Source organism: Elephantulus edwardii, unplaced genomic scaffold (genome assembly GCF_000299155.1).
Source record: "Elephantulus edwardii isolate Elephantulus edwardi_28Jun2011 unplaced genomic scaffold, EleEdw1.0 scaffold00505, whole genome shotgun sequence".
Taxonomy (NCBI): domain Eukaryota; kingdom Metazoa; phylum Chordata; class Mammalia; order Macroscelidea; family Macroscelididae; genus Elephantulus; species Elephantulus edwardii.
In genome coordinates, this window is record NW_006400255.1 from 249,162 (window position 1) to 308,766 (window position 59,605).

The following is a 59,605-nucleotide window of genomic DNA, read 5'->3' on the forward strand; positions in this document are numbered from 1 at the left end:
GGACAGACATGGGGAGTTGTAGTTGGGGAGAGAATGGAAAAAGAGTAGATATATGATGAACACTGCGTTAGAACAGATGAGGGGAAGAGCTGTCCAAAAGGAATACATGATTAGGCATTATAGGTAGGACAACAAGGGGTGCATTTCAGGGTGGGCTAAAGAGGGGAGAAAGAAAATGTGCAACAATGAAAAAGAATAACATTAAAAAGTACACATGCTTTGAAGAGTGAGACTTCAGATGGCTGAAGGAAGGAAGCACTGTCAGAGCAGACTGTTTTAGAATGAAGCAGTAACTAGAATAAAGTTAAGAATACAGACATTTATCCTTGGTTTTAGATAATTTCAAGAACATTCCAAGCCATCTCAAGAGAAAAAGACCCAGGTAATCATCAGGTAGAATAGGTAAAAAACTCAGAAAGTCAAAAGTGAGAGGTTTCCAAGGAATTTTATGGGCAATATCCCCCCTACATGATTTCCAGCCTCTGAAAACTTTCTGGAAGTTCAGCTACGGGTCATTTCAGCATTGACAGCAATGTTTTTGAGCCATATGTCCCTGGATAAGGCTTCAAGCTGTGTTCAAGAAAGTTTTTTGTGTTTGGCTTGTGAGTAAGAACTTGACCATCCTAATGATTAATTTGAATCTTATTAAATGAAACTGATTTATAAGGATCAAGGGCAAATGGACATATTTTTGTTGTTTTTGTTAATGTAATCAAAAGTGAGCTAATCTGAAAATAAAATGCAAACTCTTCTAGCATGGATAACTTTTCTATATACCAGACCTGCACAGCACGCTGTAGTAATTTGGAAAAAAATAATTCAAAAGATTGATGCTGATTTCATTAGAAACTGTAATCAGCCCCGCCTACCTTGTGGTTGGTATAAATAAAGTAAAGCTGGGCTGTTCTTCCACCGATGCTGGCTGTCAATTAGCAAGACGAGGGAACGAGAGAGTCAGTTTCGCAAGGACCAGAGCAGTGATGGATCGCAAACATAAACATTCTGTGAAACTGAATGATGGACATTACATGCCAGTCCTTGGATTTGGCACTTATGCTCCTGCAGATGTAAGTGGAAACCAGAGGACTGAAGGGCTGCATGCAAACTGCCCTGGATAGGGTGTCAACAGACAGAGTTCTTGGTGCAATAGACGCTGTGTGATTTGGGAGATACCCTCTGGGTCTCCATTTAACGTGGGTGACTTGTCTCTTTCATTTCATGGGGGCTTTCCCCCTTCACAATGTGAGTGACAAGCTATTTGCTCTGTGGTTCAGGTACTGGTGATTTTGCTTGGTGTCTCTCTTTTATCATATTTTTATTTGTTCGCCTAGTTAACATATCTTAATGGCTTACTGTACACTTTAAGCATTTTATATGCATTATCTGGTTTACTTCCTGACAATTCTATAGATAAGAATTTTAATTATTGTTATTCTTGTATTTTGGAGACCTCACACTCTTATTGCATTTATCTACCACTTCAGTCAAAATTATTCTATTATTTGCCAGAAATTCCTGATGGACAATGAACATGAGAGAAATTCTACCACTAGTATGACCTCTTTGTAGAATATTTGTTGTTAATCTTCTTTAGCTGTATTTCCTAGAGGATTCCAACCAGTTAAAGTTTTTGTCATATCAGAAGTCATCAATATTTAAAGTAGGGCACTCTGGTAGTCCAATGGGTAAGGTGGGCAAGGAGTTGTACTGCCACCCAAAAAGCAGACAGTTTGAATCCACCAGATTCCCAATCTTTCAAGTAGCTGCTATCAATTTGAAATTATATAATAATTCTTTCCCCCCCACACACATCTTTTTTTTTTTAATTTTAAGAAACATGTATGGGGACCCAAGGGGGTAAGGATTGGGAGCAGAAGAGTAAGGAATTAAATGAATGAATGAAATCACCGGGGTGCACAATTTGGTGGGTGGAGGGAATAGGTGAAGGAAATGAGAAAGATCCAGTGGGGACCAGAAAAGACAGAGTAATGGTGAGCGTAGTCCAATGGTGATTAATATTTTTTTAAACAAACAAATTATCTTATTCACTTGTGGGTTTCTCATTTGAGAATGGGGCACAGACTTTCTGGCTTCTTCATGCTGAACAGGGGCATTGAGGTGAAGGAGGAAGGGAGCCCACTTTAATACCTTACTGGTGGTTCTGGGTTGAAGCTGCATGTCTTCTTGTTCAGTTAGAAGATATTTTTCTGACATTTTCTATCCTCTGGACTTCAAAGTATTTGCCAAGGTAAGTACAGTGGGGGTGGCTGGCTGAATCCTGAGGTTCTATACTCCTTTGCTTCCTTAGCTAGCAGTTATATTTCTCTTTGTCTCTGGAACTGGGCTCAGAGTTCAGGTCTGGAGCAAGACTCAGTGTTTGTTAAGGATACCTACAGGAAAGGGAGTAAACCTAGAGAGAACAGACTTGTGAGTTACAAGGATAAGGGCTTTAGAGGTGTTACTTACAGATGTCCTGGGGATGAAGGTGGTGGAAAGTGGCCTAGATAAAATTCCTCGTATACACTAGGTGGTTCTCCACAGCTACCTGATGACTCTCCCTGGGGGCCAGGTGGCACACCCCAGGGGCAGGACGGCTGTCCTCAGGGGCTGTGTGGTACACCCTGGGGTCCAGGCGGCACAAATCCCCACCAAAGCCCTCCCTCCCAATGTCTGGTTGTCATAATAGGGGAGCTGCACCAAACACTGTCCACCATGGCTAACCATTATCACATTTGTCACATCAGCATCACAGTGTTCAGCATCACAGTAACCACGAGTTACCTCTGTATAACCAATTGGCAGCCCACTGATACACCACTTAGAAGAGTGTTTGGCAGAAAACAATTAAAACCAGGCCTTGAGGGCCACATATTAAAATTGCCCGTGTTTGGTTTGGTATCATAAGTTTCTATCCATTAGGCTCACAGAGCTCTATGGCTCACACCAACCCTATGAACAACAAGTCTAATCCTTGCCCTTTTCCTACATCATCCCCACAATCCAAGGCATGCTCAAGTTCATTGCTACAGTCACCATATCAATCCATCATGTTGAGGATCTTCTTTTCTTCTCTGATCTATCCAAGGAAATCTTCACTGACAGTGAAATGCTCCCCCGTATCTAGTCCTTCACCTCTGGGCTCCTTGCCACCTATGCCCCCTCCTCTGCTATCCCCTTCCATGCTGGGGACCCACAGCCACTGGCATCTGCTGCAACCGGCCATTCAGGGGCTCTGTCTCACTGGTTGCAGGGCCCAGTCTCACTGGCTGCAGGGCCCAGTGCCCACAGCCTGGTCCAGGCTAGGGAACTCGTGGGCTCCAGCTATGGTGGCCCCCCTCAGGGTTGTGGTGGCACGGGCTCCACAGTGAGTGGCGGCGGAAGTGGAACTTACCCATGGGTTTTGAGAATCTTTGTCCTCTTGATGGTGAACTTCAATCCATATTGAAGACCAGTAGTCAACTGTTTGGCTGTTTAGGTATATATAAAATGTGGGCTGTGGAGGGCCATGGTGGCTTATTTCAATGCAGCTTGCCATGCCTCCAGCTCCTCACACTGCTTCTCCTGCCACTGCCATCTTGGTTCCGAGTATTTATTTTAGAATAGGTTTATTCTGTGGCCATGTGGGGGCTACGTGTACCAGCCGCGGGGCCTGGCACTTGCCGCCCGTCCCAGGCAAGGGGATCCCTGGGCTCTGGCTGCATTGGCCCCACAGGGCTGCAGCAGTGTGGAGCTGGAAGCAGCGGGACTCACCCATTCTTTTTCGAGGATTTTTGTCCTCTTGATGTTGAGCCTCAATCTATATTGAAAACCAACATTGTTTGGTTATAGATAAACTGTGGGCTGTAGAGGGCCATGGTGGCCCATTTCTATGTGGCTTTCCATGCCTCCAGTTCCTCACACTGCTCTACTTTTTGTAAAGACGTGACAAATTATCTCCTGTAGCTACCTTTGGTTCAAGCATGTCGTGCTTTGTAGGGACAAATGTGCAGTTGCTGTGGCAAAAGCCTCAAAATGACAGACTTGTAAATGTCTTTGTATATAAACTGGTTGTAACAAGATTATCCTTTATGTTTTACTCTTCTGTAATTTTTTTTTCTTTTGAAAATAAAAGTCTGTTAGTTCAGTATGGTACTTTGAACATAGTGGAAAATCGATTTGCTATACTTCTACTTTATTGAGAGGCATGTTTGCTTTTAAAGAAATTTTATTATTTTTAAATACTACCCTTCTAGGGCTAACCTATCAATACTTGGGGTATGAGAGTCTAACTTCTGTAAGTAGGACTTGTGTCTGTTTTGAAGTGAAGTAATTTCTGGAAATTAACCTCAACAGCAGGTCAGCAGTTGAAATATTTGACACCTGTCAAGTAGGGTTTAAAGACTCATTGGTCTCAGTTCCCCCCAGATCAGCTGTCCTTTAATTTCAAGACCTGTTGGTACTCTTTCATTTTATTAAATGAGAATGTTTAATGAAAAAACCCCTAATTGTTTGATTTTGAGAAGACCTCAAAGAGTTTCAGTGACTTAAAGTTTAAAGATTATATCAGAACAATAGATTCAGATGCTCATTCCATGATTGTAGAAAGTTTAGAGTCAATAATAACTTTTATTTATCAGTGTGGCCCTGATAAAGCCCACAGACCTTGAAGAGAGTCAGAGTCAGCAGAGAGAGAAAGAGAAACAGATCTCTGAATCTAGACTTAAAGTCTCTTAAACTGTGATATAATAAAGGTTTGTTTGTTAAAGTCATCTACTTGTGGTATTTCTATTATTGAAGTACTATGTATATAAAAACTTTGGAAGCAGGTCTGGCATCCACTACCTAAACAACATGCCTCTGGAAACTTGATCAACTTTGTTTTGTTCATAGGGTTGCTATGAGTTGTGCTCAACTCGACAGCAATCAACAACAACAACAATAACATATATAAAAACACAGGAAAGGTATTGCTTTGCCTTGGTGAACATTCTATGTATACAAGAGAAATGGAGCTCTTGTGAGAAAAGGCTAAGGAACCGGCCTAAATCTGCCCTCATGGCCATGTTGCCTGAGTGACCACCAGAGGGATCCAGTTGAAGAGGAAACGGAGGTGTCTTTTGACTACAGTCTTTGCCTTGATCCTCAGTGGACTCTCAAGAAGGACCACAGATTGTGGGTGCTACATCTGTAATTTCAGAGCAGGAGTGTGAGGAAGGTTGAAGTGGGATGGCAGAATGACCTCATTCTTATGACAGTAAGTAACTCCAGTGATCCAGAGAATTGGGATCAGAAATTGCATAGAAGACCTTATAAGTGTTATAAACATGCAAGTACTCCCCTCACATTTTGCTAAAGGAGGAGTGTATCATACCAAAATCAGTCCACATGGTGCTAGTGGGGGACGTGAGAGATCAAGAGATAGACAAAGTCAAGTCACATATCATGAGATTCATCTCATGAAAGAACAGTCCCAGCTCACTCTGGTGTGAGAAATGTTGCTTCTACAACGCAAACAGTGTCATGTTGAAAGAGAAAAAGACCAGAGTGCCTTGGGTCCAAGCCATCCTCGACTTCAAAAAGTATCCCCAAATGGTTCCAGTAGTAATGCTGAAACAACAGCAGAAATAGTAGTCAGTCAGGTTCGGATAGTAACTGTAAGACATCTGAGGAAATTATATTTGTAGATGAAAATTCAAAAAAGGAGCTCGGAATGTAAAAACATCAGAAGGAATGACACTAATAGTGGACAATATTAGATTTGTTGTAGACCCGTCCATTTTTATTGCACAGCCAAATGTTGGGTTGGATGTTTGGGTCCATCTGAGAACATAAACTGTATACTTCTCAGTGAGAAAAGAGAGTTTGTGGTGGTAGAGGGAATTGGCTGCACTGTGTTTTGAGCTATTCTGGATTACTGTGATACACAAATAATCCATTGTCCTGATGGTATAGCTATTCCTGAACAGAGAGAAGCATGCAACTATTATTGTATCTCTTTCTTACTAAATTTTAATTGTAGCTGGAATGTTTTATTATTTTAAAAAATTTGCTATCAATGTGGAAAAAAGTAGAATCAAATAGAATTAAATGAAGATTTTTTAAATTTAATTCTCTAATAATTATTCTTTATATCATGAAATATTTAAAAAATCCATTTCTAAGCACTAGGAGAGTTTATATTCACAGGAGATCTAGGGAGCTCTGATATCCCGGTAGTAAAGAGTGGTGTTGCCAACCTAAAGGCATGCAGTTTGGGTCCACAAACTGCTCTGAGGGAGAAAAATAGGCTATCTCCTGTGCTTCTGAAAACCCACTGGTAGGGCTACTATCGTATCTCTTTTGAAGATGAGACTATGAAATGTGGAGATCTCAGTGCCCTAATGCATGAGTTATCAAATGATGGTGCTTGTAAACAATTTGAATTTTTGTCCGGAAGAAATTATCTTTCTTGTCATGGTAGCTAGTACCCACAGAGGGGAAAGAGAATGCCACATGGTGGTGCTTACAGATGATGACATGGTTGATAAGAATGAAGAGTATCAGTCACAAATGGGAGAAGAGTATTCACAAATCAGTTATAGCACAAAATCATATCGCTTTTTCAAGGGCACTGAAAACAGATACGGCCAAATTAGTTTTGAAGGAGAGGGGTATTAAGAAGATTAGATTTGAAATAGAAGGATAGCTTATCTACAAAGAAAAAAGTAAAGAAAAGGCTTGGAGACTACCCAGAAGTGATTTACAATTATGCCGGAAGACCTTTTATTCAAATATCTTGGAAGAAGGAAGAAGGAAAAAAGTGGTATGTAGACTTTCAATGTGTAAAAAGTAACTCTGTTACTAACTTTGCAGCAGCTGCAGCAGACACTCCGAAGAACCAGGTGGTTATCATGTATCCGGCTCCATAAGTGGAGGAGCATCCTGAGGTTCCAGTCATGTGAATGTACTTGTTTACCAGTAAACAAATTTTTTTACTCATTTTTCCACACATTTAGATCTTTTCAAAAGTGGTAGAAATTGGCAAGCTGGGTATCTTCAGTCTAGATAATATTGTTCATACCTTGAACAAAATGTAAAATATTATACACTTGCACATTATAAATAGTGGTTACATGGAGCTCAAGCCATGCTCATGGTTGTGCTGCATTGTTGTTGTTATGTGCCATCGAGTTGCCTGCAACTCATAGCGACCCTATGTACAAGAGCCCTAAATGCCGTTCTAGCCTGTGCCAACCTCGCCATCTCAAACACACTCATTCCCACCACTCCACTCACAGAATCAATCCATCTCATCAACGGTCTTCCTCTCCTGCACCGCCCCTCCACTCTGCCAAACATGATGTCCCTCTCCAAGGACCAGTCTCTCCTTGCAACATGCCCAAAGGATGTCAGAAGAAGGTTCAGAATCCTTGTCTCTAAGGAGCATTCAGGCTTCACCTCCTCCAGGACAAACCTGTTTGTTCTTATAGCAGTCCATGGTTTATTCAACACTCTTCTCCAGCACCACAGCTCAAAGGCATCAATTCTCTTTCTATCAACCCTATTCACTGTCCAATTCTCCAATGCGTAGCACGTAATTGTGAAGACTATAGCTCGGATCAGGTGCACCTTAGTCTCCAGCCTGACATTGTTGCTTTCCAGTACTCTTGAGAGGTCCCTCACAGCCGACTTTCCCAATGCAATTTGTCTCTTGATTTCCTGGCTGCTGTTACCAAGAGTATTGACTATGGAGCCAAGTAAACTAAAACTGTTAATTATCTCAATCTCTTCTAGGATAACTTAAATAAGTGTTTCCATCAAAATCGCTACAGTAAGATGGGTACACCTTGCTGCCCACAGATGTGTCCAAACTGGGTATTTATCATTGAACATATTTGAATGATGAGGATGAGATTCCTTGCCCATATTATATCAGTTAAAGTATCTCTGGTGCTGTTTTCATCCCTTTAGAGTGAATTATATGCACAAGTTGCAAATATCGGAGGTGGTTTATTATCCAGTCTGCCTTACCCTCAAACTGTTCATAAATTTTATTAACTAGTATGTTTTTTCCTTAAGAATTATAGGATAGGAAAAGGATGTGTTTGATCTTCATTTACTAAATGATTGTAAACTCAAGTTTTCATAAAAATTAAATCCTATTGTGTTTTTTTCTTTTTTTTTAGAAAAAGATTATGCCCTATGGTTCGGAGTAGTCTGTATATGTCTCTTAAATTTAACATAAAACTATTGTCACTGAAGCCCTCTATTTCCTTTTTAATATCTTTATTAAAAACAAAAGATTGAATTCTTAAAAATTCTTAAACTTCTTGTTGTTGTTTATTCTATGAATCAGGGCAAATCGTGCCCTATCCTGTGCCATCCTCATCACCTCTGACATAATGGAGCCTATATCTTTTCATCACTGCCTCTGTCTGCCTTGTTGAGAGTCTTTTTCGCTTATGCTGACCCTCTATCTTTCCAATCATGGTGTTGTTCTCCAAAAATTGGTTTCTCCTAACAACATGCCCTATGTATGTGAGATGAAGTTTCACCCTCATTGCTTCCAAAGAGCATTCTGGCTAAACTTTCTTCAAGATATGGCTGTCTGTTCTCTCGGCAGTGTATGGGATATTCAGTACCTTTCTTCAATACCACAACTCAAAGACATCAGTTCTCTTTCATCTTTATTCCTTGGCCAGCTTTCAGATGCATAGCAAATAATTAAGAGTATCATGGCTTGGATTAGACACACATTAGTTTTAAACTGACATCATTGTTCCTCAGTAATCTAGTATAGATGATAAATCTTCATCTCACGTAGCTAAGCATTGGAAAGGAGCATTATTCTTGGAAAGGTGGAAGATCAGTGAAAGAGAAGAAGCCCTCAACCAAATGGATTAATACAGTGGCTGCTGCAATGGGCTTTAATGTGTCAGGAAGTGTGAGGACGGCACAAGATAGGAGAGAGTTCACATTTGTTGTCACTATGAGTCATAATCGACTCAATGACAGCTAACAACAACATTGTTCCACTTTGGAGAAGTCTCTGACAGCAGATTTTCCAATGAGATACATCTTTTGATTTCTTTTTTTTAAATTTTTTTAAATTATTATTAAATTTTATTAGTTTCAATGAACATTCACAGGGATTCTGGGCTTTCACTCCTTCATTTCCGCACCATTCTCTCCACCCTCCTCCCCAGTTTGTTCTTCTTCCCCGCCATCCGAATGTCTGTTTTCATTGTCCAATTGCCACAGTGCTTGTCAAAGTCAGTTCTGATTAATCTCCTTTGTCGGTGTGTCCTTTGCCATTCCCTATCACTCCTCCCTGAGAGAGACTTCACCCTGATTCATAAGGAAAAGGGGATGGCATATTCTCTTAGCTACTTCCTGCTGAAAAGGGACGCTTTGGGTTTCAGGGTAAAGATCTTCTCTCACTACTCTAAAGGGCCCCTTTGGCAGTAGGAAACACATAGACTATTATGGAGATTGATTTTGGAATTTAGATGCACTCTTATTGATTGTGCTTGGCCGTACATGTTCATATCCTTGAAGATGTGCTGGTACCAGATATGTTGACTGTAGATCCAAGTAAGATGAAACCACTGACAGCATTAATCTTTTAAAATTTTTTTTTTATTTTACTATCTTTTGTGTGTACTGTCAAATGGGTCCTGACTTGGTACAGGAGGAGATTGCCCCTCCTTTTCTAGCAGAGCATCTGGTGGATTCAAACTGTGTACCTTTTGGGATTGCAGTGCAGCTTCTTGCCACTAGGCCACCGGAGCTCCCTTAACATTAATCTTTTTTTTCTGTCATGATGTTGCCTACTGATCCAGTGATGAGTTTTCTGTTTTCTTCATGGTGAGATGAAATCCAAATTGAAGTCTTTGGTCTGTAGCAAGAATTTCAAGTAATCCTTTCTTTTAGCAAGCAAGATTGTGTTATCTGCATAAAACAGGTTGTTGTTAAATCTTCTTTGAATCCTGATACCACATTATTCTTTATAAAGTCTAGCTAGTGTTACGAATGATATCCTTTTTCAATTCTGTCAGGTTTTTGTTTATGTGTTACCAAGCACTTCTTGATAGACTTAACCTTTTAAAATACATATAATATACACACTTCTTTTTTTGTCCTCCTTCTTCTTCTTCTTATTATTATTATTCAATCTAATGAAAATTTACAGAGATTTTGGATTTCCTTTCATTCATTGTTGTACTTTTCTCCCTGCCTACCCCTCCCCTCTAGCTCCTTCTTCTTTTTGAAAAGAAAAAGAAAAATTCTTTCATTGTTATACAATCCCTACCCACCAGGTCCACTCCACTATGCAGTCTTCGTTCTGGACTCATGCCATGACAATAATACCTAATCATATATACCTTTTAAACAGTTCTTTCATCTGTTTCAATGCAGTATACATAATTTATCCCATCTTTCTCAGTCTCCACCCAACTCCTATGTCAGTCATGTTTTACAACAGTGGCACTATGCAATATTTGTCTTTTGGTGACTGAGATATTTCATTCAGCGTAATATCCTCCAGGGTCATCCATTTTGAATAATATTGCATGAGTTCCTTGTTTTTCAATGAAGCGTACTATTCCATTGTGTGAATATACCACAGCTTCTTTTCCATTTGCTTGTTGATAGGCACTTAGGTTGTTTCCAACTCTTTGCTATTGTGAACAAAGCTGCAATAAACATGGGTGTGCATATATCTGCTTGGGTGGCAGTTCTGGCTTCTTTGGAGTATATTCCAAGTAGTGGAATTGCTGGGTCAAATGATATACACACTTCTTACAAATGTTTAGTTTATTTTGACTTATAATAGGATAGTCACATGAGCTCTATTCAAACTATTTAAGTAAAATCTTTTCCCATTCTCTGTTTTGTATTATCTTTATTTAAATTGAGTCTTTTATTCTTAGATAAATAATATTTCAAAATCCCTGATTTTTAACAAGAAAGCATAAACACAGAAAGTACTGAGAAAGCACTTATTTCTATTTTTTTTACTATATGTTTTCTGTAGTGTCACATGTTTGCTTCACACCCTTCTCTCAAACCCTTCATTGAAGGCTTTACAGCTTTCAGTTTATTTTTTTTCCCATAATTTACTATTTTCATTTATTTCTTTTTTCATTTCTGGTGTCTTTTAAAATTATTGGTGGCTACCTGGAAGTAATGATTGTGGAGCCAAGCAAGTTGAAGTTGTTAACAATCTCAGTCTCCTCTCTATCATTATGCTGCCAATCGGGCAAGTGGTAAGAATCTTTGTTTCCTTGATGTTGGGCTTCAATTCAAACCAGCAGCCAGGAAATCAAAAGATGAATTGCATTGAGAAATTCTTCTGTCAGTGACTTCCCTAGAGTACTGAAGAGCAACAATATCAGGCTAGAGACTAAGGTATGAGCAATCCAGGCCATAGTTTTTGCAATTACTTGTGTTAGAGAGCTGGATAATGACTAAGAATGACAGAAGAAGAACCAATGCCTTTGAGTTGTGGTGCTGGAAAATTGAATATACCATGGATTGCTAAGAGAGTAGACATGTCTATCCTGGAAAGGGTGAAACCAGGCTGCTCCTTGGAAGTAAGGATTTTGAAGCTCTATCAAACATACTTTGGGTTTGTTGACAGGAGGGACCAGTCTTTGGAGAGGGATGTCGTGCTTGGGAGGGTGGAGGGACAGCACAAGAGAAGACCCTAGATGAGATGGATTTGACTCAGTGACTGGGGTAATGGGGATAGGTATGTCAGAGACAATGAAATTGGCTCAAGACAGAGAGGGGTTCAGAGCTGTTGTACATAGGGTCACTAGGAGTTGCAGGATACTTAGCAGTACATAACAACAACAACCACCTGGAAGTACATTTAACATCTTACTCTGGCTAATTTGAATAATAACAACTTAGTTTCAGTAATATAGAAGCAGTCATTTTCTACACATCTCTATTTCTTCTTTAATATATTAGTATCATCACAGAGACATCTTTATAAATTATGTCGCATGTCATTTGAAGCCACCAGCTGCTCTGTGGGAGAAGGATGGGCAATCTGTTCCTGTGGGATTAAATTGCCTCTGAAAATCCAATGGTGGGTCAGCTATGGGTCAGTTCCAACTCAATGGCACACAACAACAACATTATAAAAATAGATTTATCATTACAGCTTAACATCTATCTTTTCAATTGTACGGTAAAAGGAGAAATTGGAAACCAAAAGTAAAAGAATACTGTCTTTTATAGTTATCTAACAACTTTTTCAGTATTCTTTATTCCTTCAAGTGCTTTTGAACAACTCTTGATTATCAGTTTATTTCATTTTGAAAGACTCGCTTCAGGATTTCTTGTAGAAGGTATCTACTAATAACATAATCCTTTAGTCTTTTAATGTCTGAGAATGTGTTAAGGTCTCCTTTTTTAACATAATTTTGCTAGTAAAGAATCTGTGATAGGTCATTTTTATCTTTAGTACCTTAAATATACATTGCTTTCTAGGATCCCTAGTTTCTGATGATTAATCAACAGTTAATCCTATTAAAGACCCTGTGTATGTGATGAGTTTCTTGATGCTTTCAAGATTTTTTTTCCCTGTCTTTCCATTTAGACCATTTCACTCTTATGTTTCACAATGTGGATTTCTTTAGTTTATCTTCGTCAGAGTATATTGAGCTTATTGAGTGCATTTCATAAAATTTTGGATATTTGTGACCATTGTTTCTTCAAAGAAAAAGCCTTTTTTTCTCATTTATAGGTTCCTAAAAGCAAAGCTGCTGAGGCTACCAAAGTAGCTATTGATGTAGGTTTCCGTCACATTGACTCAGCTTACTTCTATCAAAATGAGAAGGAGATTGGAGAAGCCATTCGAGAAAAGATTGCTGATGGGACTGTGACGAGAGAAGAAATATTCTACACCACCAAGGTGATGTATGTAGGGGTATAATAAATCTCTGCCCATTCAGATGTTATTGGGAGAAAAGAAATAAATAATAAAGTATAGTTAATTTTTTTGTACATAGGGTTTTCAGAGGCCTGCTATTTCAGAAGTGGATGGCCAATCCTTCTTCCTAGTCTGTCTTAATCTGAATGTTTAGATTTAGAGGAGTATCTGACAGACAGCAATTTGTGGAGCAGTGAAAGATAAATCCCTCATTGTGGAGTTAACCATTAGTTACAGTGTAGTCCTCGCCCTTAGCCCAGTGCCTTGACCCACATACTTCCCAGCTCCACCCTCCAGCAGGATACCCCTTCCCTTCTACCAAATGCCTTCAGAATTAATCTCCCATTGACCGACCCATGGCCTGACTGCTTGTATCTGAAGCTTTCTTCGTTCATGTGATTCCAAACAGGTCAACGGCTGGCAGTTGTTTTTGTTTCTTTTCCTGTGTCCAGTGTCTCTTAAGTTTAGTTGTACTGTCTCCAAAGGGAAGGTGATGTGTCCTGTAGAACTCCTGTTTAGATTGTGTTTTTCTTCTGTGTTGCCTGGCCTTGGCTTCTACCCACGCAGCTTCTGGCTCCCGGTTCTGCCGGCGGCATGTCCCTCCGTCTCCCCTTTGCTCCTCCCAACCGGTTTTAGGTCCGCCTTGGGGCTTCGTACCTGGAGGCGTGTCAGAAGCTATTGCTGTGGTGACTTCTGTGTTGCCTGGCCTCAGCTTAGGATTGGTGGACGATCTATCAACAATCTGCGTTATGCAGATGACACAACCCTGCTTGCTGAAACTGAGGAGGACCTCATGCACTTACTGCAGAGGGTCAAGGACTGCAGCCTTCAGTATGGACTGAGGCTCAATGTCAAGGAAACAAAGATTCTCACCACCGGACCAATTGGTAGCATCAGGATGGATGGCGAAGAGATTGAGATTGTTCACAGCTTCAGTTTGCTCGGCTCCATGGTCAACACTCTTGGCACCAGCAGCCAGGAAATCAAAAAACTTTTGCAATGGGAAAGTCTGCTATTAGGGCCCTCTCTAAAGTACTCAGGAGCAACGGTGTCTCTCTGAAAACCAAGGTCTGCCTGATACAGGTCATGGTTTTTGCAATCACTTTTTATGCATCAGAGAGTTGGACAAAGTAGGGAGGATAGAAGGAAAATTGACGCCTTTGAGCTGTTGTGCTGGAGAAGAGTATTGAATGTACCATGGACTGCCAAGAAAACAAACAGATTCAACCTAGAGAGGGTTAAACCAGCTACTTCTTGGAGGCAAGGATTCTGGGGCTTCGTCTGACATACTTTGGACATGTAAGGAGAGACAGGTCTTTAGAGAGGGACATCATGCTGGGTAGAGTAGAGGAGGGACAGCACAGGAGGGGAAGACCCTCTATGAGGTGGATCGATTCAGTGACTGGGGTAATCGGGATGGGTGTGTCAGAGGCAATGCAATTGGCACAGGATAGAGCAGGGTTTAGGGCTGTTGTACATAGGGTCGCTATGAGTAGCAAATGACTCGACGGCACATAACAACAACAACAACAACGTTAATTTAAAAATTAGTAATAAATGTAAAATAAGAAGAAATTAAAATATTAATTTTAAAGAAATTATTATAAATTCTATAAATAGAAATTATAGAATTATTATTATACACAGTAATTCTTTCTAAATAATCTATTTGCCTCCTAAGATCATGTTGCTGCTATGCACCCTCAAGTCAGAACCAACTCATAGCTGACACCCTAGCTGGTTTTCAGAGGCTGTAAATCACACAAAAAGAACAGCTGATAGAATCGAAACACATGCCTCTGCATTGGCAGATCAGTTCCCTACCGCTAAGCCACAAGAGAAGTCCTTGTTGTCAGGCACCATCAGGTTAACTCTGACTGATAAAGCCTTTGTGTACAACAAAAGGAAGCACTGCTCAGTCCTGTGGCTCCTCACTAATCAGGGCTTTGTTGAGTCCAGGGTTGCAGGCATTTGTGAAAATCCACATCATGGAAGGTTTTCCTGTTTTGCACTTACCCTCTACTTCACCAAGCATGATGTCCTTGTCTAAGGAGTGGTCCCTACTGAAATTATAACCAAAGAATGTAAGATATACTCAATATCCTCACTTCCAAGGATCATTCAGTATGCAAAACATAAAAGGAGAGAGGAGGCTAGATGAAGCACAGTAGCTCAACAACTCTGAGCATCAAAAACCATTCATATATAAAGTGTGAAAATAGCATTATCTTCTTTGACTGTTTTAAGGATTAACTGAATCACTATGGATTCTCAGTATTTATTCTTCAGTAGATTCTCTCAGAGCTGCTCCAAGTGAGATTAAGGTGCTATTTAGAAGACAGAATTTCACTAGCTAACACTTGTTTTACTTCAGCTGTTGAGATTGCTAAATTTTTTTACCATTTTCTTAAGTGCAAAGCCATGATTACTACAAATCCCAGTGTCCCATGAAGGGCTTAATTAACAGAAGTTATGCCACTGCCTTGGCAGTTCTTCCTCCTATGACACCAGCAAGTCCATCGGCGCTGCTGTTGCTAGGGATGTAGGTCATCTTTGTGCCTCTTTGCAGCATGCTTGTAAAGACAGCACTGTGGAAAACCTGCTTCTAACTTTAAATATCTACAGAATGAACCCTATAAATGTGTGCATGCATTAATCTGCTGTCAGGGCCCTTTCTAGAGTACAAAAAGGCAACAGTATCAGTCTAGAGACTAAGGTGCACCTGATCCAGGCAAGGGTCTTCTCAATTACTTGCTATGCACCAGAGAACTGGACAATGAATAAGGATGACAGAAGAATCACTTTGAGTTGTGATGCTGGAGAAGAATATTGAACATACTATGGACTATCACGGGTACAAATAGGTCTGTCCTTAAGAAGGTGAAACCAAGTTTCTCCTTGGAGGAAAGGAATTTGAAGCTCTGTATGGCTGATATACTTTGGGCATGTTGCCAGAAGGGACCAATCCCTGGAGACATCATGCTTGGAAAGGTAGAGAGACAGCACAAGAGTATAGGAAGACCATATGAGATGGATTGACACAATAACTGGATTAATGGGGGTAAGCGTGTTGGAGACAGTGATATTGGCACAGGATAGGGCAGGGATCACTGCTATTGTGTAAAAAATCACTATGAGTCACAGGCAACTCGATGGCACATAACAACAACAATAATCACAATTTGTTTCTAGAACATTGCTTTCTTAACAAAACAGCTTTTAAGCATTAATTATATAGAAAAATGGATTTCTTTTCCAGTCTTTGCAGTTTCTCTTCCCTCCATTCAAAAGCAACCTTTTCTAATCCTTTAAACATTTAGGTTATTTACCCTTACCCATCTATGTTTTACTTAAATGCTTTATACAATATCGTGGTTCAAACAAATTTCTATATCCCATTAAAGACCTGCTTTATAACAGAGAACATAAATTCTCTTTTGTTATTAAGTTTAGTCTATCTGAGTAGTTTCTTAGTCACTTCTTAATCTTTTAATTATGTTTAATTCTGATCCTCAAATGTCATCCAGTTTTACTTTCTTTTGATCATTTCAGCTTTGGGTTACTTTCCTTCGACCAGAATTGGTCCGACCAGCCCTGGAAAGATCACTGAAGAAACTTCAACTAGACTATGTGGATCTTTTCCTTATTCATATGCCTGTTGCTATGAAGGTCAGCATTTTGTCTTCTTCATTATGCTCAAGATTAGCATAGTTATTATACAATATGTACAGTTATTAGCATCTTCATTATTTTAATCTAATTTGACATATTTAGTTCTTACCAAAAGAGTTGGTTAATAATGCTAAACTTTTTTTTTGCTCTTGTTAACAATTAAATCACTGCACTATCAAGATATTTACAACTAAACTCCAGTTTTCAGACAGATTCACTGATCTTACTGCTTCTGTCTTAGGTATTGAGGACATAACCCTGTGTATCTAAGTGATTGTATGTAGTCTTTATTAATAATTAGAGTGCTCAGAAATGCTGAGTTTCAAAAGACAGCTCCTCTGTGCTTCTCTGATCCAACCTCTCACTACAATGAAGGTTTGCCCATCATAGCAGGTATTCTCACTATTTCTGAACTGGGTTACATGATAGAGTTAAAGCATTGATTAATAGTGAATTCCTATCCTTTAAACTGTTGTTGCTCTTAGATGCCATCGAGTTGTAGACGACCTGAGCACTGTGCATAGAATTTCCAGAGGCAAGCCATTTTGGAAGTGGATGCCACTCCTGCTTCCACTAGTGTTTTTAATTTTTTTCTGTCCTTAGGAAATAAATTTCAACCATAAGTAGAACTCATGTTCAGTAGGTCTTGGGGAGTGAGTAGAGGAGTGGTGTGAAATGTTCCTTTCCACGGTCCATCACTGATTCTAAGGTTCTTCCCAGCCACCATTCCTCAGTTACTTAATGCACAAACACACACATGCTTAATAATAACAAGTTCCTGAAAGGTGTATGGTTAAGAGTCTTAGGCAACAGAAAGGTAATTTTTAAAAGAAAATCCTCTTCATTAATTCATACATTCTCTTTATCTCCACGTGTTCCAGGCTGGGGAAGAGCTTATTCCAAAAGATGCCAGTGGAAAATTTCTTTTAGATATAGTAGACATCCGTGACACATGGGCTGTAAGTATTACAACTTGGGATAAAGATAGATAAATCTCCTTCTCAGTGATTCACAGTCTCTGAAAACCCACTGGAGGGTCAGATATGAGTCAGTTCCAACTCGCTAGCAATAAGTATTATACTTCTTCCTAAGAAGTAGTAAAGCCTTCTGTAGAGAAATCTGAGAAATTAACCTGATTTTTAACTATGAGATCATTGGTTAAAATACTACTTAGTGCATTTTAGTGCAAATTAGGCACTGTTTTTTTAAGAATAAAGAGGAAAAGAATAGGTATAATTGAAATCCACATTAGCACATATTTGGTGTTTTGGATATGCATGTATAGTATTAAGAAGACAAGACATGTTTGCATAACAATAAGATCAGCTAGAAAATGATGTATTTAAGGATAAAACTATTTGATCTAGTAAATTTATTGCTCATGATATTACTGTTTTTTTTAAAAGTTCAATGTCAAATGAAAAGCTCATATGACAATAGAGTTTAACCAATATTTTTTTTTTCTCTGCAGGCTTTAGAGAAGTGTAAAGATGCCGGTTTAACCAGATCTGTTGGAGTGTCCAATTTTAATCACAAACAGCTGGAAATGATCCTGAACAAGCCAGAGCTCAAATACAAGCCTGTCTGCAATCAGGTGAGCCCTCCTGTTCTTCACATTTTCCCCCTTAATATTCAGGAGCCCTGGTGATACTGTGGTTGAATGCTCAGTTACTAAATGAAATGTCAGAGGTTTGACCCCAATGGCTGTTCCGTGAGAGAAAGATGTAGCTTTATTTCCAAAAAGATTTGCAGCCTTGGAAGCTCTATGGCTCTTATAATTATACTGTGTCCTATAAATTTCCTGTGACTTGGAACTCTATGAGTTGGAATTGCTAGTAGCAATGGGATGTAGATTGTCATGTTCAGCCAAAGAAGAAGGATTTCCTGAGACTGCTTCTAAAGATGAAGGAAGAAATTTCCCAGAAATTGTTAGCAAATCTTTCTTCATGTGTCATTAAAAGCACACATTGTACCCTTTCTTGATGATGTGTGCCATCATGTTGTAAGTGACCCATAACTAAACCTCTAGTGGGTTTTCAGAGGCAGTAAATCACATGGGAGGAAATTGTTCATCTTTCTCCCAGAGGGAAGTTGGTAGATTCAAATCATGTGCCTTTGGGTTGGCAGTGCAACTTCTTACCACTAGGCCATCAGAGCTTCTGGCAATAGGCTTGAAGATCCTTAGACTAAAGACTAGGTCAGTTTCTGCTGAGGTACAGAGGCTGCACAGGAGAAGAAATGAGCACTGCAGAAAACTACTATAATTTTCTAGAAAGAAATTATAGTAGTTTTAAAAAAAATCTATAAAATGCAATAGGTTTAGAATTTATAAAATATTTTTAGAAAGCAAGCAAACAATGCTAAAATTAAGCACAGAAAAAAATTATAATAATTACTATACTCATCAGGTTAAATTCTAGGTAACCTTGTGATAGGTGTATATTTCCTTAACGACTTTTGCACTCTTTACTATACAAAATTTTAAAGTATGAAAGGTAAAGAGAATGTTTTAATGATCTGCTCCATGTACCCATTGCCAAACTTAAGCAATAATTATCACATATCCAAAATTATTATATATTACTATTATCACTGGATTATTTTAATGCAGACTTTATATTCTCTCATCTGCAATATATTTCTTAAATTGTTGTTGTTGTTTACCGTCAAGTCAGAACTGATCCATAGCTGACCCTCCAGCAGTTTTCAGAGGTAGTCAACGGCATGGGAGGAGATTGTCCATTCTTTTCCCGCAGAGAAGCTGAGCTCTTAAGTTATACAGATTATTTTTATGAAGTAACACTGCTATTATGTCACCCAAGATTTAAAAAATAATAGCTTACAATCATAATCTTTCATGAACATTAAACTTTGTCAAATTGTATCATACTTTTATAGTTGATTTATTCATGTAGGGGATGTAAAAGATCTATACTTTGTAGTGGGCCGATTTATCTCTTAAATTTCTATTTTAATCAATAGATTCAGTCTCTCTCTCAGCCTCATTTTTTATTTCTTCAATTTATTTGTTAAAAATACTAAGTCTTTGCCAATCCATTTGCAATGGATTTTACTGCGCTATTTAAATATACCAGTTGTTCTGCAGGAGAATGGTGGGCAATCTCTTTTTCGTTTTATGGCCTCTGAAAACCAGCTGAAAAGTCAACTATGAGTTGATTCTGACTCTATAGCACATAACAGTAGTATGACATGTTTCTCTGTCTTGATACTTTGTTCACACTTGAGATTGGATCTAAGAACATGAAAATTATGATGATGATTATATCTGGTTGTATACATATGTGCACATGCTATGAATTTTAATAAATATGCTACTATAAAATCCATTGTAGTTAATGTTCTTAATGATGCACAAATTGCCATAATTTAGGCAAGCGAAGTCTGTTTAAGTTAGGTCCTTTCACACATCCTCATTCTCTTAGCTTTACTCTCTTAAGTACAAGAAGGTCTTAAGTCAATTGGTAGCTTCCCTTCCCAGAACAGAAAAAGCCATTTTTCTAAGAAGACTTGGTTTCTTTTGGTGAGAAGTAATATTTAAAGAGTACAATAAGTGCTTTAGAGTCTTTAATTATTTAAAGATTTAATTATTTAAAATAGTCAATGAAAAAGAATTAGAAGAGAATTGACCAATTTTGACAACTGTTAACTTTCCATAGTACCTCAGCAGATTTATTGGGGGGGGGGGCATTACAGAAGTGAAAAATCTAACACGTATATTAATGACATATATTTTATAAAGCATTTAGAATTTCATGACATTTTCAGCCATGTATTCTGATGCTCTTTGGTTCTGACCACTTATAGGTGGAATGTCACCCTTACCTAAACCAGAGCAAACTGCTGGAGTTCTGCAAGTCTAAGGACATCGTCCTAGTTGCCTACAGTGCACTGGCATCCCATAGAGACCCGAACTGGTAATGAGAATATTAGAAACTTAGCCTGTGTCAGTACTTGCATTGATAATGAAACCCTTAAACATTAAATAATTATGTTAAAGAACCAAAAAAGGTAACACATTTAATCAAATATCATAGAATTACTCCAACAACCATCAATATCCTCTTGCTATTGTCTCCCTATCTCCCACCCACTCATTCTAGTAATTATTTTTTAAAGATGTGTTAAATATACCAATGGAATAGAATTAACAACCCAGAAGTGAACCCATCTACTTATGGTCAACTGATATCTGACAAGAAAACAGAACCTATTAAATGGGGAAATGACAACCTCTTCAACACATGGTGCTGGCAAAACTGGGCTTCTACTTGCATAAAACTAAAACAGGATCTACATCTCATACCAAAAGAAGCTAACAAATACAGCCAGAAATGCACAATCTGGAGAGGATAAAACTGATGAATGACCTTCTAAATATTGAATCCCTATGTGCATCAAAACCTTTTTCCAATAGGGTGAAAAGCAAACCTACCAATTGTGAAAAAACATTTGGCAATACGGTCTCAGACAAGGGTCTCATACCAAAAGTTTACAGACTGATAACTCAATTACAAAATGGGCAAAAGATAAGCAAAGATTTTTCACAAAGGAAGACATTCAGATGGCCAACAGACACATGAAACATGCTCAAAATCACTGGCAATAAGAGAGATGCAAGTTAAAAACACAATGAGATACCATCTCACCCCAGTAGCAGTGGCAAAGTTTAATAACACAGTAAGCAATAAATGCTGGAGAGGATGTAGAGAGACTAGAACTTTCATACACTGTTGGTGAGATTGTAAAATAGTGCAAACACTCTGGAAGGCAGTTTGTCATTTCCTCAAAAAGCTTAAATAGAAATTCCATGTGACCTAGCTATTCCACTGCAAGGTATATACCTTTGGCCAATTAGAACTGAAACACAAATGGAAATTTGTACACCAATGTTCACAGCAGCATTATTCCCCATCACAAGAAATGGAAACAACCCAGATGTCCAACCACAATTGAATGGATTAAAAAATTATGGTAATTTACATGATGGAATACCATGCAACACTTAGGAGAAACAATTACTAAAATATTACATAATTTGAGAGAGAAATGAAAACATTATGCTGAGTAAGCTATCTCAGTCTCATAAGGATAAATAATGCAAAAGACCGTTATCATAAAAATAGAAGGATAACTAGTAAAATGTGTATATAGAGGCCCAAAAGGGGAAGGAGGTGGGAGCAGAGAGGGGAGGTGGCAGGGAGAAAAAATCACAGAGGGATGGGGTAAAGGAAATTGTAAAGATCTGGTGGGGATTGACAAAATTATCCCATCTGAAAAGATGGGATTATGGTGAGCATAGTTCAATGGTGAGTAATTTTCTAAATCACAATGTATGGAAAGGATTATATGAAATACAATATCAATGTGCAGAAATGATTGCATAAAACAATATGAATGAAGCAAAGTGTGACACACAATGTGTATGAATTATTTATTTTAGTGAACATTTATAGATATTTTGGATTTCCATTCATTCACTGTTGTATTTTTCTCCCTGCCCACCCCTCCCCGAAGTTCGCTCTTCTCTTTGAAAAGTAAAAGAAAAGTTTCTTCGTTGGTATACAATTCCCCCACCCTGAGTACACTCCGCTAGGCAAGCCAATATTCATTTTTTTTAAAGTAGAAAAAGTCATGTATATAACTTGGAGTAAATAAAATTTCACTGTATAATTTGGCAAATTGATACACTTCACCAAGGAAGACATTCAGATGGCCAACAAGCACATGAAGAAATGTTCAAAATCCCTAGCACTGAGAGAGATGCAAATCAAGACAACCATGAGATATCATCTCACTCCAGTAAGACTAGCAAAATTTAACAGAACAGCAAGAAACAAATGCTGGCGAGGTTGTGGAGAGACTTCACTGTTGGTGGGAGTGTAAAATGGTGCAACCACTGTGGAAAGCATTGTGGCGCATTCTCAAAAAGTTGCAAATAAAGATATCATTTGACCCAGCAATTCCACTACTGGGAATATACCCTAAAGAGACCATAAATGACATCCAAGTAGATATATGCATACCCGTGTTTATCGCACCATATAATCCATACCCCTGTCATACTATGGAAGCATTTGATACTCTTAGATAGTTGTTTGGTGTTTCCTCATAGAATATATATTTATTTGCGACTGGCTTCTTTTACATTCTTAATGTCCATGAGATTTAGCTGTATTATTGTGAGAATCTTTGTAGCAGGAGAGGAAGATCCTGGATGACATGGATTGACATGGTAACCGGGGCAATAGGATTAGGTGTGTTGGAGTTAGTGAGACTGGCTCAGGACAGGGCAGGGCTCTGAGTATAGGGTCGCTGTGATTTGTGGGTGACTCGATGGCACATAACACCACCACAATATTCTATTGCATGGACATATACACACAAATTGTTTACGTGTATTCATATGTTAATTTTAGCGGTTCCTAGTTTGATTTAGTTATGATAAATCTCTATGAATATTCATGAATATTATGTTATATTTTAGTTCTTCCCTGATCATACCATATACTGACCACTTCTCTCAATGTCTGGATAATTTGAGAGAACACATACCAGATTTGTAGTGCTAGATCTTTTGTGTCTCTGTTTTATTTTGTTTTCTGCAGGATTGACAAGGATATCCCACATCTCTTGGAGGAGCCAATCTTGAATACCATTGCCAAAAACCACAACCGAACACCAGGCCAGGTTGCCTTGCGTTATCATCTGCAGCGAGGTGTGGTGGTCCTGGCCAAGAGCTTCAATGAGAAGAGGATTAAAGAGAACTTTCAGGTAAAGACCAGACGGTGTATCTCCCGAGTGAGAACTGGCACTATGCTGCAGGCAATCTCCCTTGTCTTTCAGCATGTACTCATGTTGTCATGCATTCACAAGTATTTCCATGTGTTAGTGGAAAGGAGAAGAAAGTACCTTGGACTTAGAATTATAAATGTTATAACCAGAACCTTCTTGGCCTGGCTGTACCACTAACTAGACCCTCAATGAGATGGATTGATAAGACCTTCAATGAGATGAATTGATATTGTGGTTGCAACAATGCTTTTAAACACAGCAGAGATCGTGAGGCTGGAGCAGGATCTAGTGGGTGCCAACGTGACAGCACCTAACAAACAACAAGAGTTGCGTGTGCATTGAGCAAATGTCTTCTGTTTTTATATGCACAAAGTAAAAGACTTTAAGGATATTCATTCATTTCTATCACCTTCTCTATTTCACAAATTCCTATTTGTATTTCAAGATCACACTCTGGGCTAAACCTCAGGACACTCTGCAGTTCCTGGCCACCACAGAGCTAAGCATGGCTGTATTAAGTGATCCTCTCCTCACTGCATAAAAGTGTTAGTTTCTATGTCAGTATGGCTTCTAGACCGTGAGATCCTATATTGTAGTGACTCTGTCTTTCATCATCTTTTCAGGCACACTTCTTGGCCAGCAGGGACCTAGATATGAATTTATAGCCTGACCAAACTTGCAAACAAATAGATAAATTTATTTTTTTAAACCATTTTTTACATATAATCAACTGGTCAATTAGATTCATCAGTAGACTTCAACTTATTTCTTTGTGCTGTTATTAGAACTTTAAAAACTACAAACCTCTCTGCTATTTTAAAACGACAGCTTTTTTTTTTTTTTTTTTTACTTATTTACAAACCCTTGTGTCGAGGGCTGACTTTCAGTAGATCGCAGCGAGGTAGCTGCTCTGCTACGTACGAAACCCCGACCCAGAAGCAGGTCGTCTACGAATGGTTTAGCACCAGGCTCCCCACGAACGTGCGGTGCGTGACGGGCGAGGGGGCGGCCGCCTTTCCGGCCGCTCCCCGTGTTCCCGGGACGGAGGGCGCTCCGCTTAAAACGACAGCTTAAAATGTCAACATTATTATTTGCAAAAGAAGACATTTTCAGCATGTTATTTGTAATATATTTGATTCAAAATCTTGATGTTCTAGATTTACTTTATTCAATTTGCTTTTTATTTGAGTATTTATAATCATGTTAGTTTTTCACATAATCATTCATAGACCTTTTGTCTTACAACATTAATTACCATTGATTAATGTAGTTAATTTATGAGAATATATCTTGTCAACGCCCTATTGAATGTTGCCGTTTTATTAATCCAACTTTTCTATTTGTTAATTTTACTTCCGGAAGGAGGAGTGGCATCCACTTCCATAATAGCTTGCCTCCGGAAACCCTATGAACATGGAGAGAGGATGAAAGGCACACAAGCGTCAAGGACTCTCCTTCATAGGGTCGCTATGAATCTCCTGAGACTGGATGGCACTTAACAACAACAACAACAACAACAACAACAACAACAACAATTTTACTTCCCTCTCCTTTCCTTCCAATCTCTATTTAACCTTCAAGATTGGTTCTATCTAAGACTTTCCTCAGCATTTTATAATAGTGGTCTTATACCAGACTTATCCCTTTGTAACTGACATATGCCACTCAGCATAATTTGTTCTATATTTAGGTATATCAATTTATTTTTAATAATCTAATTAGTAAAGCTATATATCATTTAGGGCTTCAATCAGGTCATTCCACTTCTACCCATTGCTAATAATTTACATTTCCCTATAATCTGTATTAAATCAGTATCAACATTTCCAAACAAGTTCTTGTTAAAGAATAAGTTCTGATTCAGTATACCTGGGGCACGAATGCAAATTATCAGCAGGTGGTCACCCTGAATGAATTGGTTCAAGACCTGTAAAACCAGTCAGAAAAAAAGAAAAGTATCTCTTTTTATTTTAAAATTTAATATCTCTAGGACAGTCACATTACCTCTGAATTATATTTTAAATGTTGATGATGGATAAATATTGAGTGGATAGATAGATGTTGTTGTTATGTGCCATCGAGTCACCTGTGATTCATAGTGACCCTATGAACAGCCCTAAACCCTGCTCTATCCTGTGCTAGTCTTATTGTTTCTGATACACCTACCCCATTACCCCCATTGACTCAGTCACTGAATCAATCCATCTCATCAAGGGTCTTCCTCTCCTGCGTGGTCCCTCCACCCTCCCAAGTATGGCATCCCTCTCCAAGGACTGGTCCCACTGTGCAACACGTCCAAAGTATGTCAGCTTCAGAATCCTTGCCTCCAAGGAGCAGCTTGGTTTCACTCTCTCTAGGATCAACCTATTTGTTCTCTTATTAGTCTATGGTATATACAATACTCTTTTCCAACACCACAGCTCAATTCTAAGCATCAATTCTCAAAGGTGTCAATTCTCCTTCTATAATCCCTAGTCATTGTCCAGCTTTCTGATGCATAGCAAGTAATTGCAAAGACCATGCGGGGGGGGAGGGAGAGAGAGAGAGGAGGGAAAAGGAGAGGAGACAGAGTTTTTAGTTTTCAAATAAATCTGTCCCTTGGAAGAAATAATGAGCTTCCCCCTCTAATATTTCTTAATGAAGATCTCTGCTTTGCTATTTAGGGATGATGTTTCATCAAATACAAGCAGCCTTCAGGTTACAAATATCTGATTTATAGACACTCTTATTGCCCTTTAATGGTATGTGTTTTCTCACTTTGAAATGACTGAACTTTGATAACTTCTTTATCACAGTCACTTTTACTTCATGTGCAATGTGCAGCTTTTAAATAATTTTAAAAGACTCGGAGCTTTCCCTTGTGCTATAGTAGGCTAAATAAGAATTGTTTTGTTTTGTTCCAAGTTATCTGTGAATTCTTAGACATGGGCGTGGATTTTATTTGCAACCCAGGATTGCATGTAAGAATAAGTTCAGATTTAAATAAGGACTTTATTCAACAAAGCTACTTCAATCCTATAAATACATGACTTATAAGCAGCTAAAAATCAAGCAGACAGGGTTTTCCTTTCATAGAGAAAAAAAAATGTTATAGAACTGAGTGTAGGAGAAGGAGAGGGGATGATGTGGTTGAAGTTCAGCAATTGAACAGTTGATTAGGGATTATTTTTTTCCTGCAATCAGTGGATTCTCAGGAAAGACTTTTAAAGAAGTATTGCTCTGCACTTGAATGCTTGCTCAAGTTAAAAAAGGAGTCTAGGCTAAAGATCCCTGGGGAGATTAATTTAGCTTGTCAAGTTCCAAAGAAAATCCATTGCTAAAGTGTCATGCCTATTCTAACTCATGACAGCCCTAGACTGGTGTGCATTGTCCAATTATTCCATTTTTCTTAAGGTGGTTGTTGCTATTGTTACTTGTCATTGAGTTGAGGATGATTCATAGTGACCCTATGAAGAAAAGACCTGAAGTCTTTCTGTAACTATTATCATTTCTCAAAGTTCATAGAGTTTCCATAGGCATGTTTTTTTAGGAAGTGGATGCCACTCCTGCTCCCAAACCTATCTTAATCTTGGAGCTCCACCAGTGTCCACTGTGGATAACCATTATGGCATTCAACACTCCAATGGCAGAGAATTCAGCATCATAGCCACTTTAAATGTTGTTGTTGTTGTTGTTATGTGCCGTCGAGTCGTTTGTGACTCATAGTGACCCTATGTACAACAGCCCTAAACCCTGCTCTATCCTGTGCCAATCTCATTGCCTCTGACATACCCATTCCGATTACCCCAGTCACTGAATCAATCCACCTCATAGAGGGTCTTCCCCTCCTGCGCTGTCCCTCTACTCTACAAAGCAAGATTTCCCTCTCTAAAGACCTGTCTCTCCTTACAACATGTCCAAAGTATGTCAGGCAAAGCCCCAGAATCCTTGCCTCCAAGGAGCAGCCTGGTTTAACCCTCTCTAGGTTGAATCTGTTTGTTTTCTTGGCAGTCCATGGTACATTCAATACTCTTCTCCAGCACCACAGCTCAAAGGCATCAATTCTCCTTCTATCCTCCCTAGTCATTGTCCAACTCTCTGATGCATAACAAGTGATTGCAAAAACCATGGCCTGTATCAGGCGCACCTTAGTCTCCAGAGAGACACCGTTGCTCTTGAGTACTTTAGAGAGGTCCCTAACCGCAGATTTCCTCATCGCAATTAATAAGTATAAAAGCCTACATGATCATTTTTGCTCCTCTCATATTCTCTAAGTCACCTGACAACCTTTCAATCAAGTAACAAACCACAGAAAGGAGAAATCATTTCTCCTGTCTTTATTGTACTAACTTCTGGAAAGCCTAATGTGGGAGTATTTCCTTGAGGGAGTCAGCAAAAGGAAGGGTTCTTAAAATAAGATTTAAAAAAAAATAAATACAGGAAAATTCACTTAAAAAACTGGAACTAATGTATGCCTTTCTCAGGAGAAGTAGATCAGAACAGGAACAGAAGTTGAAAAAACTTGTTAGAACTCAGAATACATTTGAACCTTTCAAAATACTAATGGAAGCTAGGGATCTGAAAAATGTTTCCCTTAATGCTATTCATTGTCTCTTTGGGTATATTGTCAGAAAAGCCAGTCCTTGGAAAAAGACATCATGCTGATAAAAGCAGAGGGTCAGAGAAAGAGAAGTAGGTCCACAACCAAACAGACTGACACAGTAACAGCGTATATTGAGCATAGCATAGAGCTTGAGGATGGTGCAGGATAGGGTGAGATTCAGATCTGTTGTTTATAGGTTTGCTATGAGTTGGAGTTGACTAGATGGCATCTAACAGCAACAACAACAGCATTGTCATACTTGTCTCTACCTCTCTTGAAAATTCTCATATTCCCTCCTGCATATTCATATTTCACTCAAAAGCCAGTCTGCTCAGGGAACTTCCTTAGGAGAAAGTTTAATGTGATTTTCCTCCTCTCTCTTCTTTCCAGGTTTTTGACTTTAAGTTGACCCCAGAGGATATGAGAGCAATTGATGGCCTCAACAGAAATTTTCGATATGCTAAATTAGAACAGTAAGTGCCTCTCGTTACTTTTCACTAACTTTTTTCAGTAGTAATCTGGGTAGCAAAGAAACTTGTTAGGTACTGTCAAGATGCGTAAAACTCATAGTGACCTTATGAACAACAGATCTGAACTCTAAATTAAGAAGACAGGTCTTATTTGGGGCATAGAAATAAAATAGGGAATTTTGTGTATATTTCAAACCAGAGGTTCCCTACAGGGATCTATTTCTGACCAACAACAATGTGAGTGGACTTCAGGCCCCCAGATTACGTAAAATTGCCAGAGTTTGCATCACTGTGAATTCTCTTCTTTATGTCTTCACTACTTGTCAGACAGGAGAAAAAGGGAGAGTCTCTTCTTATTATGTTACAGCTTGGAGGGTCATTAGAAGCACAATTTCTGAAACAGAAGTATTCAGATGAACTATTCAAAGAAATTAAATTGAAAAAATAAGTTATAGAAAATAAAAAAGAAACATTAAGAGTAATTTCTGAATAATAAGCATTTTTTATTATTTATATTACATTGTTGTTATAAGCTGTGGAGTCTCAACTGACTCCTAGCTGGCCCTTCAGCTTTTCAGAGGCTGTAAATCTCAAGGGAGGATATTGCCCGTATTGTTTGCTAACAGCAGTTGATGGATTAGAATGCCATGCCTTTGGGATTGCTGCACTTCTTACCCATAGGACACTGGAGCCCTCTGGTGGCCTTAAGCAATAGTCACATTTAAAAAAATTATTATTAACATCTACAGAGATTTTGGAATTCCATTCATTCATTGTTGCACTTTTCTCCCCACCCACTCACCCCCACCCCTTCCCCTAGTTCGCTCCTCTCCTTGAAAAGCAAAAGAAAAACTCCTTCATTGGTACACAATCCCCCCCACCCCGCATATCCCCACTCCCACCCCAAGTATACTCCACTCTGCAACCCTCATTCTGGACTCTTATGATAATCATAATGCCCTAAAATATATTAATTTTAAACTATTCTCTCCCTCATCGGCTTCATTGTTTTTACAGGAATAGTTAGACATACATTTTAACTCTTAAATAGATCAGAAACAGAAACTTCTTAGTGGATACTCTGTCACTGAGAGGGTCTTAGTGGATATTTATTTTCTGAATGAGTGGATAAGGGCTGAATAATCTTTACTACCATCGTTCTTGTAATCTAAGGACAAAATATATCTGGGCTTGGATGACCAAAACATTTCTTAGTAATGTTATAAATAGTTCTTATATTCTATACAACTTGCAATATAAACGAGCCACATGCTACTATTGTGCTTGTGTACTTGTAAATATGGAAATTGGACATGCTTGTGGCATTTACTCATTGATGAATGATCTTGCATTTATGCATTCAAGGAATAGAAATAAGGGTATCATCATAAAAATGTGACATGCAAGTACTTTCTGTTATTATAGAGCAGTTTTGTCAGCATCAATACCTCAACCTTCAAAAAACTTTAATTATTAAGCTGAGAGTTTAAGGCCATGCTGACTATTACATTTAGAGAAATTTGAGTGTATGGAGACAGAGGTGATAAATTACTGTCCTACTTCTATTTTCAGTGCTGTTGATCACCCTTACTACCCATATTCTGAAGAATTTTAACCACAAACTATCAACTTCTATTGACCACATTTTCTACCAGAATTTCCTGCATCTGGTTGGTGAAGAGATGTGTTCTGTATTACATGAAGGTGATTAGAAAGTAGTATATGTTCTCAGGGTTATTTGCTTTCATTTCTTTTATTTGATGAATAATAAATACTGCAAAATAAATATGCTTTTTTCTCTTGTTTATTAAAGTAATACACTTTGTTGTTATGTGCCATCGAGTCACCTGCAACTCTAGCAACCCTATGTACAACAGCCCTAAACCCTGCTCTATCCTGTGCCAGTCTTATTGTCTCAGACACACCTACCCCAATTACCCCAGTCACTGAATCAATTCATCTTATCGAGGGTCTTCCTCTCTTATGCTGATCCTCTACCCTCACAAGCATGACATCTCTCTCCAAGGACTGGTCCTTTCTTGCAACATGTCCAAAGTATGTCAGACAAAGCTTCAGAATCCTTGCCTCTAAGAAGCAGCGGGTTTAACCCTCTCTAGGATGAATCTGTTCATTCTCTTTGCAGTCCATGGTATATTGAATATTCTTCTCCAACACCACAGCTCAAAGGCATCAATTCTCCTTCTATAATCCCTAGTCATTGTCCAGGTATCTGATGCAAAGCAAGTGATTGCAAAGACCATGGCCTGTATCAGGCACACCTTTGTCTCCAGACTGACATCATTGTTCTTCAGTACTTTGGAGAGGTCTCTAACAACAGAATTTCCCAATGCAGTATGTCTTTTAATTTCCTGACTATTGGTGCCAAGAGTGTTGATTGTGGAGCCAAGCAAACTGAAGCTGTTAACAATCTCAGTCTCTTCACCATCTATCATGATGCTGCCAATTGGTCCAGTGATGAGAATCTTTGTTTTCTTGATGTTGAGCTTCAATCCATATTGAAGGCTGTAGTCTTTGACCTTCTGCAGCAAGTGGTTCAGGTCCTCCTCAATTTTAGCAAGCAGGATTGTGTCATCATTGTTGTCATTAGTTCCTGTCAAGTTGACATAGTGACCCTATGAAGAACAGACTTGAACCCTGTCCTATCTTGTGGCATCCTCATCACCTCTGACATACTTGAGCCCATTGCTTCAGTCACTGAGTCCATCTGTCTCATTGAGTTCTCTCTTTTGCTGACCCTCACCCTTACCGAACATGATGTTCTTGTCCAAGAGTATTCTCTCCTAGATGTGGTGAGATGGGGACTCTTACACTGTTGGTGGGATTGTAAAATGGTACAACCACTCTGGAAGGCAGTTTGGTGATTCCTCAAAAAGCTGAACATAGAAATTCCATATGACCCAGCTGTTCCATTGCTTGGAATATACCCCAAGAAAAATGAGAAATGAGGCTCAAATACAAACTTTTACACCAATGTTCATAGCAGCGTTATTCATCATTGCAGAAACATGGAAACTGCCCAGATGTCCAACCACAAACATATCGATTGAAAAGTTGTGGTACATTCATACAATGATTTTGTAAATTACTACCTAACTTGGGAGAGCCTGGAGAGCATTATGCTGAGTGAACTAACAGTACCACAAGAACAAATACTGTATAAAACCATTATTGTAGAATAAATATGAGGATCCAAGGCAGGGAGGTGGGTGGAAATGGGGGGGGGAGGAATGGTGAGGGTTAAGGGGCTTAATTATCATATTGCACAATTCGATGGGTGGGTAGGTGAAGGAAATGGGAAGGATCTTTTGTGAAGAACAATGTATTTAAATTTTGTAAGTAAAAAAAAATTGTAAGTAAATCAGAATCAAGTAAAAAGTAAAAAGAAAAGAACAATCTGTCCTAGAAACATGTCCAAAATATGAGAGATGAAGCTTTACCATCTTTGCCTCTAAGGAGTACTCTGTCTGAACTCTTTGTTTGATAGTCCATGGGATATTCAGTACCCTTCTCCAACATTATAACTCAAACCCACTAATTCTTCTGTCATCTTTAGTCATTGTCCTTCTATCAGATGCATCACAAGTGTGTGAAAAGATCATGGCCTACATCAGGTGCACCTTAATCCTCAAACTGAAATCTTGCTTTTCAATAATTTGGAGAGATACATGATGAAAGATTTTCCCAGTGCAATATGTTTCTTGATTTCCTGACTGCTAAATTTTCAGATGTTCAAATTGGGTTAAGAAAAGGATGTAGTACCAGGCATATCATGGCTGATGTCATTTAGGTTTTGCTTGAAAGCAAAGAATACGAGAAGAATGGCCATTTGTGCTTTATTGACTATGCAAAGGCATTTGGCAATGTGGATTCTAACAAATTATGGCTAACATTGAGAAGAATGGAAATCCCAGAGCACTCAATTTTGCTCTTGCAAAACCTATACCTCGACAGAGAGGCTACCTGCAAACAGATCAGAGACCAATAAGTGGTTTAAAATGAAGAAAAGGGTACATCACGTTGTAGCCTTTCTCCATACCTATTTAACCTGTATTTTGAGCAAATTATTCAAGAAGTTGGATCTAAGAATTTTGCCCTCACTGTCAAATTTATGTAGGATTCAAGTTGTTGTTGTTAGGTGCTTTTAAGTCAAGCACAACCCATAACAACCCTGCCATCTTCACAATCTTGGACATACTCGAGCTTGCTGCTGAAGTTACCGTGTCAATCCATCTGGTTAAGTATCTTCTTCTCTTTTGCTGACCCTCCACCTTTCCAAGTATGATGTCCTCCTCCAAGGAATAGCCTCTCCTAGCAACATACCCAAAGTGTGTGAGATGAAACATTATCATTTTATAAAAGGTGCATATCTGTTTGTTCTTTAGCATCTATGGGATATCCAGTACTCTTCTCCAACAACACAACTCAAAAGCAACAATTCTTCTTCTGTCGTCCAAATTCATGCTCTCAGACGCATAGCATGTGATTGAAAAGACCATGGCCTGCATCAGGCTTACCCTAGTCATCAAACCGACATAATTACTCCTCAATAATTTGGAGAGGTCCTTGATTACAGACTTTTCCAGCGCAATACTTGGAAGACTTTTCCAGTATTCTGATCTGATCACTGCTAATACCAACGGTGTTGGTTGTGAATCCAAATAAGATGAAATTGTTGATAGTTTTAAACTTTTCTCCATCTATTATGATGTTGCTTGTAGCTAGGAGGGGGAAACTTACATTTTTTTGACATCGCAATGCAATCTTTATTGAAGGCTACATTCTTTGATCTTCTGCAACAAGCACTTCCTGTCAGTGCTCCTCACTTCCAACAAGAAAGCGTGTGTCATCTACACAATGTAGGCTGTTGATAGGTCTTCCTCCAATCTTGATATCAAATTTTTCTTCATAATGTCCAGCTTCTTGAATATTTCGCACATTATACAAATTGAATAAGAATACAGAAAGGATACAACCCTTCTTACTTTTAAACCATGTAATGTTCCCTTGCTATGTTCACATAATAGCCTCTTGGTCTAGTTATAGCTTTCACTTGAGCACCATTAAGTGTTCTGGGATTCCTGTTCTTCTCAATGTTAGCAATAATTTGTTATGATCCATGTAGTCAAATGCTTTTGCATAGTCAATAAAGAACAAATAGACATCCTTCTGTATTCTTTGCTTTCAACAATGTCCATATGACATCAACAATAATATCCCTCATGCCTTGACCTCTTCTGAATTCAGATTGAATTTCTGGTAGTTCTGTCTCTACGTGCCATTCTATCCATTTTTGAGTGATTTTTTTTGAGCAGCATTTTACTTGCATGTGACATTAATGATACTGTTTGATAATTTCGACATTCCCCTGGATAACCTTTTCCTGGAATGAGAATAAATATGAATTTCTTGTATTCAGATGGCCAGGCAACTCTCTTCCAAATTTCATGTAAATCAGCATCTTCAGGGTTGCATCTGTTAGTTGAAACGTATCAGTTGGTAGACCATTGATTCTTGGAGCATTATTTTTTTTTTTGCCAATGCTTTCAATGCAGCTTAAATTTCTTCCTTCATTATCATTGGCTTTTCATCATATGGTACTTATTGAAAAACTTCAGTGCCTGTCTATTCTTTTTGGTATAGTGATTATGTGTATTCCATCCATCATCTTTTCTAAAAAAATTATTAAATTTTATATTAAAATATATATACAAATCTGTGTACATTGTGTTTCATACTTTCCTTCATTCACATTGTTTCATACAATAATTCCCATACATTGTGTTTGTTTGTTTAAATAAATTTTTTTATTTTATACTGGTTTACTTAAAAAGTTCACATTGTTTTTCACATCTGATCTTTCTGAATTCTTTACCCATTCCACCCTCCGCCCATCAAATTGTGTGGTGCTATGATTAACACCCCCATTTTCACCTCTCTGCTCCCCCACGTCCCTGCCACCCTTAAATCTTTATACACATTTTACCAGTTATCTTTCTAATTCTATAATAATGGTATTATTTAGTATTTTTCCTTCTGGGACTGAGTTAGTTCACTTAGCATGATGCTCTCCAGTCCCTCCCAAGTTAGGAAGTGATTTTCAAAATCATTGTTCCTTGTGCTCGCTTTGGCAGCACATATACTAAAATAAGAATGATACAGAGAAGATTAGCATGGTCCCTGCACAAGGATGAAACGTAAAATCCTTGTTCCTGCATGCTATATAGTATTCTATCATGTGAATGTATCACAATTTGTCAATCCATTCAATTGTGCTTGGATATGTGGACTGTTTCCGTGGTCTTGAGATAGTGAATAATGCTGCCATGAACACTGGTGTACAAATCTCCATTTGTGCCCCAGTCTTAATTTTCTAGGAGTATATTCCAAGCAGTGGAACAGCTGAGCCATGTGGAATTTCTATATTCAGCTTTTTGAAGAAATGTCAAACTGTCTTCCAGAGTGGTTGTGCCATTTTACAATCCCACTAACAATGTGGATTGAGCCTACAATATGGATTGAGGCTCAATGTCAAGAAGACAAAGATTCTCACCACTGGACCAATTGGCAGCATCAGGATGGATGGTGAAGAGATTGAGATTGTACACAGCTTTAGTTTGCTTGGCTCCATAGTCAACAGTCTTGGCACCAGCAGCCAGGAAATTAAAAGGCGCATTGCCATGGGAAAGTCTGCTGTTAGGGACCTCTCCAAAGTACTGAAGAGCAATGGTGTCTCTCTGGAGACTAAGGTGCGTCTGATACAAGCCATGGTCTTCGCAATTACCTGTTATGCATCAGAGAGTTGGACAATGACCAAGGAGGATAGAAGGAGAATTGATGCCTTTGAGCTGTGGTGCTGGAGAAGAGTATTGAGAATACCATGGACTGCTAGGAAAACAAACAGATTTGTCCTGGAGAGGGTTAAACCGGGTGGCTCCTTGGATGCAAGGATTCTGAGGCTCCGTCTAACTTACTTTGGACATGTTGTGAGGAGAGACCGGTCCTTAGAGAGGGACATCATGCTTGGGAGGGTGGAGGGACGGCGCAGGAGAGGAAGGCCCTCTATGAGGTGGATTGATTCAGTGACTGGGATAATTGGGATGGGAGTGTCAGAGACAGTGTGATTGGCACAGGACAGAGAGGAGTTTAGGGCTGTTGTACATAGGGTCGCTATGAGTCGCAGGCGACTCGACGGCACACAACAACAACAACAACAACACCTAACAATGTAGAAGAGTTCTTATCTTGCCATATCCTCTCCAACATTTATTACTTACTGCCTTGTTAAACTTTGCTATTATTGCTGGTGTGAGATGGTATCTCATTGTGGTTTTGACTTGCATCTCTCATATTGACAGTGATTTTGAACATTTCTTCATGTGTCTCTTGGCCCTCTGGATATCTTCCTATGTGAAAAGTCTTTTCTTATCTTTTGCCCATTGTGTAATTGGGTTATAAGTCTCTTTCACCCCCACCCCCAAGACCCTGTAGAATTCTAGAAACTTTTGATATGCGACCCTTATCTGAAATAGTTTTGCCAAATGTTTTTCCCCAGCCATTATGTTTTCATTTCACTCTGTGTTTGGTCTTTACTATCACGTCTCTGATCCACCTTGAGTTGATTTTTTGTCTATGGTGTGAGATGTGGATTCTGTTTCAGCTTTCTGCAGGTAGCAGTCCAGTTTTGCCAGCACCATTTTTTAGAGGTTGTCATTTCCCCATTTGATAGATTTTTATTTCCTTGTTAAATGTCAGTTGACCCTAGATAAATGGGTCCATTTCTGGATTTTCCATTCTGTTCCATTGGTGTATGTACCTGTCATTGTACCAGTACCATGCTGTTTTAGTTGATACCACGCTATAGTAGGTTTTGAGGTCAAGTGCTATGCCTCCCTCTTCATTTTTGTTTTCAGAAGTGCTTTGCTTTCCTCTCCAAATAAATTTGATAATTTCCCTTTCAATTTCCTTCAAAACAGAATTTGGTATCTTTGTTGGAATTGCATTCAGTATGCAGATTGTTTTTGGTAAGATTATCATTTTTACAATATTTTGTCTTCCTATCTATGAATAACGTAATTTCCTCCACTTATTTAGGTTTTTCATTATGTCTCGCAAAAAGTGATCTGTAGTTTTCTTTGAAGAGGTCTTCTGTGTCTCTAGTTAGGTTCACTACCAAGAATTTAAATGTGTGCTGGCTATTGTAAATGGTTTTGCTTTGTTGGTTTCATTCTCTGAATTATCTTTGTTATTGTAGAGGAATCCCCCTGATATATTGATGTTATAATCCTGCCACTCTACTAAATTGGTCTTCTGGCTCTAACAGTTTGTTTTTGGTGTTTTGTTGTTGTTGTTGTTACTGAGTCCTTGGGATTTTCTGTGTACACTTTCATATAATCTGCATATGGTGACAGTTTCACCATCTCTTTGCTGATAGAGATGACTTTTATTTCCTTCTCTTGTCATGTTGTTTAGCAAGTACTTCCAGTACAATATTGAATAGAAGTGGTGACAGTGGGCATCTTGGTCTGGTTCCTGTTCACAGGGAAAATGCTTTTAGTCTTTCTTCATTGAGAATGATATTGGCTCTTGGTTGTCACTTATGTTAAGGAAATTCCCTTCTATTCCAATTTTGCTGAGTGTCTTATCAGGAAGGGGTATTGAATTTTTGTTAAATGCCTTTTCTGCATCAATTGATAAGAACATATTGTTTTTGCTATTTGCTGTATTAATGTAGTGAATAACACTGTTTGTTTTTCTCATGTTGAACAATCCTTCCATATCTGTTATGAATCCCACTTGGTCATGGTGCATTTTTTAAAATGTACTTTTGGATTCTATTGTTGTTGTTGTTGATTGCCTTCAAGTCAAGCACAACTCATAGTGACTCTATAAACAAAAGGCCTGAAGCCCGTCTACAACTATCAACATTTATCAAAGTTCATTGTCTTGAGCCAGTTTCACTAATTCTGACACACCAATCCTCATTGCCCCAGTTACTATATAAGTACATCTCATCCAGGCTTTCCTCTCCTGCACTGCCCGCCCACCCTTTGGATTCTATAGCTTACAATTTTGTTAAGCAAACATATTTTTAAGATTATTTTGAAATTCAGGTGGAATTAAGAACATATTTTGACTTAAGATCATATTTTGATTCTTGTTTGTTTTAATTTTCTTCAGCCTCACTTTGAACTTGCACGTAAATAATTGCTTGTTGTGATGTAATAGATATTGTTCTATAATTTCTGCATCACTTATTTTTTTGCAAATGGGCACAAATACAGATATCTCCTAAACAGTTGCCCAGTAGCCATGCCCCAATATCTTGTCATAAATAAATAGTCATGTCTAGGGATGTATCAGTTTATTGCAACACTTCAATTTCTGTTTTATTAGTTCCTGAAGCTTTGTTTTTCAGCAATTCCTTCAGTGCACCTTAGACTCCTTCCTTCAGTACTGCTGGTTCTTGATTGTATGCTACTTACCGAAATGATTGTGCTTCAATCAATTCTTTTCTGGCTCAATGACTGTGTATTATTCCTTCCTTTTCCTTTTTAATGCTTTCTTTACCCATCATTATTTTCTCCATACATTCTTCAAGATTGCTATTTAAAACTTAAGTTTATGCTTTAGTTATTTTACCTTAGATGCCAAGTGTGTTCCTTACTTTTGTTTCTCTAACTCCAGGTCATCATATATTTCAGGATAATCTTTTGCTTATCACCTCAAAGAGCTCTTAGGCATTTTCTGTTCAGCTCTCTTAACTTATTGCAGGACCACCCTCCAAACTAGAGATCCCTTTTCTCACCAGCAAGAGTGGCAGAGTAAGATGTCTTGCTTATCATGCAAGCAAGACATTTATTCAAAGAGAAAGTATCTTGCAAGAGGCTAAGCAGACCCTCAGACAACACGAACCATGTTTCTCCAAATGAAAAACTGAGCTGGGTAGCATATTGCATACAGCGTTGCACTGTTAACCCCAAGATTGTGCCTATCTGGCAGCTGGAATGTGTTGTCAGCTATCTGGAACAAAAATGGGCAAACTCGTCCAGTGCAATCTACAATCTCAGAAACCCACTGGAGGGTCAGCTATAAATTGATCCTGACTCCAAAGCAATGAAAGAGAGTTATACTATTTTAGTATGATAATGAGGAAAAGGGGTATTAGATCCACTGAACAGGTTTTTGTTAAGTGAGAGGTAAATCAGGTGTGAGCAGAATTTTTTTATGTGAAGATGTTTGTAGAGTACCAGGTACACTTGGCTCTGTCACAACAGGTGTTTCAAGGTTTCTTGTCATGGCTTCTTCACTACATCAAATTTGTCTGCACTTCATCATTTCTTCCATTTGCTTTAGATTCTCTGTGTTTTAGAGCAATATGTTTGGCCTTTCCTTTTCCCCTGTCTTTACATTGACCTTTTATTGCCTGCATATATGATATCTTTGATATCATCCCACAATTCATCTTGTCTTTGATCATTAATGTCAATAGGAGGCAAGAACTGGACAATGGATCTATTTTTCTGGAAGACATTGTTTTTGACTCCCTCCAGTGGACAAAGAAAAAAAAAATTTTTTCAATTCTTATGTTCTTAATAAATCAAATACAACTTAAAAAAATTTTATTCTAGTTATTTGAATAGCATCCTTTCTCTTATGCTTTACTATTGAGATTTCATACGATCTAACACACTTCTGTTTTAGCCTTTTGTAAGTGGGGTGTCACCCTTTTCTCAACCAGAGATAAAAAATTCTGCAAGTCTAAAGATATAGTGCTGGTTTCCTATAGTGCTCTGGGATCCCAAGAAACAAATTAGTGTATTGACAAATATGCAGTGTTTTCCTAAAGTACCATTGTTGAAAAAGACCACTTTTACTCTACTATATCACAATTTCTGGTGTTAACTTTCACTCTTAGGGTAAATGGAAAAGAAAAATTGCAGAATTACTTCTTTATCATGCCATTACCCAGCTTATTGTTTTTACATTATGTATCCATGCCAAAGAATTTCTAAAAATAGAAAAAAAAATTTAAAATAGGGATTTATTATTTAATCCATGATTCACAAGTTAGGGAGCACATGATCTAAACCAAGTTCTTTAAGATAATATGGCAGATTTGAGATTATTATTGTCAGAGAAACACAAAGAGAATCCTAAAAACTCCAGGCAATTTCAGCCTGTTTCTCAGAGGTTCACTAAAATGATTTTTGATTAATTTTTTTTCTTCTCCAGAATGTCAGTTTGTGTAAGGAGACAAATGTTGCAGGGTTGTTTTGTTGGTTTTTTAAAGGAAGTGGCACTTGTGTCCTCTGAGCAGATGTAGGCAGCTGGACCTTTTTTCCTAGGAGGCCGTGAGGGCTTGGTCCCAAGGGAGCTTCACTTTTAACTCAGAGGTGGCACCCCTCTGAAGGTTTGAATTCAACAGTGGCTCTGAGGCAGAAAGAAGGGCAATCTCCTGTATTAAGATTCGCAGCTTCACTGTGGTATATTCACACAATGGAATACTATGCTGCATTGAAAAACAAAGAACTCATCCAATATTATTCAAAATGGTTGACTCTGGAGAACATTATGCTGAGTGAAATATCCCAGTCACAAAAGGACAAATATTGCATGATGCCACTGTTGTAGAATGGGACTAACCTCGGGGTTGGGGAGAGACTGAGTAAGATGGGTTCAATAATGTATACTGCACTGAAGCAGAGGAGGGAGAAAACTGTTTAAAAGAGATATGTGACTAGGTATTTGTCATCACAGGAGTCTAGAGCGATGGCTACATGGTGGAGGGGACCTGGGGGAGGGTATGTAAAACAACGAAAGAATCTTTTCTTTTACTTTTCCATAATTTTTGACTCATGTACTTATAACTTGTTAGTTAAATTTGTGTCTTCTAGGTTGCAACACCCCCATGATACATCTTTAAGGATATGAACATGTACGGCTAAGCACAATTAATAACAGTGCATCTAAATTCCAAAGTCAATCTCCATAATAGTCTATGTGTTTCCTACTGTCAAAGGGGCCTTTTAGAGTAGTGAGAGAAGATCTTCACCCTGAAACCCACAGCGTCCCTTTTCAGCAGGAAGTAGCTAAGAGAATACACCATCCCCTTTCCCTTATGAATCAGGGTGAAGTCTCTGGGAGGAGTGATAGGGAATGGCAAAGGACACACTGACAAAGAAGATTAATCAGAACTGGCTTTGACAAGCACTGTGGCAATTGGACAATTAAAACAGACATTCGGAGGGTGGGGGAAGAAGAACGAACTGGGGAAGAGGGTAGAGAGAATGGTACAGCAATGAAGGAATGAAAACCCAAAATCCCTGTAAATGTTCATTAATACTAATAAAATAAAATAAAAATTGAACAAGCAAAAAATACCAATGTTAAACATAACTTACACATCATGAGAATAACAAAAAAAAAAAGTGGAATCCACAGACTGGAAAATAGTATTTGGAAATGACATGTCAGATAAGGAAATTATATCTAGAATTTATAAATACTTGAGAACCACAACAAGATAAAGGTAAATAATCCAATCGAAAAATGGGCACAGAATATGAACAGGCATTTCACCAAAGAAGACATTCAGATGGCCAACAAGCACATGAAGAATTGTTCAAAATCCCTAGCTCTAAGAGAGATGCAAATCAAGGCAACTATGAGATATCATCTCACTCCAGTAAGACTACTAAAATTTAACAGACAGCAAGCAGCAAATGCTGGCAAGGTTGTAGAGAGACTGGAACCCTTATGCACTGTTGGTGGAAGTGTAAAATGGTGCAACCACTGTGGAAAGTGGTGTGGTGCTTTCTCAAAAAGTTGCAAAAAGATATACCATTTGACCCAGAAATTCCACTACTGGAAATAATAATTTTTTTTAATTTAAAAAAAAAAGAAACCGAAGTCATGCTGCATTGGGAAAAGATGCTATCAGAGGCCTTTGATATGATCTTGTGATACCGAACAAGGAGTTAAGGAGCAACAATGCCAGTTTAAAGACTGGGGTGCACTTGATTAAACAGTTGTTTTTTTCATTATTTGCTATGCATATGAAAATCTAACAATGAATAAAATAATGAAAGAAAAGAAAAAGATTCGCAGCTTCAGAAAATTCTGGTGGGTCAGGTATGAGTTTACTCCTACTCAACAGCAATAAATGACAAGAGTGAAAATAAATTGAAGACTCAGCACTGTATTTCCTTCCAAAAGAGAAAAGATCTGCTTTATTCTCTTGATAATCCAGTTTTTCTTATGCAAAAAATTTAGCCCTCACTGTTCCTCACTCCAGTTTCCCTAGGGACTCAGAATGCTAGTTTATATTTTAACGTGAAGAAGCAATTAGTTCATTAATTCTAGAGGCTAAGCTACTAATTATCTTAAACTATGGCATGTGAGACCCAGCTGTGGTCATAGTCCCTGAACTCAATATATCTATCTCTAATCTTCAGTTTCCATGTCAATAGGAAACAAAACCTATATACAAGTTAAAAACTAAGAAAAAAAGATGTGAGCTCAAGCATAATTTTTGACACTTTTAAACAGATGAACAAATTTCAAATAATCTCCATAAGCTTCCGTTATTTATCTTTAACTTCTGGGACACTAGAGAGTTCTGATGGCAGAACCTAATAATAAAAATAATAGATAAATTATATTGGTTGTAGCTGCAAAAAAAATAACATCCCAAGATTTAGAAAAGATTAAAATGGACTGGTGGCAGCTTATCAACCCTAGCTGAAACTTATGAAGTAGAAATAAGACATGCCTCCATTTTCCAAACTTTTTACCAATTCTGACACCAATTCCCTCTTCTATAGCACTATCTAGTTTTCTACTGAATTCAATAATTCATTGCAGTGACTACACACAACTTAGAGACATTATCCACAGTTAATGAGGTTTATTCAAGTTTAGGAATAACTCTGGACACAGTTTTTCAATCAAGATTGTCTTCTTTCAGCCATACTAAAATGAAAGCCTCTCTTGCCCTTGGCTTCTTTCCAGCATTGAAAATTGTTACAAAGATTTTTATCTCTGACAATAAAAAGCTGAGACACCTTACTCCACCAACAAAGTTGTGTTAAGACTCTTTGGTCTAGCTTCATGAATCATTAAATCTAAACCCTATGACAAGTGCCCAGAGTATTCTCATTCTCCCAGAAAATTCTTACCAAAGACACTCAGCTTACTCACTCTGTGGGTTAATTAGCATGAATTCTGTGTCACACTGGTGTCCTGACTGTTGACTCTGCTGCCGTCATTTCTCTGGATTGCTTCACACCATCGCTCAGTGTCATTCATTACCTCAGCAAGTTGCTGCATTATCCTGTCTTCAGGATGAGGGAGTGATGCAGGCATAATCTGTAGGGAATTGTGCTGCTAACACAAAAGCTGTGCCTCTCTGCCATTTTGAATCCACTAGTGACTTTGAAGGACAAAGATACGCAGTCTCCTGTGCAATTCCCAATTCTGGAAACTCACTGAAAGTTCAGCTCTCAGTTAGTTTTGACTTGATGACAATGAATATGACTTTTGATTGTCTCCTAAAAAAGGAGATTTTGCAGAGATCTCAGATTTAAGGGATACCCTACTAAATGTTACAAAAATAAGAATACAAGAGTCAGACTGAGTAATCCACTGTGTCACGGCATTGTATATCAATGAAGGAATTTTTCTTTTACTTTTCAAAGAGAAGAGCAAATGGGGGGGAGGGGTGGGGCAGGGAGAAAAATGCAATGATGAATGAGTAGAAATCCAAAATCTCTGTAAATATTCATTAAAATTAATGAAAAAATTCTAAAAAGAAAAAAAAACCAATTTATTTCAGCCATATCTCTTGGGTTGACAATTTATTACTGAACAATTCTGTTCTAGATGTACTTTCCACTAGATGTACTTATTTCCACTCAAGGAACATGCAGCTTCTTCTGGAGTGAATTGGGTGTATACCTCAGCTCTCTTTAGCACAGTTTTAATTATTTTTTCTAGCTACTTCCTAAATATCATGCCTCCGGAAACTATGAACTTTGATAAATGTCAATAGTTGTAGAGAAGCTCCAGGTCTTTTGTTTATAGAGTTGCCATGAGTCATGCTCAACTCTCTCAAAGACAATCAACAACAAGAAACCCCAGTTTTGTAGATGACACAACCCTGCTTGCTGAAACTGAGGAGGACCTGAAGTGCTTGCTACAGAAAGTCAAGGACTGTAGCCTTCAATATAGGTTGAAGCTCAATATCAAGAAAACAAAGCTTCTCACCATTGGGCCGATTGGCAGCATCATGATGAATGATGAAGACATTAAGATTGTTTACAGCTTTAGTTTGCTTGGCTCCACAATCAAAATTCTTGGTGCCAGCAGACAGGAAATTAAAAGACGTATTGTGTAGAAGCAGGGGTGGCATCCACTTCCTAAATAATACGCCTCCAGAACTCTATGAACTTTGACAAATGTTAGTAATTGTAGGCTTCAGGCCTTTTGTTCATAGGGTCACTATGAGTCATGCTCGACTTGAAGGCAATCAACAACAATATTGTGTTGGGATCGTCTGCTTCTGGAAACCTCTCCAAACTACTGAAGAGCAATGATGCCAGTCTGGAGACTACGGTGTTCCTGATACAGGTCATGGTCTTTGTAATCACTTGCTATGTGTCAAAGAGCTGGAAAATTACTAGAGATGATGGAGAATTGATGCCTTTGAGCCACAGTGTTGGAGAAGAGTTTTGAATATACCATTGACTGCTAAGAGAACAAACAGGTTCATCCTGGAGAGGGTTAAACCAGGCTGCTCTTTGGAGGCAAGGATTTGGACTTGTTGCAAGGCAGGACAAGTCCTTGGAGAAGAACGTCATGCTGGGGAGAGTGGAGGGACAGTACAGGAGAGGAAGACCCTCGATGAGATGAATTGATTCAGTGACTGGGGGAATGAGGGTAGGTGTGTCAGAGACAATAATATTGGCACAGGATAGAGCAGGGTTTAGGGCTGTTGTACATGGGGTCACCATGAGTTGCAGCTGCAGACTTGATGACATGTAATAACAAAGTACAGAAAGTTTCCATGTATCATTTACCCAGACACCCTAATATTATGCAATCAGAGTGCAAGCATTAGAAGGTTAATATACATACCATGCTTGTATTTTATTTTTTAATCAACTCAAGGTGGACCAGAGATCTGAGAGTAAAGCTCAAAACCATAAAGTTTATAAGAGAAACTGGGACCATGTTTAGAAGGCCTGGTCTATGGTGTAGAGGCTGACAAACACAGCTAGAAATGCACAATCTGAAGAGGATAAAATTAACAAATGGGAACCTTCTATAGATTAAATCGCTGTGTGATCAAAAACTTTTACTAATAAAATGAAGAGAAGACCTACTACCTACCAACTGGGAAACAAATATTTGGCAATATCATCTCAGACAAAGGTCTCATAACAAAAATTTACAGAGTACTCCTGGGCCTCCAGAAGAAAAAGACTAATAATCCAATTACAAAATGATCAAAAGACATGGAAAGACTCTTCATAGAGGAAGACATTCGAATGGCCAACAGACACATAAAGATGCTTAAAATCACTGCAGTAAGAGAGATGTAAATCAAAATGACAATGTGATACCATCTCACCCCAGTAGCGGTGACAAAGTTTAGAAGGGCAGCAAGAAATAAATGTTGAAGAGGATGTGGAGAGGTGGTAACTCTCATCTACATTTGGTTGTTGTTGTTGTTATGTGCCATTGAGTAACCTGTGACTCATAGCGACCTTATACACAACAGCTCTGAAGTCTGCCCTGTCCTGAGCCAGTCTCACTGATCTGACACACCTACCCTCATTGCCCTAGTTATTATATCAGTCCATCTCATCTGGGGTCTTCCTCTCCTATGCTGTCCCTCCACCCTTCCAACCATGATATCCTTCTCCAAAAATTGGTCCCTCCTGGCCACATACTCAAAATATGTGGGATAGAATTTCAAAATCTTAGCCTACAAGGAGAAAATTGTTCTCACCCTCTCCAAAACATACCTATTTGTTTTCCTGGTGGTGCATGGTATATTCAAGACTCCTCTCCAGGACCACAATCCAAAGGCAGTAATTATTTTTCTGTCATCCTTAGTCATTTTCCAGCTCTCTGATGCATATCAAGTACTTGTGAAAATCATGGCCTACATCAGACACACCTTAGTCTCTAGAGGTCCCTAACAGCAGATTTACCTAATGCAATTCGTATTTTGATTTCCTGACTGCTGGTACCAAGAGAATTGATTGTAGAGCTGAATAAGCTATGACTATTAACAACCTCAATCTTTTCTCCATCTATCATGGTGCTGCCAATTGGCCCAGTGATGAGAATCTTTGTCTTCTTGATGCTGAGCTTCAATCCATATTGAAGACTATAGTCCTCAACCTTCTGCGGCAAGTGCTTCATATCCTCTTCAGTTTCAGCGAGCAAGGCTGTGTCACCTGCATAACATAGGTTGTTGATGAGTCTTCCTCCAATCCTGATGCCACATTCCTCATCATAAAGCCGACCCTCCAGAATGATCTGTTCTTTAACACAGATTGAAAAAGTACGGAGACGGGATACACCCCTGACACACTCCCTTCCTAGTTTTTGAACTGTGCAGTATTTTACTACTCTGTTCTGAGACTGCTTCCTGGTCCAAGTATAGGTTTTGCATAAGCACAATCAAGTGTTCTGGAAAACCCATTCTTCTCAAGGTTAACCACAACTTGTGATCCACACAGTCAAATGCCTTTGCATAGTCAGTGAAACACAGATAGGTGTCCCTCTGGTACTCTTTGCTTTCTGCCAAGATCCATCTGACATTGACAATAATGTCTTTAATGTTACAAACTCTTCTAAACTCAACTTGTATTTCTTGTAGTTCTCTGTCAATGGACTGTTGCAGTAGTTTCTGGAGCCTTCAGCAAGATTTTGCTTCTGTGTGATATGATACTATTGATACTGACACTGTTTGTGGGATTGTAAAATGATGCTATTTTTTTTTAAAAAAAACAAACTGGTATTTGTTTATTGTGCTTAAGATCTGGACACAGGATAAGCAAGAAATGTAAACATCACTGGCTTTCCATCTGTTAAGGTGGCTACCACGGTCCACATGGGAACTCTGGTGGCCTAGGGGGAAGCTGCTATGCTGCCAACCCCAACACGCACAGTTCAATTCACCAACTACTTGGTGGGAGAAAAATAGGCCATCTTCTCTCATGCAGTTTTCTGCCTCTGAAAACTCACTGGGTCAGCTAGGCATTCATTTGGGCTCCACAGAACAGCAAGGTCCACAGGCTACAGAATCTGGCAGGTAACCACAGGGTTGGCAAAGCAGGGTCATGGGTATCACACAGAGGAAGGCTTGACATCCCTCCTCCATTCCCCTGGCACCTACCATTCTTATAACTGCAAGAGCTCTCAGAACAAAAACATAAAAGACTAACAGAGACATGCCTCAGGCTAAAGGACTTCATTTCTTTGCTGTTCATGTTCTATAGCCACAGGACTCAAGGCTCAACATCCAATAAAGGCATTATGAAGGGAAGAAAAAAAGGAGGCTGAATTGCTGTTCTTTATTGTAATGGAATACAGATGGAAGAGCCATCTCTGAGCTTTCTGGCATACATACCATCAGCCATTCTATTTTTGCTATATACATTAGTTTCTCCTTCTGTACAAGACAGGTTTAAAGAGATGGCATTTATCTGAGAAATCAATCTTTGTCTCTAGAGGGAAAAATATATACTAAAATACAAATGATGTGTCACTGTTTTATTACAGCTTACAAACACGTGTGTATGTATTCACACACATATTGTTTACTTAGAAAATATGTCCTTTTCTTTCTTTGCACCATAGATTTCTGCACCATTGATATCTACCTGGGCGTTAACAAATTAAATAATCCCTTAGGCAGGTAAAGAACAAGTACAAAGAGCTTTTGAATTTTCTATTTACATTCAGCAAAAAAAAAAAAAAATTCATCCCATCCCTTTCCTGGTACACAGGTTCTTAAATACACTAGGAAAATAAACAGTTATTTCAAATGTTTTAAAAGTCTTTTTCTGTACAATTTTCCCTGTCCAAAGATGCTTGCTTGGTCATTAATTAAAAAATTCACTCAGTGTTTTTAAAGATGATTCATAGAGATACCTTTCAATGCTATCCTCTTGAAAACTTATCTCCATGAATGTCTTCAGTTTTCTTTGAATAATTAATCCAACTTCCTTCATTGTTGAGATTTTTTGTTTACCTGTATTAATAGCCAAAATAATATGCATAACAGCTGTGTGACACACAATGCCTTCAATCTCATCTGAAATAACACACGTCTTTAGCTCATCTAAAAAGGACCTGACCACAGCAGAAGTCTTCATTATTATTCCTATTAAACATCTTGAAAATGGTGGAAGATCCGCAAGGCACTCTGGTGGGGTAAGCTCTTCTATAAAAATGATGCCATTTTAAAGACTAAAGTGTACTGGATTCAGGGCATGGTCTTTTCAATCACTTGCTATGTATTTGAGATCTGGACAGTGAATAAGGATGATAGAAGGATAAATGATACCTTTGAGTTGTGGTGCTGGATAAGAGTGTGGAATATTCCATGGATTGCTAAAATAACAAACAAATAAGTCTTGGATAAAGTGGAACCAGAGTACTCCTTAGAGGCAAGGATGGCAAAGCTTTGTCTTGCATATTTTGTGTGTGTTCTTAGGAGGAGGAAGTTCTTGGAAAGGGCCATTATACTTGGAAAGGGGAAGGATCAGTGAAAGAGAAGAAGACCCTTTTTTTTAAAAAATCTTTTTTTTTCTTCTATATTTTATTAATTTTCATAAACATTTACAGAGATTTTGGGTTTCCATTCATTCATTGTTGCACTATTCTCTCTACCCTCCTCCCAGTTTGTTCTTGTCCAAATGCCGCAGTGCTTGTCAAAGCCAGTTCTGATTAATCTTCTTTGTCAGTGTGTCCTTTGCCATTCCCTATCACTCCTCCCTGAGAGAGACTTCACCCTGAGTCATAAGGAAAAGGGGATGGCGTATTCTCTTAGCTACTTCCTGCTGAAAAGGGACGCTGTGGGTTTCAGGGTGAAGATCTTCTCTCACTACTCTAAAGGGCCCCTTTGGCAGTAGGAAACACATAGACTATTATGGAGATTGATTTTGGAATTTAGATGCACTCTTATTGATTGGGCTTGGCCGTACATGTTCATATCCTTGAAGATGTATCATGGGGGTGTTGCAACCTAGAAGACACAAATTTGACTAACAAGTTATAAGTACATAAATTATGGAAAAGTAAAAGAAAAGATTCTTTCATTGTTTTACAAACCCTCCCCCAGGTCCCCTCCACCATGTAGCCCTCGCTTTAGTCTCCTGTGATGACAGAAATACCTAGTTATATATCTCTTTTAAACAGTTTAGAGAAGAAGACCCTTAATGAGATTAATTGAGACAGTGATGGCAGCAATAGGTTCAAATATATCAAAGGTGATAAAGAACGCAGGATTGGATAGGGTTCAGATCTGTTCCTTAGATGGTGAAAAAATTTAAACTGTCAATGATTTCATTTTGGATCCACAATCAACACCCTTTTACCAAAAGTCAGGAAATCAGGGATGCATTACTTTGGGAAAGTCCACTGTCCAAAGTGATCTCTCCAAAACACTGAAGAGAAATTATGTCAGTTTGATGACTAAGATGTCCTGATTCAAACTATGGTCTTTTCAAGTACTTGCTATACATCTTAGAACTGGACAATGAAAAAGAATGGCAGTAGAATAGTTGAGACTTTGAGTTGTGGTGTTGGAGAAGAATACTGAATGGATTGACAAAAGAACAAACAGATATGTCTTGGAAAAGGTACAGGCAGAGTGCTCCTTTCAGCAAGGATGGCAAAACTTTGTCTCCATACTTTGGTCATTTTGCTAGGAAAGGATATTCCTTGGAAAGGTGGAGGATAAGTCAAAGAGAAGAAGACCACCAGTAAGGTGAATTGACATGATAGCTGCAGCAACGAGTTCAAGAGTTTCCGAGATGATGAGGTTGGTACAGGATAGGACAGGATTCAGATCTATTATTCATACGGTCTCTATGAGTCATATTCGACTTAAGAGCACCTAAACACAATAGTAACAGTAATAGTGACACAAATTATTGACAAGCTGTTAACACATTCAATGTTATAAGTTTTCTGATATTCCTTTACTTCATAATTCCCTTGAATACTCTTGGAGCTCACATTTCTTGACACATCACTATTATTATTTCTTTGCATACTTCTTTATTTTATTTACCTTTTACTAAATTTGGAAAGCTGGTCTTTCTAATTCTATTCAGTTCAACTCTCCTCTAAGGAACTGAACGATACATATAAAAAAATTATTGGAGAAAAGCACATAATCCCACAGACTAGTCTCCTTTCCATCTCATGTTCACAAACCTCAAATGGGGCAGTAATGCTGTCCTGCAGTCATACTGCATTTTCCTAGAACACTCATCTGCTTTCTTAGATGACAAAATAAACTCCGAAATACTGAAGAGCAATGATATCAGTCTGGAGACTAAGGTGCACCCGATATAGGCCAGGGTCTTTGCAATCACTTGCTATGTATCAAAGAGATGGACAATGACTAGGGATAATAGAAAGAGAATGTCTTTGAGTTGTGGTGTTGGAAAAGAGTTTTGAATATACCATGGACTGCTAAGAGAACAAACAGGTTTGTGCTAGAGAGGGTGAAACCAAGCTGCTCCTTGGAGGCAAGGATTCTGGGGCTTCGCCTGACATACTTTGGTCATGTTGCAAGGAGGGACCAATCCTTGGAGAGGGACGTCATGCTTGGGAGGGTGGAGGACCAGTGTAGGAGAGGAAGACCCCTCGATGAGATGGATTGATTCAGTGACTGGGGTAATGGGGGTAGGTTTGTCAGAGACAATGAGATTGGCACAGGATAGAGCAGGCTTTAGATAGGGTTGCAATGAGTCACAGGCGACTTAACAGCATATAATAACAACAACAACAAAAATATTAACTTCCAACAACTTCCCTAACACCTTCATTTTCAATGGATGAGCTTGCTTCTTACTTCACTTAGACATATAATTGTGTACCTCTCCTTCACCAGCTGCATTTGTTTGCATAGATTGCCTGCCACTCATGATACTATCAATGCTATCCTATCTAAGATTACCCCTTTACTCATGCACTAGATGCCAAACCCTCACCCACTCACAAAACTCCCCAAGGTATTCTCTACTCTTTCTCCTATCTTGCCAACTCTTGCTTGTCTAGCGATATCATTCTCTATGGCAATTCACCAGAATCTTTAATGTAAAATATTACAAAGACTATTATGAATATTTGTATCATATTGACAGGGTTCTGGCCTTGACTGGCCAATTGAAGGCCTGAAAAACAAAATAAACTAGGCTAATGTTATGTCTATCCTGAGACTGGCTCCAAAGTACTAATTGTACATAGCTGAGTGGAGGAAGCTGGCATAATGTTGTTAGTGCCCTCAAATGGATAGTGACACATAGTGTGAGCAACAGAATTAAACCCTAACTAATTCTGCAACATACTTACAATGTAATTCTTACTAATTTTTGAAACATACTTTTTTTGCTGACTGTCCACTTCTTTAAGAGTGATTTTTCCCCCCAGGGACAGGCTCCTCCTGCTTCCTTGTTCCAAGCATGTAAGCCAAAGTCTCACTATCTTTGTGTCTAAAGAGAACTCTGGCTACATTTCTTCCAAAACACACGTGTTGTAGTTTATGTAGTATATGGTATATACTTTAAAAGTATATTCAATAACCCTTACCAGTGCCACTATTCAAAAGTCTCATTAAAAAATTTACATCATAAAACCACATAGAAGATCCTGTTGCAGATATTTCTCTTTAGGGTAGAATATAATTTCACTAATAAGAGTTTTTCTGAGTAGTACCACATTTTTCCTTGGAGGCTAGGATTTTGAAGCTCCATCTCACATACTTTGGGCATTTGGCAGGGAGGGATCAATCTGTGGAGAAGGGTATCATGCTGGGAAAGGTGGAAGGACAGTGCAGGAGAGGAAAACCCCAGATGAGATGAATTGATACAGTAACTGGGCTAATAGGGGTTGGTGTATGTGAGTCAGTGAGACTGGCTCAAGACAGGGCAGGCTTTAGAGCTAGTGTATATAGGGTTACTATGAGTCGCAGGAGACTTGATGGCACTTAACAACAACAACAACAACATAATTATGTGAAAGGCGCTCTAGTGATGTAGAGTCATACACTGGGCTCTTACCTAAAAGACTGTTAATTTGAATGTACCACTAGTCCTTGGAAGAAAGAAAGATGAGTACTCTCTTGTAAAAAGATCTATCAACCTTGGAAACTTATGGGAGAATTGTCATGAATCATTTCTGATTTGACTGTGGTTGGGTACAATTATGTGACAGTACACAAGTAACTGTATCTGGCAAGGACATTGAAGGCATCATAAAAGATGTGAGACTGTTTTTGTAAGTAAAGCAGTATAAACTAGAAAACAAGGGGGAAAAAAGATGTGCTTTGAGAATAAATAAGATTTCATAAAGCTGGAGCAATGAAGGGCTAGGAAAGCAGGCTATCCTAAAAAAGAACCAATAACTTAGAATGCAGTTATAAATGCGGAAATTTATTCCTGAGTTCAGAATTTCGAGAAAATGCCAAACTGTTTCAAGGAAACAAGAAAGCACAAAATTGGCAGGTGAAATAGAAAAAAAAAAAAAGAAAAAGACAATAGAATCAGAAGTGTGAGGTTCCCAAGGAATTTTATGGGCAATTTCTTCCCATGTGATCTACAGCTTCTAAAAACTCACTGGAGAGTCAGTCAAGAATTGGTTCAGACTTGATGGTGAAAAGCCACCTGGGGGCTTGGCAACATTCCACACTGACCACCTTCTGAGAGACATTCCAATCTATCTGGTATAAGAGGATTATGACCAATCAGAAAGAAGCACCATCACCAACCACATCTTGCAAGACTGAGCAACTTGGTAATTAAGAACTAACAAAGGGCATCCAATCAACTCTCTCCATGGAAAACTGACCACGGAACTGACCACCCTACCCCCAAATCCCTACCTATAAAGTTTAGCCAGTAATTGCCTCACTTGCAACTTTGCTGCCTGACCCGGCCTTTCTCTGGCCTCAGACAATAAATCTGCCTGAGAGCCACTAATAAACTCTTTTGTTTCACTTCACCTGGTTCTCTGTGCCATTTTTACCTTACAGATGGCAACAAATTTTTGAGTCCTAAGTCCCTGGACAAGGAATTAAACCTTATTTAAGAAACTTTGAGTAGCTATTTTGTGTGTGTGTGTGTGTGGGGGGGATTTGTGATGAGGGAATTTAGCTAAACTCCCATATTTAGAAATGACCAACCTAATTTGAATTTTGTGAGTTTGTTCTAATTATCAGGACAAATTGATATGTTTTTGTTGCTGTTGTTAACATTGTATCAGGAGTGGACTAAGTTGAAGAGAAAACCTAAACTCTTCTAGAAAGTTTTTCCTAATAACATTAGGTCTTTTGTTCATAGAGTTGTTATGAGTCATTATACTCAACTCGATGGCAATCAACAACAACAACATACCTGTAAGGAGTCCCTGCAGTGATTTGAAAGAAGTCAAAGGATTGATCCTGCTTTCATTGTGGGAACTGTAATCTCAGCCCTGCCTACCTTGTTGTGTTTGGTTTAAATAGAATCAAAGCTTGGGCTTCCACTTACTCCTCACCTAAGGCTGGGTGGCAGTTAAAAAGACAAACGGAAGGCTACAGTCAGGTTAGCCAAGACCAGGACAGTGATGGATCTCAAGCATAAACATTCTGTGAAACTGAATTATGGACATTACATGCCAATCCTTGGATTTGGCACTTATGCTCCTAAAGTTGTAAGTGGAAACCAGGGAACTGAAGGGTTGCATGCAGACACAGTCCTTAACACAGTAGATACTGGGTGATTTGAGAGATACCAGTTAAGCCTCCATTTCACATGGACAACTTGCCTTTTTTATGTTATAGAAGTTTGTTTGATTTTTTTTTTAATTATTCTCCCAGAACATGGGGTTGAAAGGCTTTTTACTCTGGGATGCAAGGATTGGTGATTTTACTTGACTTCTCTCTTTTACTATATATTTGTTTGTCTATCTAATTAACATTTATTGAAGGCTTATCTTACATTTTAAGAATTTTATATATATTATCTGGCTTATTTCCTGACAATTCCATGGTTGTTGTTGTTATGTACTATTGTGTTGGAACTCATTCATAGCTAACTTTCTGGTGGGTTTTTAGAGGCAGTTAATTGCACAGGAGGAGATTGTTTATCTTTCTCCTGTGGAGCAGCTGGTGAATTTGAACCATGTGCTTTCGGGATCACAGCACAGCTTCTTACCACTAAGCCACTAGAGTTAATTTCCCAACATTTCTTTAGGTAAATACTTTAATTATATTTTTTCCTTCTGTTTTTAAAATATCAAGATTTTCTTGCATTCATCTGCCACTTCAGTCAGAGCTCTTCTATTATTTATCAGAAATTTCTGACGAACAATTGGCATGAGAGAAATTCAACTGTATAACTTCTTTGTATCATGTAAATTTGTTGCAACTGTCAGTATTTTTCTAAAGATTCCAGTCATTCAAAGCTTTTGTCATATAAGAAACCACTAATACTCTAATAGAGAACAGTTTGAATCCACCAGATGCTCTGCTGGAGAAAGATGGACAATCTCTTTCTGTGCTATTTACAGCTTCTGAAAACCCATTGGAGGGTCAATTATGAGTCAGTTCCAACTCAGTGACATCTAACACAACAATAATAATATTCTAAGTATTAGTTGCATGTTGTTGTTGTTGTTGTTATGTGCCATTGAGTTGCTTGCGACTCATAGTGACCCTATGTACAACAAATGTAAACCCTGCTCTATCCTGTGCCAACTGCACTGCCTCCGACACACCCATCCAAATTACCCCAGTCACTGAATCAATCCACCTCATAGAAGGCCTTCCTCGCCAACGCCATCCTTCCACCCTCCAAAGCATTGTGTCCCTCTCCAAGGACCGGTCCCTCCTCACGGCATGTTCAAAGTATGTCAGACGAAGCTCCAGAATTCTTGCCTCCAAGAAGCATCCCGGTTTAACCCTCTCCAGGATGAATCTGTTTGGTTTTGTGACAGTCCATGGTACATTCAATACTCTTCTCCAGCACCACAGCTCAAAGGCATCAATTCTCTTTCTATCGTCCCTAGTCATTGCCCAACTCTCTGATGCATAACAAGTGATTGCAAAGACCATGGTCTGTATTAGATGCACCTTAGTCTCCAGTGACACCATTGCTCTTCAGTACTTTGGAGAGGTCCCTAACAGCAGACTTTCCCATGGCAGTAGGTCTTTTAATTTCCTGGCTGCTGGTGCCAAGAGTGTTGACTGTGGAGCCAAGCCGACTAAAGTTGTTAACAATCTCAATTTCTTCACCATCCATCCTTATGCTGCCAATTGGTCCAGTGGTGACAATCTTTGTGTTCTTGATATTGAGCCTCAATCCATATTGAAGGCTGCAGTCCTTGACCCTCTCTGTAGCAATCATTTCAGAGCCTCTTCAGTTTCAGCAAGCAGAATTGTGTTATCTGCCTAACGCAGATTGTTGATAGATCTTCCACCAATCCTGATACCACACTTCTCCTCATAGAGCCCAGCCTCCCGGATAATCTGTTCTGCATACAGGTTTAAAATGTATGGAGACAGGACACATCCCTGGCGTACACCCTTGCCAATTTTGAACCATGCAGTGTTTCTTTGCTCTGTTCTGACCACTGCCTCTTGGTCCAAGTATAAGTTTCTCATTAGCCCGATCAGGTGTTCTGGTATTCCCATTCTTCTCAGAGTCAGCCACAGTTTGTTATGGTCTACACAGTCAAATGCCTTTGAATAGTCAATGAAACACAGATAGACATTCGTCTGGTATTCCTTGCTTTCAGCTAAGATCCATCTAACTAACATCAGCTACAATATTCCTAGTACCACGACCCCTTCTAAACCCAGCCTAGCCTTCTGGCAGTTCTCTGCTGATGTTCTGCTCCAGTTGTTTTTGGATAATCTTCAGTAGAATCTTGCTTGCATGTGAAATCAAGGATATTGTTCTTTAGTTTCCACACTCTGTTGGGTCACCCATCTTGGGATGGGAACAAATATACATCTCTTCCAATCAGTTGGACAAGTGGTTGTTCACCAGATTTCTTGGCACAACTTGGTGAGCACATCCAGGGCAGCATCTGTTAGCTGAAATACGTCAATTGGTATACCATCTATTCCTGGGGCCTTATTTTTTGCTATTTCCTTCAAAGCAGCTTGAACTTCTTCCTTCATCACCATAGACTCTTGCACATATATTGTTTCATGAAATTCTTCTGTGTCTGCCAATTTCTTTTGATACAGTGACTCAGTATATTCTTTCCATCTTCTTTCAATACTTCCTGGATCATTTACTATTCTACCTAAAGCATCCCCGATTATAGCAACTCAAGGTTTGAATTTGTTTTTCAGTTCCTTGAGCTTAAGAAATGCTGAACAAGTTCAGCGCTTTTGATTTTCTGACTCCAGATCCTTGCACATTACATTGTAATATTTTACTTTGTCATCCCGTGCTGCCTTTGGGGATCTTCTATTCAGCTCTTTAGTATCTTGAATTCTTCCTTGTGCTTTGGCTTCTCTGCGCTCCAGTGCAATATTCAGAGTTTCTTCTGACATCCATTTTGGTCTTCTTTTTGCATAATGTCTGAAATAAGGTGGAAAGGAAGCCTGCCTTCTACTCTGAGTTCTTCTCTAAATAAGACCTTCATGTCAAGTTAATTGGGAGTCTACATGAAGAGGGAGCACATTCCAACCTATGTGCTTCTTTGTGGTTTTATTCCATTATTTTTTCCTAGGAATTATTACTCCATTTCTCAGGTTTCGTTTTAAAGCCACTGAGATTAGAACTTATGTAAGTGATATTTGCCTGATTTTGACCCTGGATAACTGTCCAGGGGGAAAGCAGGTGGTCAGCTTCACAGCAGCCAGTGCTCTACAGTGTGCTTCTGCACTATACTGTGCTCTGTATGGTTCTTCCCCCCAGGATCTGGTTCCAGCACCGTGTTCTCAGTCCTTTCAGGGACCTTCTTCTGCTGGCCTTAGGAAAGCTTTGAACATCTGCACGTTCATAGTTCATTAAGTATGAAAGGAACATATTATTCTCAGTCCTTATAACGATTTGGGTAAATGAACTTATATTTGACAAGATTAAAAAAGAAAGAATCAGATCAACTTTTGAACTTTGTGTTCATAAAAAGAATTCAGATAGAATATGTCATTATTTAATAATAATCGTTAACCAATTTATCAGTCATTACAATTGACTAAAACCATAACCAAGTTCATTCCCATTGAGTCACTTCTAACTCATGATTTTCTTGTTATGGTAAAGTAGAACTGCACCTGTAAAGCTTTCAATAGCCATTTTCCCAGAAGTTCTTCTGTAGGCCTTTGATCAGAGGTGTGTTTGGACTTCAACCGCCTGCTTTTTTATTAGCAGCCAAGCACATTAAATGACACTAGTAGTTGTGTTAAGATTGCATAGAAGGGCATTTCTCTTCTCTGAGACTTTGAAAACTAGATAAACTCAGTGCACAAAGGAAGTTACATAACATTCAGTAAACATCATTAAATGCTAGAAGGACTTGAGATACTCAGAAAAGAGATGTTGATATATGTGCTAGATGGTTCTGAGATGGCTTCAAAGAGGTCAGGTTCTAAGCTTAAGCACAACTAGAAATCAGGCTCAGGGAACAGTGAGGTTGACTTAGCTCAGACAGAAGGGACATGCTAAGGACCCAAAGATGGAAAATAGTCTGCCTTCAGAGCTTGAATTGAAAGCAGAGGAGTTTCCTGTAGGACACTAAAAATCCAGTTTAATACTTTAATAAATGTTGAAGAAAATGGGAAGAAAACATAAAACTATTCTTGATGTTACCACTTGATGAATTAGTCAACATCAACCTGTTTTCCTCATTAAAGACTAGTTTGTTTGTTTGTTTTCAAAGTCTATTTTATTTGAGTGAAAGTTTACAAATCTCACTGATTTTTTTTAACAATCAGTCCCAGGCAATAATTATCATTTTATTAAATTAACTTGTTACAATGTCTACAATACTAATAAACATTAAATATTTTACAAAGAAATAAAGAAAATCCCTCTTTACACTTGTTTTTGTTGAGTGTGCATGAGTAGCCAGGGGAAAAGGAAAGAAGTGGTTGTTATCAAATCTAAGGCAAACGTTGATGAGAGCAGAGAATAGAGAATGAGAATTAGTGGAGTGGAATTGTGAGGACTTTTAAAGAAATATGACAAGACTTAATTAGTTGTCTTCTTGCTTAAAATTTTAACCTCCCAGATCATCTTTCAGTTCTTTAAACATAAAACACAGTTTCACCTTAAAACTTTGCGAAGTGTTTATGCACATTTTTGTTGTTGTTGTCTACAATATCATGTCTTCACCTTTACTTAGAAGGCTTCCCATGCTCCAAATTTTTTATTTAAGACCTATTTAAGATCTAATATATCCATTGGAATTTCTTTTTAAAATTTTTTATTATTAATTTCAATGAAAATATACAGAGACTTTGGATTTCCATTCATTCATTGTTGCACATTTCTTGCCTCCCAACCCTCCCCCCTAGTACACCACCCTCTTGGAAAAGTAAAAGAAAAATTCTTTCATTGTTTTACAATCCCTCCCCCCAGGTTCACTCCACCATGTAGCCTTCGCTCTAGACTCCTGTCATGACAAAAATACCTAATCACATATCTCTTTTAAACAGTTTTCTCCTTCATCTGTTTCAATGCAGTATACATTATTTAACCTGTCTTTCTCAGTCTCCCCTCAACCCTGGTGTCAGTCCTGTTTTACAACAGTAGTACCATGCAGTATTTGTCCTTTTGTGACTGAGATACTTCACTCAGCATAATGTCCTCCAGGCTCACCCATTTTGAATAATATTGCATGAGGTGCATTTTTTTCAATGCAGCATAGTATTCCATTATGTGAATATACCACAGCTTCTCTATCCATTCGTTTGTTGATGGGAACTTAGGTTGTTTTCAACTCCTTGCTATTGTGAACAAAGCCGTGATAAACACAGGTGTGTATATATCTGCTTGGGTAGACGTTACAGTCTCTTTGGGGTATATTCCCAGTAGTGGAATTGCTGGGTCAAATGGTATCTCTATTTGCAACTTTTTGAGAAAGTGCCACACTGCCTCCCACAGTGTTTGCACCATTTTACACTTCCACTAACAGTGAATAAGGTTTCCAGTTTCTCCACAACCTCACCAGCATTTGTTGCTTGCTGTGTTAAATTTTGCTGTTCTTACTTGGGTGAGATGATATCTCGTAGTTGTTTTTAGAATTTTTTTTAAACTTTTTACTGCTTTGTTTGCTGCTAAAAGCATAAGTTGTTTTTAGCTATGTCTACAGATCTTTTACAGTGGCAACATGTCATGCAAATCATACTTTTCATCTTTTCTAGTGATATATTTTTGTTAGCTGGAATATCTAATGCCTTTTGACTTGTTTAACTGCTTAATAACTGTCTTCTCCACTAGACTAGAAGTCTCATAGAGGAAAGGATAATTTATCTTATCTTTGTGGTGAAATCTCAGGGTCATAGAATCAAGTACCATGCCAGGCACACAGGAAACAATATATGTTGGCTGTATAAATATGGAATGAGAAGGTTGGGACGTAAGGAACAAAAAAGAAGGAAGACTAACTTTTACAGTGTGATTTGGGCAAAAACTAGGTGGAAAATGAGTATTAGGAAATGTATTAATGTTCACCTAGAAAGATATTGTGTAAATTTAAAAAAAAAAATCTGACATTACATTCATAGTTACTATCTACACAATTCAAGTAAGGAGCTTTGGTGTTATAGTGCATAATATGATGTTGTTGTTGTTAGGTGCCATCGAGTCGTTTGCGACTCATATCGACCCTATGCACAACAGGCCTAAACCCTGCTCTATCCTGTGCCAACCGCTCTGCCTCTGACACACCCATCCC

At 38.5% G+C, this 59,605-nt stretch overlaps 2 protein-coding genes and 1 pseudogene across 2 annotated transcripts in view; all 3 read left to right on the forward strand.

Moving 5' to 3' along the window:
* Positions 1-980: 980 nt before the first annotated feature.
* LOC102849219 (prostaglandin-E(2) 9-reductase-like) lies at positions 981-30,056 on the forward strand. The gene is made up of 9 exons (XM_006903069.1): positions 981-1,067; positions 12,719-12,886; positions 16,457-16,573; positions 17,458-17,535; positions 18,048-18,170; positions 20,402-20,511; positions 23,203-23,368; positions 28,362-28,444; positions 30,014-30,056. The coding sequence occupies exons 1-9, from the start codon at positions 981-983 to the stop codon at positions 30,054-30,056; spliced, it is 975 nt and encodes a 324-aa protein (XP_006903131.1).
* On the forward strand, positions 5,304-6,920 carry LOC102850030 (annotated as a pseudogene).
* A 23,258-nt stretch (positions 30,057-53,314) lies between the features above and the next one.
* The window catches only part of AKR1C1 (aldo-keto reductase family 1, member C1), a 130,290-nt gene continuing 123,999 nt past the window's right edge, over positions 53,315-59,605 (forward strand). The window contains exon 1 of the mRNA XM_006903071.1: positions 53,315-53,401. Coding sequence (XP_006903133.1) covers positions 53,315-53,401 — 87 coding nt within the window. The remainder of the gene's footprint in view (positions 53,402-59,605) is intronic.

What these genes read in the sequence shown, in the direction of transcription:
- LOC102849219 (XM_006903069.1), top strand. Translation starts at nt 981, where the DNA reads ATGGATCGCAAACATAAACATTCTGTGAAACTGAATGATGGACATTAC. An exon ending in ACAAGCCTGTCTGCAATCAG is followed by an intron (nt 18,171 to 20,401) that starts GTGAGCCCTCCT and finishes GACCACTTATAG; the next exon opens with GTGGAATGTCACCCTTACCT. An exon ending in TCCCATAGAGACCCGAACTG is followed by an intron (nt 20,512 to 23,202) that starts GTAATGAGAATA and finishes TGTTTTCTGCAG; the next exon opens with GATTGACAAGGATATCCCAC.